Consider the following 72,089-nt stretch of genomic DNA (forward strand, 5'->3'; position numbering starts at 1 on the left):
TGGGCTCTTCCTTAATCAACTACTAATTACTCGTTGGTCCATTCTCATATATATATATATATATATATATATATATATATATATATATATTCTGCATAATACCTCTTGGGATATATCCTTTGCCTTAACTTATCTCTCGCCACTAGCTCCTGATGTATCAAGTGTCCATTCACACTTATTTATCAATAACATCCTGGTCGGAAACTTTTACTGCCTCTCTCCGGTGTCGTGCTTGTATAATGTTCTGGAGTCGCAACATATCTGCAGGAACTGAATAAATGCAACATCATCCCTTTCTCCTTTTTACCACATTCTTTGTTTACCATTCCATAGTTAACTGAACCGCTTAACTCCGACTTAATATCATATCACACCATATTCCCCCTTTAAGGGAGTACTAAGATTTAGTACTACTACGATCTACCTATAGTTGTTTTACCTTTTTATATTTGGCGTCTTTTCACATTATCAATGAACCCTAATCACCTTATGGTAACCTTCTGTACCAGGGATAACTAAAATTCTTATGCACGAAGGTGACACCTACTGTAACTGGCACACTTAGTCCCTTAAGATTAACTTTGCTCAGAGTGCTTGCTTTAGGTAAGCGACTTCCTAAATGGCCTTTAAAGGTTATTCGTCTGTTGTCTATTCTATTATTGTTGGAGCACGATCTTTGAAATTCTCACGATGTCGACCATTATCAAATCCTCCGGTCCCTAATTCATGTTCGGTTTTATCTTGTTCACCAGCCCATACTGATTTTTATTACTCTGGGGTCTAACCTTTCCTCCTGGTAATCACGTTGAAGTCACCATCTCATTTCTCGAAATAAGAATATGACTTTATGGCTTATACTCTTTTATTGCCTTAAGGCTTGTCACCTCTTGTATTTTCCTTCACTTTGACTATAGACTCTGTCATCGTGTCATATTTTGATTTACTGTTATCACCCCTATATCACATCTTACTCATGATGCTTCATTTATTTTCTTCTTATTCTCCGGATAATATTTTTTTGTCTATCACTTTATTCTGAAAACTTCAACAAAAAGTTCTTTCCCTTTAAGCTCCCCTAGCTTCATCTCACTGGCTCTTTGGAATGCCTAACATTCTTTTTTTTTTACTCGGGGTTAGAGTCATACTAAGGTAAATATTTGTCCCTTCTAGGATCCTACTGCCTATCTTCTGAAATTTCTGAATATTCCAGTATTCATATCTGATTGTACTACTCTAGAGTTCACCATCTGGGTGTCTTAGAAGGAGATCTATTACCACATTTGCACCATCTTTCAGAAACGTTAGTTAATGATAACAACCTATCCACAATTTTTGGGTTACTCTAACTCCAACTGGATCCTGATATCCCATCTTTCTCTTAAATAATATCTGTTAGCTCCCATAGAACATAACTGAGATGGGTGTGGCCAATTGTACTTACCTCTGTCATTGATGAAGGTACCAAAATGCTTATATTTCTCTGCCTGATTTGAAAATATTGATAATCTTCATTATCTGGGTGCCTCGTACCCCTCTTCACCTTACTTCTTTTACTTGTTAAAACTTGTATCTAGCTTCTGAATTCCTCATAGATTTTCACCATATTCGTGAATAGATATCCGTGCCTTAAGGCTCCTTATTAAGAAGCATACACATCTTAGTACACACATGATCTGTTGTAGACCTCACATTTACTAATCATAAGCATGATGTGAAATCGAGTTCCTCTGACTCAACTCTTCCACATCCACATGCAATCTCTTACCAACAGTCTTTGTGGATGTAGGTATCGTTGTATTACGACTAAAGTCGAATTTAGGAATTTGAATTCTTACAACTGAGTTGTACTACACGATCTAGAGTAAGAAGAAAAAGTGATAGACCTAAATGCCCCGTAGCCTCCTGCTTATAAGTGTGGTGCACAACACACCCATAAACAAGACTCTACTGGACACGGCTTATAGACTCCCTAAGACAGAACTGCTCTGATACCACTTCTGTCACGACCCAAACCGAAGGGTCGCAACGGGCACCCGGTGCCTTACTCAACCGAGTACCAACGCAACATATCTTTTTTATCATATTATCATGAGTAAATGATCCAGAAAACCCATCATGAGATAACAAGAATAGAACATAAGGGAATACTCAACATATGAAGACCCAACATGATATACAAACTTATATATGTGACATACGGGCCTATAAGGCCGACATGACCATTAGTAAACTCGAAACATAGGCCGACAAGGCCATACAAGTATCCATACACCTGATATCTGTCTACGAGCCTCTAAGAGAATATAAAATCATAAAGGTCGGGACAGGGCCCCGCCATATCAATCAATACATATCCAAAGCATACTGACCAAATAGGCAACTCCGGAGCAAGTGGAGTGCACCAACACCTTCGCTGAGCTGATAGCCTACTAGGAGGACTGTCAACCTATCAATCGGGACCTGCGGGCATGAAATGCAGCGTCCCCAGGCAAAAGGGACGTCAGTACGAATAAAGTACCGAGTATGTTAGGCAGGAAAGCATAAACAAGAACAGTAATGTAAAGAGAGAGATAGAGGAGATACAACCTGTAACATCTGAGTGCCTCTAGGGGCTATGATATGAAATTCATAATACATATATATACATAAAAATTTTAAAAACATTCGCCTCTGTGGGCATCATCATCATCATATCGTACCCGGCCTCAAAGAGGACCCGGTAAAAACGTACCCGACCATCATAAGGTTCGGTAGAATCGTACCCGGCCATGTGGAGCTCGGTAAACCCAACTGATCAGTGGTTGCACAATAGGTGCCATACCCGGCCGACTATAGCGCGGCTCGGTAGAGTAAAATAGATACATATATATAATGCATGCTCGACTCATGGAATCACGTTCTAACCCTTTCGGAGTGATGTAAGGTCATTGCACCTTCGATTAACATTATGGACATCCCTACCATCAATATGAACCTTAGTGGGATTTAAGGATCATACACACTTGTTTAGAATAACTTTATAAGGAAAGAACAACATGGACAACCTTAGTTTCTAGGAGTAGATCCGTTATGAATTAGCGTACCGTTTATGTTCATGTCACTTTAGATCATGCCAAAAGAAAGAAGTAAGTGCCTTAACATACCTTGTATATTCTTCCCAACCTCAAGCTACTCTTCAAACAAGTCAACTCAATCTATCATAATATAAGGAGATTCAAAATCAGTGTTGAGCAAAGGCTAAGTCTATAACTTAAGCTAGTAGCTCGTTTACGTAAATTTTGGCAGCATCTCCCTTGTAACAAGGGCCTCCTCCAATACCATATACAAACAACAATGACCAGAGCAATCCATCAATACATAATTATCAATATCAAGACACCATATAACAACAACAAGTCACAACTACATTACGACGAGCGGCAAGCTCCGATTGGAATCCGTATACCCCTTATCAATCCTTATAGACTTCTTAATTCAACATAAAAGTATCATTAACATGATAATGAAGTCATTAATCAATGATTCCAGCCTTATACCATATATTTATAACAACGAAAATAATCCACAACTTCAACTATCCTCAATTAGCAACTTTATTCACTAGTTCATGTCTAGCCCATCCATTTAACTTAATCAACATCAAGATAACCTTAGGCACAAGCAAGATCACAATATACATACCTTATACAGTAACTTCAAGTCAAAATCCAAGTTATATTCAGTTTACAACAACCCTCAATAGCAATACAACACCATAGAAGTGACTTAAGCTAATCCAAGTATTATCTTGTAGTTTATCATCCTAACAACTTAACCAACATACGAGCAAGATTAAGCACAATTAGTAGGCTGTTATACTCACCTTAGACAGCAGCAACAACTTGGAATTTCATCCAAATACAGCCCACAACAATCCTCAATGACAACACAACCTCAAAGAGGTGTTGTTCTTCACTAGAACTAAGTTTTGATGTTGAAATATGGTGTAATCACTTTGGAATCACTTCAAACCCTTGTGGTATATGTTTAGGAGGGTTAGGAGAAGTTTGGAGACGAATATTAGTTGAAAAATGAGCAAAAATAGGCGTCCAAATCGTTTATAAATTGAAGTAGGTCAACCACCGCCTAAGTGGGTCCCATTGGGAGCTGCTTGTGTGGTCTCGCGAAAACGCGAATATCTATCTACTCCGATGTTGTATTGATGAACAATTTAATGAGTTAGAAAGTAGACTCGTAGACCTTCAATTTGGTAGGCAGAACACCCCATGATTCCAAGTATATTTGGAGAAATTCTCAGATACATTTGACCTAAATTTCAGCAAATTTATGAATGTAACTTGTGATGACCTTTGCCAACTCTTGTTCCACAACTTGCTTGCCTTCAAAATGTAGAAAATGAATATCATACGACTAAAATAACTCATAGAATAACCTCCTTATCATGTTAAGAACCCTAGTCTCACCCCAAAGTACATGTTATAACATTCCAAACTTGTCGACTTTTGACGAAACTTATTTTCTTCAATTGGTTTAGCTTCTAAGATTTCCAACCCTCTTGGTACTCGTTATTCATGATCTTAAATATTTGTAACCTCCAAGGTAACATGATTAACTTACTTTATTTTCTTCCAAATATAATCTCATTTCCGAGCTTACATCAATGACTTACGACGTACTCTCACGTATGAAAACTTGGGGTGTAACAGTTAATAGGGTTTATTACGATCGCGAAGTTCTTTCGATGCTTCGCTCGCTTTTTCAAGACAACCCAATATTATATGTCTATAGAATCAGAACTAACAAGAGTGCATATATATTTCCTGCGAAAATATCCAAGTAAGACAACTAGAATAAGAGCCCGTTTGGATGGGCTTGTTGTAAGTGACTTTTAAGCCAAAAGCCATAAGTTAGGAATTCTAACTTTTGGCTTTTGGCTTATTTTTGTTATTTTAGCTTAAAACAAATGCTTAAAAGCATTTTTTTACTTTATCCAAATACTACAAAGTAGCTTAAAAGCTATTTACGAATCTATTCTCTAATTCCTGGATTTAAGAACTTACTCCACCCAATATTATATGCGATCTATAGTTCCCACTTTCGAGTTCAACTATAAATTCGTAGATAGTATTCTACTGTTAGATATGCAATAGAATAATTACGTGCAAGATTGAATAAATAAATTAATATGATAACTCAAGCAAAATAATCAATCGTTAATCACGTTTAGGAGGTATTTATAGGCTAGGGTCGGAGTCCCCAAGTCCAAAACCAAGTGGGAAGCATTTAATGCACGGACTGGGAAAGGGTACAGGCCTCAGAGCTCGCGAGGCCTGGCCTAGGGCACACTCCAAAGCTCGTGTCGCCTGCTGTAACGTGCGATGGATCTCTCTTGGAGCCAGGTGTCATTGGCCTGGTGCATGGTTTCTGGTCTTGTTCGATTTTTGCCTTTTCATGCTCTTTTTGTGTGTTTTTGACGTTCTTGTGTGCAACATTCACTCGTTTTCATCATCTAACAATCCTACACATAAAAATGACACAATTAATCCCCAAACGTCGCATATATTATCATTAAAACACCAAAATATAAGGCAAATAATACACTACAAATATATATTTATAGTCAATTATCAATTTTGTTTCCTAGCTTGTTCATAGGAATCATTAAGACCAGAAACTAAGGCAACCTCTGTCTTTTTAGATCCACAAAATATAATCCCTTGACTTAACAGAGTCAAAACCTGGTGAGGGCACTCATGCATCATACTCCGGAGATATTTCTTTAAGTTTAGTGAAGTACATCGCAACAGAGTCGGTTCCTTGAGAAATTGTGCCAATTGCTCGATGTAATTGAAAAATGTGTATTCGATTTACCTTATCAAATCGCTCTCTAATATCTTCACAAACCAAGTGTGCATGTGATGCATAAGCAATTCCGCTAATGAGGTCCTTATACACTGTGTTCATTTTCCTGGAGAGCACAATCACATTGTAAGTTTCCCAGTCCTCATGCAATTCTGCCTTAAATGTCTCCTTTATACATGTACCATTTATAAACCCTAACTTTAGTTTAGCTTCAAGAGCAATTCGCATCGTTCGACGCCATAATCTATAATTTTCAAAACATGTGAGTTGAACTAGAATCAAAATTGAGCTAGAGTTGTCAGATGGATGCACATACAAAGGATATGTGTGGTCAATTTTCTCCGATGCCATAACGGAATCGATAGAATCGAGAGGAGATGAAGATGATTCTTCACTCATGTAGTCTGAGAATAAAAAACAAAAATAAAGCTGCTAGGGCTGTGATATCATGTTAAGAGCTCGATAGCTATATCAATGAAGCTCTGTGAGCTCCAACCATGAAGATATTTTTGAGTGGATTGAAGAGAGAGAGAATGGGGAGTGTATAGGGTAGAAATTGGGGCTACCCGATTTATAGGCTCGAGAGCAAAGTCGAGTTCAAGCCCTATGGACCAGACTCGAGCTTGAAGACAAGATGCGATGCCCGGAGATAGGAGTATGAGGAATATCGAAGCTGAGTATCCTCGACCCCAAAATAGTACCGTTGCAGATTTGTCACAGAATGAGCTAGATTCCTGCCACGTCCCCAAAGATCATGGCGCAAATCCCGGAATAGGATTGTACAATTTCGTACTAGGTGGTTAGATAGTTGTATCAAGAATATTTCTTACTGTAAATAGAAATATACCTTATTTAGGGTTCCCCTATTATATAAAGGGGACCCCAATCATTTTGTAATATCATCGAATCATTGAGCAAAGAATATACTCTCTACTTTTGCCTACTGTTCATCAGAATTATCTTTTAGCTCTACTGTTCTTACTTTATTTTTCTTACTTAATTGTTCTTATTGTTCTAACCCCACCTCGAGGTCACTAAGCTCGAGGTCATCGCTGTTGAGTAACATTGGTTTGATTCACTTGTCTCTTCCAAATCTACTTCATATTTCTTGATTATTAATTGGTACTGAACTAAATCACATATCTTTAAAACCAAAAATCAAATTTAATTGTTATTCGTATTTCTTAGGTAAATAGTTTGGCACCCACCATGGGGATAAAGATAATAGTGATTATTTCTTTACTAATTCTCATTATACACATTGTTTGATAATAGTGATTATTTCTTTACTAATTCTCATTACACACATTGTTTTTACACTTTTTCTTGTCAAGATGTTTTGATTCTCAGGCTGAAACATGTCTAGCTCACAAAAGGCACCTATTCATGACAACTAAGGTCTTGGAGAAAAAAATAATGTAGGGGTCGGTGTACCACCGATAAACCCAGGGGGAGTGCCAAATATGGAACTAGTTGATGTTAGTTCACACATTGCTCTAAACGCGGATTTAGGCACAGACCCCGGGGGGAATGCACGCAGGGAAGCTCAATTTGGTGGCCAAGGAGCACCGGGAATAGGAGATGGGGGATTCAGCCTCCAAGTGATATTCGAGATGCTGAAAGCTCAGCAAATCGACATTGCTCAACTTCAGAGTCAGAATAAAACTCCAAATACAGTTAAACCAGTAAACACTCGGCGTACTAAACTGGCGCTAGAAAGGCCAAGTGAAAGTGGCTCGGGGACTGACCCCACGATTATGAGGATGCTCAAGGAATTCACCAAGAGAATCAAGTTCCGGGAGAAGAAGATCGAGGATAATGACAAAAAGTGGAGACTTATAACTCCCGTATTGATCAAATACCAGGGGCACCCCCGATCTTAGAAGGACTAGACTCTAAAAAGTTCGTGCAAAGACCCTTCCCCTCTAGTGCGGCTCCGAAGCCAATTCCCAAGAAGTTCCATATGCCCGAGATTCCCAAGTATAACGGGACGAGCAATCCAAATGAACACGTCACCTCGTATACGTTTGTCATCAAAGGAAACGACTTTGAAGATGACGAAATTAAATCTGTACTGCTGAAGAAGTTCGGGGAGACTCTGTCCAAGGGTGCCTTGATATGGTATCATAATTTACCCCCTAATTCTATTGATTCGTTTAATATGTTTGCAGATTCTTTTGTATAAGCACACGCCGGAGCCATCAAAATTGCAACAAGGAAGTCAAACCTTTTTAAGGTAAGGCAGAAAGAAAACGAGATGCTCAGGGAATTCGTATCTTGGTTCCAATCAGAAAGAATGGATTTGCCTTCGATCACCGATGACTGGGTCATTCAAGCTTTCGCTCAAGGTCTCAACACTTGGAGTTTTGTAGCTTCACGTAGTTGAAGCAAAGTTTGCTTGAGTACCCGGCTATCACTTGGGCCGACGTACATAATCGCTGCCAGTCGAAGATTAGAATCAAATATGATCAACTGGGGACTCCTTCGGGGTCCGTTTATCCTAGCAGGCCTATGGGTAGGATCAAAGGGGACATCGATCGACAGTCGAGGTCGAACAGAGATCGATATCAACCGTACAACAGAAACCACAGAGGCAACGGGTCTGGGCCTCGCACAAAGTGAGAAGAGAAAATGGTCGAGGTCAAAATTCACGAGGGCCTGATCACATTAAATCTCCAAAATCCGAATAGAGGTACGACCCCATTCCGATTCTCTCTATTTTTTGACTAACACTTGGAGGTATCGACAAGGATCGGCACGAAGCTTTGAATCTTAAAGCACGTGTTGCACTCTTTTTCCCTTGGACCGGTTTTTGTCCCAAATGAGTTATTCCGATAAGGTTTTTAATGAGGCAACCATCGTTCGTGCTGGCTTAGGGCAGTTCAAAGGTACCTGAGGTTCCCTAAGATAAGCCTCGAGATTTGGGAGGCATTACCCTCAAATGTCCACTTTGTTGTAAGGAAATTACTCCATGACAACGGGGCCTCGATAGGAAAATGTTGTAAGGGTCAAACGGTTAGATGAGTCGTGCCCATATAGGTTACTCGAACCCTAACGTCAAACATGTGTGCATGTATAATCGTCCATTAAGAGAAGTATTTTTCCTTGCCGATATCTCATGCTTCTAGAAAAAATTTCTATTTCATACCCTTGATTTATTGTGTAAACAGGCTTAAGGGCCGATCACAACGGAAGTTCAAACTGCCAACATTTCGAGACTATAAGACCTTAAAGGCGATCCTCGATTTTACGGGCCACAGCCACCCCACTTAGGGACTGACTCTTCGGTCAAGCTCGAAGTGAGATGGAAGATAAGCCCAAAGGGCAATTTCCTAACTAAAAAGGCTACGACCAAGTTAACGCGGATCGGGGACGTCCGAAATCCATAACGAATACAAAAGCCCAACGGCTATGTTAACCCAAGTTTGAGCAACTCTCATTCGGGACTATCTACGAAGCTTAAGGGCTAACTTTACTTCAAGTTTGAGGAAATCCTCACTCGATCATAAAAGCCCACGGGATTAAACCAAGTGCGAGCATACCTCGAACACTCGGGGACTACCTACCCGAGCTATCCAAGCTCGAAATCATAAGACCTCAAAGAGGCACCCCCCGATATACAGGCTAAGGCTATCAAACTCGGGGACTAACCTTTCGAATAAGTTCGAGAGGCTATTGGGAAACAAGTCCAAGAGACATACCCGAAGGCTACGGTCATATTAAAAGGCTACGGCCATATTAAAGACTACGGTCATATAAAAGGCTACGGCCAAAATAATGTGGCTCAGAGACGTCCGACTTCTGCCATAAATTAAAGGCCTTCAAATACTTCAAAAAACTGGTTAAACTTGGCTACCCTCGGCAAAATCAAAAAGGGCTTCGATAAAATCAGCCCTCAAATAATTTAAAGGCTTCGATAACATCAGCCTTCGAAAAAGCCTCAAGAGGCATTAACACGAACGGGTTCTAGTTGATTGAACCTTCGAAAAATCCAACGGGTAAAAAAAACACATGCTAAGGCATAAAGAAATTTTCACTAAGTCTTTAGCCAAAAAGAGGGGAAAATTATAGCCGTCTTAGAGGCCGAATTGGCCCGATTTAAAGAGCCTAAGGGCCGATCTAAAAGAGCCTAAGGGCCAATATAAAAAAGCCTAAGGGCCAATGTAAAAATGCCTAAGGGCTAACTTTACTTCGAGTTCGAGCAAATCCTCACTCGACTATAAAGCCTAAGGGCTATCTCGAGTTCAAGCAAGTACTCACTCAACTACTAAGCCCAAGGGCTACCCGAGTTTGAGAAAATTCTCACTCAGGGACTATCTATGAAGCCTAAGGGCTAACTCTATTTCGAGTTCGAGCAAGTCCTCACTCGATCATAAAAGCCCAAGGGCTATCTTAACCCGAGTTCGAGCAAACCCTCACTCGGGGACTATCCATAAAGCCTATGGGCTAACTTTACTTCGAGTTCGTGCAAACCCTCATTCGGCGACTATCCATAAAGCCTATGGGCTAACTTTACTTCGAGTTCGAGCAAATCCTCACCTGGCCATAAGGCCTAAGGGATATTTTCATTTCAAGTTCGAGTGTGTACTTGCTCAACTATCAAACCCAAGGGCTACCTTACCTCATCGATTGTTGAGCCTAAGAGCTACTTAAGTTCAAGTTCGAAAGGTCACTCGGGGACCATTGATCAGAAACGTTCGAGGGCAAAACTTATTGTCGATCATTACCATCTCAAACTTTGGACATTCAAATGGAGTTTTATGCTAAGGTGCTTTGACCCGCTCAAAAGGGTGACGTATTCAGAAGCCATGGAAGGAAAAGGGGGCTTTGTATAAACCTCTTTACTAGAAGTTATAGGTCACGATCGAGAGTTCCTCGCAAGGGCTGATCAACCTCAAAGGCAAAAAATTACTAAGAGCACGAAACCTAAGCAGCACGGTCCTTGTTGGCAGAAGTGTCTTCGCCCTCAGAATCTTCCCCGCCGCCGGACTCGCTAAAGGTTCTCAATGTTTTCCTCTGGAAAAGCCAGCTTCCAAGCTTTCGTTTCAGTCATTTGTGTCACGATGATAATGTCATGGTAAATCGGGGTAAAAATCAAAGACTCAATTAGTTTCTTGTCATTACACTCTAAGAAACGCGGGGACTATCTGTATACGGTAAAAATCGGGGCTACCCGATTTATAGGCTCGAGGGCGAGGGCGAGTTCGAGCCCGATGGACCAGACTCGAGCTTGAAGACAGGATGCGATGCCCGGAGATATGAGTACGAGGAACATCGAAGCCGAGTATCCTCAACCCCTAAATAGTACCGTTGCGGATTTGTAACAGAATGAGCTAGATTTCTGCCACGTCCCCAAGATCATGGCGCAAATTCCGGAATAGGATTGTACGATTCCGTATTAGGCGGTTAGACAGTTGTATCAAGAATATTCCTTACTGTAAATAGAAATATACCTTATTTAGGGTTCCCATGTTATATAAAGGGGAGCCCAATCATTTTATAACATCATCGAATCATTGAGCAAAGAATATACTCTTTACTTTTGCCTACTGTTCATCAGAATTATCCTTTAGCTGTACTATTCTTACTTTACTTTTCTTTCTTAATTGTTCTTATTGTTCTAAGCGCACCTCGAGGTCACTGAGCTCGAGGTCATCGCTGCTGATTAATATTGGTTTGATTCACTTATCCCTTTCATTTCTACTTCATATTTCTTGATTATTAATTAGTATTGAACTAAATCACATATCTTTAAAACCACAAATCAAATTTAATTGTTACTCTATTTTCGAGGTAAACAGGAAACCAAGTGTTTTGGAAGATGCCTTCTTTGATACTAATTCTGTGATCGTACATTCGCTCATATATACACTAGTACAGCGACCTATTAATTACAAAATAACCTCCGGTAACTGACTACTAACCTATAGCTAACAAAAAGCTTGTACAATAACTAACTCCTTGTACACGTTAGCTTCCCCCGATACTAACTATTACTGAGGTTATCAATCTTTAATACTCAAAAAAATTATTCAATACACTGCAATTTACTATTATTACCATTAGTCTTTAATACTTTATATTACTAACATAACTATTAGTCTTCAATATACGTTTTTTAAGAAAATATTGTTCACTAGCAAACCAAACACCAGGAAACATTTTCCATACAAAATGACTTTGCTGGTCTTTCCGTCTCGACGATAAACCTAAAAATTGTCACCTATTTGATGATTCATACATCTAAACTTTGATTAATGATCAGGGCAAGAAGCTCTAGCCTAGAACCTTGTACATGCTGCCTTATGCTGAAACATACCGCAGAAATTTTCTTTTATCACGTCAAAAAACAGTTTAAAACCCGTTGGATATCAATTGCAGATTTTTCACTCTTATCAGTGTAATTTAACTGATTATACTAGGTTAAGTAGCTATTTTCCAACAACTCACGCTCAACTAATTATAGACAATATCTTTAGTTAGCTTTTACACGCTGATTGGTGCATAAATATTAAACCCAAAATTTTTACAAGCAACTCATCTCTGCAATTCTTCGTTCAATTTAACTAAAGGATCACTTGCAGATTCACGCTTCTACCCCACCCTAAAAAGAATTACACCTATGTGATAGACATTTACATTTTCATAGATTACAAGAACAAAATATACAGTTTCTGTGAAACTCTGCAGCAACTCCCTCACTTTTCGATGCCCTGCTGCATATATTGTATCAAATCATATCCAGCCGTAGTCCACTTGTTGTACGCATCACTACATGCACGAATCATGTAATTGGCTGCTTCACGCTCACTCATCTCAGGGTGAAATCTCTTTCTAAGATTTCCTATGGGGTCACCCCTGCTAAAGCAAGGCAATCCGCTATCCAGCATCATCGAAACTGTATTTATTATCCCATCCATGTGGCGACGTGCAGCAAGGTAACCCTTGACACACAAGCTGGAAAACAATCAATCGAGCCTTAGCGTAAGAAAAAAGTAATCCATACAAAATAAGACAGTGCAAGTAGCCCAACGAAGACGACTGACCTTACAAACTGGTACCATGTCTCACTTTTCATTGCTCCAGATGGGTCAATTAATTGAGTCATCTCATGACTCAGCTTGAAGTGAGCACTTTCAAATCGCATATTTCCACCAGGAGAAATTTCCAGGATAAAACCAAAATCAATATGGACAAGCCGACCAGAACTGCAGAACAAATATAAAAAGGAATTCATCAGATGATGAGTCAATATTAACCGACCAATATTGATAAGCTTGAAAAGATATCTATTTATCCCAGTCCCAGAATAATGTATTTACTTCCTTGGAGTTTCCAAACTTCTTTGGAGTGTCCAAAAGTATATGTCTATCTTCATGAACTCCACACAAAAATATGCACCGGCCCATGTGGAAACAGCATTTCGAAAAGGAATACACAGCTATGACGTGAATTAATTCTCATCATTAGGTTCTTGGTATGTTAAAAGACTCAATTAAAACAGGTTTTATTCAACAATCAAAGCAACCTAGAAACACCACCTTTCCTGTTAACTAACCAATTGAGTCCACCATGAGCTCGAACAATGAACACGCTAGCCATCTAAATACAATAGAAGACTAGTTGAACTTGCCTCATGAACAATACTGTTTCCTTGAGTCTCTTAGTTGACATTGCTAAATGCAAATATCACACAGCAACGGCAAGTATATGGCCAATCTTTAGTAGTATATAATTTATAAGGAGAATAGTCGTCTATTGGTGTGCATATTGCACATTATCATTCAGCATCATTGATGTGTGTCAGCCATCTTACCATAGACTAATCTAACCCTTCATACAAGGTCTTCAAATCATATCTGAAAAAGGAGCCTACTTTATGACACATCATCAATCTAAGCTGGAAAGCATGATGGTGAGGGAACATATAAAAACTTATTTTAAAAAACACTTTCAGACAATTCCGAACAAATTTAACAGCAGCTATCCTATATTGTGCATATTTCTATCTCCCCTTTAGCTCATGCACTTTAACTGTTAAAATAATTTGAAACATTTCCACCATGACATGACGATATTTTAGAAGCTTTCTGCATCTTAAGTAACACAAAACCTGACTTACATAAAGTGTAATTTCACAACCATTGGCATTATGAAATTTAACAACAGAATCTTACCTGTCAATCAGAAGGTTCCCATTATGTCTATCCTTAGGCTGAAGCAACAAGCTGGCAACTGCATAACCAGCACTGCTTACGATGAAATTCTCACGAGCAGCTTCAAAGCCAGGAGAGCCGACAGGCCCATAGTCCTGTTGGAAAATTTCATATAGACCACCATCAGTCGTCTCACCCATCTGACTTCTGCTCCGTGTGTTGGGTACAACCTGCAAAGGGACAGATGTGAAAAGATTTTGGAGGCAAAAAGAGCTATCATGACCACATAAAGCTAAATGACCTCATAACCATCGGCTACACGAAATATCATCTTTCCTCTGTATTGTAAAGTAGAAGATACCCCCATGTATCGCATTCTAGGTTTTTTCACGTGTACAAAGATTAACTCTTTAACTAATCTCCAATACAAAACAAAACCATGCATATAAACCACGAACTGTTTGCTGAAAATACTCTATATGCTATAAAAATAAACCAAAGATATGAGGGAACAAGGAGAAGATAAAAGGAAAAAAATTAAGTAAAGCATTTTTCACAGCAACACAGTTCAGTAACCAATATTTAGCCACCTATCCTGCAGGTGAGCATTACATCCCTCTGACAACAATTTGCACTCAAACCTTCAATTACCCATACGATTCAGCAGACAGTTTAACTTTCCTAATTGCTCTCTTAGGTGTCGACAGTGAGTGATAAAATTTATCAGTTGTTACCTCACTGAGATGCTCTTTAACTTCTTACATAAAATGTGTGTGTGTGTGTGTGTAATTTGGAATATTTACCATGCTTTCTGGTAGAGTACTGAAAATTGGACTTACCAGATTTAAATTTTAAAAAACAAAAGGGGGGATTTCTTGGATAAATCTGAATAAATTTTAGATGGAAATACTGGTTTAGTCAGTTTCAAATATCTAGGCTCAGTATTATTAGTGGATGACATGAGAAATGAAGATGTAACACATAAAAGTAATCAATATTGATGAAATGGAGTGTTATGCAATATGAAGATGCCTAACAAAGTAATAGGCAAGCTTCTATAGAACGGAACTAGCAACATTAAATAGCAGCAGATGTTGGGAATTCAAGGGCCAACATATCCGAAAGATGAATGCCATAAAAATACAGATGTTAAGATAGATGTTTGCTCATGTAATATTGGACAAATTAGAATAATCAAATTCAAAAGGGAGTGTCAGTAGCACATATAGAGTATAAACTAAGAGAATTTTGCTTTAGATGGTTTGCCCATGTCCTATGTAAACCTCCATATGCATCGGTTACATGTGTGATATGACGATTGAAGATACTAAAAACATAAAAAGGGGCATGGCGACCAAAAATCAAGTGAAAGTAAGATGAAAGACCTACAATGTCTAGAATCAATGTGAACTTAGCTGAGAGCAGCACACGATGGAGGCGAATGATTCATAAATGCAATACCTACTAGTTGAGATTAAAGTTTAGTTATTGTTTATACTCTTACGCAGGTCCAGCGTTTGACCCGTGTTTTTTTAGTCTGATGACATTTGTATGGCAGAACAGGGATAAGAGTGAGATCTAGAGACCCCTAATTTGCCTTAAATCATAAATGACAACTTATTTAGTAGTAAAAGGAAATGGATCCAAATAGAGCAGAATGAATACATTGGATTCATAAAGCCAGCCCCAATTATTTCGCGAGTGAGGAGTGATTGACTGGCTTATCCATGAAAGAGACTGAAATGCTGGTATTTCAAATTTTCATTGAAGTGAGACGACAAAAGCTTCATACTCAAACACAACAGATCTGACACATGTAATTATCAGTAATGTTTTTTTGTTGTCTCATCATAAATACTCTCTACAAGCTACTTTTATAACTTGGAGAGACTAGATACAACATTAACTTTTCAACCACCTCTCCAACACGAGTAGATGAATGTACAGAAGTTGTACCCTTCACTATGCAAATTAGAAGTTACACAAAATGGTAGCACAATTGGATCTACATGCTCCTTTAGAGCCGGAAGGCTACAAAATATCAGCATCCTACATATATTTTCATTTCTCAATCTTTTGTCAGGAGTTCTTTTAAAAAGAAATGTTGGAAGATAATTTTGAAAAGTGAATAAATGATCACAGGACAGCTTGTTGGCCCATAAATTACAGTGGGACTGAAGGAAACATAGGAATCAAACAGAACGGAAGAGCTTGATTAATTGTCTTGTTCTCCCATTTCAATCTATTCTTAGTTTCCCCAGAGTCTCCGAGTTTGTCCCTACATTTTCTGCAAACTCTGTCATGAGGACATTCCATGATGAATCCCTCAAGGGACTATTTCACAATCTGATTCCCCAAAATAGCAAATCCTACAGAAACAAGGGCATATAGCTAACAGAACTGATTTGGGTAAAACTTAATAGGTCAGTTATGGCTTGTTTTCATCTTCATATGTCTTTTTTCTCCTCTATATTCATATCTATTTCCACTTTATTCTTTTTTCAGATAAATCAGCAGTTTCCAGACATTTCACATATGAAAATTTCATTATGAAAGCATACGCATCCATGAAATCATAGGCAGATGTCATGTAAAGATTCACCTCAATTATTCCTCTTTCTGGGCCAGTTGGGAGAACTCCATATGGAAATAAATAAAGATTAAGCCCAACAGCTTCAAAGATATCTTTTAAAAGTGAAATAACTTGTAAAGCAAGAACATCTTGTCGACAATCATCTCCAACCTATGCCAAAGAAAAACAAAATTTAGCCAATTGTAAAATAGCATAAAAAGATTGAGTTGGTTAGCATACTGAACTAACAAGAGAACTCACGATCAGCGGAGAATAATTCGGCGAAATTATAGGAAACATGTTAGACACTCATCCTGATAATTCCAGAAATCACTATCCTAGCGTTTTACTCATCGAACACAAATTATCAGTTATCTCTTTAGTTACTTATTTTTTATTACTTTAGTATTTGTTATTTAATTAGTTTAAAACAAAATCACAATTTCTATAACTCGAAAATTGTTTGAAGCTGTTTTTTAGTGATATTGATAATTATAGCTAAGCGTTAGTTCTCAGTGAGATTCAACTTAGGCTCTTTAGCCGGATATATTTGTAGTAACCGCTTATCCTTTTTAGAACTAGAGTTAGGCATTGATCACAATACTATTTCTGCAGGATCTGAATACGCTTGGGAAAGCTTTTTAATTGCATAAAGTATTCAGGATCGTTGAGCCCATGTCAAATTCATCTACTTACTGCTAAAAATCCATAACTTCTAGATCATATTCCTAAAACTGATGTATCAGTAAGATAAGAAAAGTAACTAACTTTCCAAATCCTCTATAATAAATCAAATGACGTTGTTCCATTATGAAATTGGTCTACAAAGATTTAATGCCCCTAAAATGGAATATCTTACTCATTTTACCTTTTATTACCATTTATGCAAAAGTTAATTGGACTTACCACAATACTTCTGAATTTAATAAGACTATTTCAAAATAAAACATCTGGACAATGATGATCGTAAATTATAAATACCACTATTCTAATTCTACTTTGCCTTTAGTCCTTCAAAATTTATCCACTTTTCGCAAATAAAATTTTTTTCTCAAGCTACCAAATTCTTTTGAATTCATAACAGCAGAATAATTGAACCGACTATTATATGATTAGAAAGTAGAAACTTCACTTTAGATAGGTTTAAATAAATCAGACGTTTGCCTTTAGCTTTATACACATATCTAATAGAAAATTCATGCAATCCACAAAACCCTCTAATGGAATACAAATTTAAGAATGTTAAAAGTTTGTAAAATGCTTAAGTTGTGTCTGGGCTACAAATTAATTGGAGGAAGAGTCTATTATTCCCGGTAAATGAAGTGTCAGAGATTCAAGAGCAGCAACTCGAGGATGTGAAGTTGATCTCTTCTTACAAGTTACTTAGGGATGGATTTGGGGTCAAGAAATAAGTCACAAAATATCGGGGATGGAGTTCTTGAAAGGTGTGAAAAAAGATTCGCTAGATGGAAGAGCCAACACTTATCCTTGGGCGCAGGGTGATTTTGGTAAACACTGTTCTTTACTCACTACCTACCTATATATGATGTCTTTATTTCCTTTGCCTGCAAAAATTGAAAAGAGATTGCTTCTTTGAGGAGAAACTTCATCTGGGAAGGTAGCAAGGCAAGAAATGTTTCCACTTAGTAAAATAGAGAACTATCACTGTTAGCAAGATGGAAGGGGGGTTAGGTATAAGAAATTTGAGAGTGCACAATAAAAGTTTACTTATGAATGATACGCAGGTTTAGTTTGGAAGAGCAAGTTTTGTGGAGAAAGGTTATCAGTGAAAAACAGGGACAAGAAGGTAAGTGGGTCTTAAAGTGACTTCCCCTTATGATGTTAGTGTATGGAAGTCCATCAACTTTTGGCCTGCTCTTGCCAATTATGTCAATATAAAACTTGGTAATGGGATGAAAACTTCTTTCTGGAATGATAATTGAAGCCATCATGGACCATTAAAAGATTGATCTTTCTGTTTGAGCCAACAACCTGATGCATCTGTTGCTGAACAACAACAACAACAACCCAGTAAAAAATCCCACAAGTGGGGTCCGGGGAGGGTAAAGTGTACGCAGACCTTACCCCTAACCCCGGGGGTAGAGAGGCATTTGTTGCTGAAGTTAGGGATAAATAGGGGTGGAATCTAATTTTAGAAGGTTTTTGAACACCTGGGAAGTGGATAGAGTAGCTGAACTTCTCAGAAGTTTGGGATATTTTCCAGGAACTACAGCAGCTGAAGACAATTGAATATGACGAAGGCATTGCAAAGGTGTGTACACTGTAAAATAGCATATATAACACTCGATCACAGTGGGCAACAGAGATTCAAATGGCCTTGGAAGGAAATATGGAAAGTGAAGATACCTTATAAGGCGGCATGTTTTTCTTGGAAACTAGCTAAGGAAGCATGCTTGACCCAAGAAAAATTAATATGGCACCTTCTTGTAGTTATCTTTTGGAACGGATGGCTTCGTGTAGTAGTTATCCTTTGGCTTCGTGTAGTAGTTATTCTTTGGCAAAGATGGTGCCTTGTATTCTTGTTTAGGTGCGGAAGGTACCTTGTAATCGTTCTTGGACACTTGTGGCACTTCGTAATTGTCTTTTGACACTGGCACTTGATTATATGATGGAACTGGTGATTTATATGTGAAAAGGGTTGCAGCTGTATTCTAAATGTTTTTTGTGTGAAAACAATTCTAAGAGAATAAATCATCTCTTCCTAGCCTGTGAAGTTACTGACGAGATTTGGCAGCTTTTTTCAACATGAAAGGAATAAAGTGGGCTATGCCAAAGAATACAACAGAACTGTTGGCATGCTGGATTAATACTGGAGGTACTGCTGGACATAAAATAATGGTGGCAAATGATACCTGCTTGTGTATGGTGGACTGTGCGGAAGGAGAGAAACACAGATGCTTTGAAGGAACCCGCAACTCTGTACAGGAAGTCAAGATGAACTGTCTGTTTTTATTTTATTTTTGGTGTAAAAAAGATCCCCTAGATGATGCTGAATCTCTCCACAAAAAAAAATGGAGAATGCTTCTCTCTAGTTACTTCCACCTGTGTGACTTTGACGGTTTGACCTAATTTACTATTTCCATTCTTACTTTTTCATCTTTCATATTTGCAGTTTTATTTCTGGATTCTGCTAGAGCAGATTTTGTTGATTTTGGCAGTGCAGTACGCAGCACCTTAAAATTTTCTGGAAGAAAACATTTTATAGTTTGTCTGAGTACGTCAGAACAGCTAGTAGAATTAAAATCGGAAAAGGGTCAAATATGTCCTTATACTATTGAAAAAGGTCTAATATTACCCTCCGTTATACTATCCGTCCAAATATACCCCTAACGTCATACTATCGGTCCAAATGTATCCCTGACATCATGAAAGTGGTACAAACCTACCCTTCCTCCGTTAACTGCCTCCCTATGAACACATTTTATTGCTACCTCACCATTTCACCCTGTTTGCAGCTACCAAGTTCAATTACTTTAAAGTTGTATCATTATTTTGAAGACTTAACTGCCTCTACTTCCTCTTGCTTTTCAAAATACCTGTTGCTTCTCCGACCGATCCTGGAATTGTACGTACATTTCACTTGATCTTACAATTTTGTGTTTTATTTTGAATTTCCTTGTGTTGCCGCTGAATTTGTAAGACCTATTTAGGGAAAATTTAGTAGCACTTTTATTTTAACATAAAACGTAAAGAGAGAGAAAATGGTAGCCTTCCAGAAATGTGGTTGAAGAGAAAGAAACAAAAAAAAATCAACTCTCTTGTCTAGGTTGTTTTTCTTTCTCACCATGGTCGATTTTGAAACCTTAAACTAGTTTGCCTGTATCTTTGCTTAGTTTTTTTATATAAAACAAAATGTATTTTCGTTCGTATAAGCATGAATTTTGAATAGCAAAATCAGAATTTTCTCGGTTCACGTTGTTTCATATTATCTTTACATGTTAGCATTTCTTTTGATATAGTTTGTTTGTATATCTATGATCTGTGATTTTCTTCAAATGAAAGGGAAAGAAAGGTTGTGGGGAAGGGATGAAAATGGGAGTATAATGGTGAGGTAGCAATGAAATGTTGTCATAGGGAGGCAGTTAACGGAGGAAGGGTAGGTTTGTACCACTTTTATGATGTCAGGGATATATTTGGACCGATAGTATGACGTTAGGGATATATTTGGACTGATAGTATAACGGAGGGCAATATTAGACCTTTTTCAATAGTATAGGGACATATCTGACCCTTTTCCGAATTAAATTTTTGATTGCATTATAGGATCCTTCTTGATAAGACCGGCTTTTTGGAGTTTACAAGTATCATATATGCTTCAATTCAACCGATTGTGCTTCGATAGAATTCTAGGTGAAGTTCCTAATAATGCACGGACGCATATAAATCTAAGAGTGCTCCTAGTGGTTACCTATTTCTCTTTCTTTTTCCCCTTCCTTCCTAAACTCACCGTTGTAAATTCTGGTTATTCCTGCCTGTAGCTTTGTGTCCTAAAGACAACCACACATCCTTATCCTTCCCCAAAAAAACCTTTTTGAACCAATGATATTTCCAAATTCTCATTTAAAAACAGCACAAAATCAAGGCCCAAAAGACGCCTTTCAAATCTATCAAAACTTGATATTTTCATTGATTTAATGAGAGTCCCACTTGATTTTAAATTCTCGTTAATTATATTCCAAGCCTGAAAATAACCTCCATTTCATTTTTTTAATCCTCCAACGTGCCTAAGCCATCACCCATCCTAATACCATTTAACCTAACAACTTTCTACCCCTTTAAACCCAATTGATCTTTGACTCCTGTTCTTACCTCAGCATGGTATTTTTTTAATTTAAGAAGTCAAGTTTCAGGCTTGGAATATAATTGACGAGAATTTAAAATCAAGTGGGACTCTCATTAAATCAATTGAGCCTAGGGTCTATCAGAAACAGCCTCTCTATCTCGCCAGGTAGGGGTAAGGTCTGCGTACACACTACCCTTCCCAGACCTCACTTGTGGGATTATACTGGGTATGTTGTTGTTATAAGAAGTCAAGTTTCAAACGGTCGTGATGCACGAACAAAAATGTAAAGATTTACAACTCAACTTGTCATTGGCAAAGCTTCAACATTTACCTCAGCATGGCATTGCAAATGAGATGAAGACAATATATATTTCACCCTCTGATATTATAAGCATTGACCAGTCCGAGTTCTATGCTACAACAGTAAAATGTCAAACTTAACCATTAAACTCAAAATAGAGTAATTACCTACTAATCGTTAATTATGAAAAAGACACTCATAAATTTTAATGATTTTCATTCACTTCTTTCAATACTTCTGAAGCAAGCCAGTCAACCATCCACTGGACTTAACTGAGAAGACTTTATGAAGAAGAAATCCCTTTAAATTTATATATATTAGCTGCTAAGCATAACGATGTGGCGGGGAAAAGTTGTGGCAGGAAGGCAAGACCTTAGGCAGATTTACTTTCATCTGAAATAAAATATCTAAGATCAAGATCAATAAAATACACTTATATCCCCAAATCTTACCTTGAATATACAAGCTTGGGGTTTTATGTCATTTTGATCGCCATCTCGATCTGCAACGTTAAATGTGATCATAATAGGAACCTTGGCAGCTGATTGCAAGGGAATTCCACTATCAACCTGAATTCCTTTCACGATTTTATTAGGAGCTGTAGGTAGATAGAGATCATCTCCTTGCATCTCAATTTTCTCCAGCTCCCTAGTAAATGAAAATATGAGGTTTGTTCAAGATAGACAAATATCAGAAGGCACACAGCACCTATATATACAACATATTGTACACAAATCGACAATATTAAATCTTGGTGCACATTTTACTTTACCTCCGAATGCCAGCTCTTCTCTCCTCCTTGGGAAGTGGATAGAGTGCGCCAGATATAGATGTAACCTTGTCAAAGAAATCGAACTCCCTTTGAAACACATCACGAGCCTTTTCATTGAACCCATCAATTATTCGTTGCCTCACGAGAGGAAGCAGGGCCAGAAACGCAGCATGCTGAAGATAAAATACAAAGATATCGACAGTTATGAAATAGTACAAATTAAAAAAAAAAATCTATTAACCACTGAGTGAGAATGTGCAAGAACTTATGAGCTGGAACTACAAGAAAGACAAAATTTGTTGCCTTCAAAAATTTGGTCACCAGTCAACACAAAAGGTGAGAGAGAGATAGAGAGTGTGCAAAGTAAAAGGAAATGCATATCACATGCCTCTATGTGAGAGTTTCAGAGAGAGAATAGTAAAGGTGAATCATACATAAAATAGATAAATGAATCTCCTTATCAGAAAAAGGATGGTAATAATATTGTCGCCAAGAGAAGTCCCCCACCCCCACACACACACACAAAAAAAAAAGTCAATTTGGAGGTATTACATAGTCGATAGCTATACTCGAGGGAAATTACGTTTATTATCTGAAAATTAAAGTTTGCAGTTTCCAAAATCTTCCACAACATGGAGTTTGTGCTGCATGCTCACAGAAAGAGGACCAGATAAGAGTGATTAGAAAAAGGTGCATTAGATGCTTTAATTGCAAGAGGTATCAGTTGAAAATTTTAATCTACCTTTGCAGAAGAATCTTTCCCCGACTCCGGCTCACAAGTCTCACCCTGCAAGCATTATTCAGGTTAGTGGTTATCATAGAGAACAAGACCTATGTTCACCATAAAGCAAGAGGGAACAGATTTAATTTTATCATACAAGGATAGCCATCTTAAAACAGAAACAAAGCAAAAGCTTCCCACCTGCAGATTCCATATTAGAATATGAGCGAATATGTCACTCCTTTGAGTAGCTCTCAGCAAGTATCCTTCTACTAATTTCTGCATGGATAAAAATCACATGATTGGGGTCAATCATGTCTATAATATGAAAGATGATTAAGCGTCTGTTTTCATTGATGAACACTACAGATGGGAAGTTGAGACACAAGGTAGGTATTATTGAGACTACTTCGAGATGAAAAGCCATTGTGATAGCTACTGTTTAATTCTACTCATTTTTCATACTACGATCAGAATCATTCATTTAATCGTTTATTATAAGTTATAACCATAAAATTGTGGTTCATTTAAGAATATTAATATCTGAAAACTGACAGAAATACTAAATCCAAGGTGTGAACTATGTAAAAGCATTGAACTAATGAATTAACTTCCAAGAATATATCGCTCTGATTTGCTGTCATGATTAAAAGCAAAGAACAAATTCACATCACAAAGTTAAGTAAAATGCACCTCGTCGTCATATCTCAGGGCCTGCACCAGTTGGGGCATGAAGAAGGTTACTCTTTGAGGAGGATAAGACTCCAACACCCTTAGAACATAAGCCATGACACGTGGATGACCCTTGTATGCTGGTGTGAGGAACTCCAGCGCCTGTGTAATTGAACAAGCAGCCCAGTGTGGCAATTGTTGTAGAAGTGTTGAATTTTCATCAATGGCTTTAGGTGTAACAAAGTATGGCAATGCTTCAGGTATGTGATGTATCTCCAATATACGCGACTGTAATAGAAACAAGATATACATTTTCATCAATCACAAAAAATCAAGAAAGGAAAAAATGGAAACCAAAATATAGTTCACCAAAATGAGTAGCAGTAAAGGAATTTCAGTAACAAGATCAAGTGTTTGGTTAAAAGGACGACTAATAAGATTGTAAAACAGGCCAACTCAGAGAAATAGTGACAAGCCAAGAGCTGTAAACCAAGTTCTATTTCTTCGCATATAAGAAAAATCATAAAAAGACCAAAAAAAAATCGACCTTAAGATGCTTTGGAAGACCATCAGCATCTCAAAAGAAACAGAATGGTTTACGACCAGGTATATCTTCAGCTAATAATATTATCATTATTTCTTACTTTATGCCTTCTCTTGGACTAGATTTATTCATCGGTACCAAAAAAGCTACATGGCCTAACACAATTGTCGTAGTGAGGAGAACAACTGCTCCACAGATCCAAACAATTCAAAAATTCAGGTTACAGTTGAGCAAAATGAGCATGCAATACAGAGAAATTAAGATAGCTAACAAGCAGCACAGAAAACATAGCAGCTATGAAAGATACTTATTTATTTAGGAGAAGCATTCGTCTGAGGTTTTTTGCTTTCAGACATGTAAAGCACCCCTAGAAATTGTATGTCGTATGTTGATTTGTATCTGTCAAGAGATTTGACTTAGACAACTTGAAGTAATTAGACCACTGCAGTATAAGAAAAAATCATGGCAATGAGCAAAAATTTAGTGAAAACACCAAAAGGAAATATAGTGCCATAAAATTTCATGCTTGAATCAGCAAGGCAAATGGAGGCTAATAACTTGTTTGGCCAAGCTTCCCCAATCCTAGAAGCACTTTTTTTCAAAAAAAGTACTCTTTTTTCAAAGTTGAAGTGTTTGGCCAAGCTTTTGGAAGAAAAAAAAAGTGTTATTGAGGAGAAGCAGAAAAAAGTAGCTTCTCTCCAAAAGCACTTTTTTGAAAAGCATTTTTTAAAAGCTTGGCCAAACACAAATTGCTGCTCAAAAGTGCTTTTCAAATTAATTAGCCAAACATAAACTGTTTCTCGAAGTACTTTTGAGAAAAGCACTTCTCAAAATAAGCTAATTTTTGCAGCCTGGCCAAACAGGCTATAACGCAAAAATGACCACAAGAACCATTCAACCAAATCTGAGGAAATGTTTGGTGAAGTCAACTACATTTCAAAACCATTCCAAAGCATTAAGAACGTATTTGGACTAGGCCATTGGAAGCTTTAGAAGCAAACATCTAAACTGGATGAATACTAAAATGACAAATGAGATCATTGATGTAGAAAGCACAACAGGACATCGTTTTCAAGCATGTCCAAAATTAGTGGATAGATTACGTAAATTGAATGATAATCGGTTGGCTCTATACTGTACAAGAAAAGAGATTTAGAATTACAGTAGTCTAGGCTGTCAAAATCATCATTTCTTTCATTTAGGAAATAGTGTTGTTAAAATCATGGAGACTGTCTATATTACTAGCTGGGTTGTTCCCAGTTTTTTGTAATAAGCAAATATATTTTATAAGAAGAAACAAACCCAAAAAAGGTGTCACCCTAAATAACACGTTTACACAAACCCAAAACATAAGCAGAAGGAACTAGCTCTCAGTCCAATTTCTTTCCCAATCTTTATTTTGCATTAAACTCATTTTCCATCATAGTTGACACTGCCTTCCAACCATCATAAGTCACTCTTGTTTACTGCTTCCCCTCTTTCCTATCTGGTGGTTTTTCCTATCTTGGTTCACATCTTTGCTAACTCCTCCATTACATCATGAACAACATTACCTTTTTTAATAACATTTTAAGGAGAAAACAACCGTATGTTTTCATCTCAGATGCCATGATTTGCTTAAAGACTTAAATCCTGTAACTCTGCCATCATGTTCACATATTACCTATTGGACCCTTATTGAAATTCAGTTAACTGATGGGTTGAACAGTTTCGTCGAGAGCCTTTAATGCATTCTTGGTTACCATTCTCCGATATCCAATTTTGACCCACTATCCCCTGTTGTCTTGTTTCAACTGCATCACCATATTCATTTCCCCACTCTTTTTCTAGATTAGAGTCCTCATCTGAGAGTATAATCCCCTTCTCCTACAGAATCCTCTCCAAAGTCAAGAACCAGTAAAGCATTATGGGTTATCCTTCCTCTGAGATCAAATTTTGACCCTCTATTCTTTGTTCTCTTGTTTCAACTCCATCACAATATTCATTTCCCCACTCTTTTTCTAGATTACAGTCCTCATCTTAGAGTATAATCCCATTTTCCTACAGAATCCCTCTCCAAAATGATTGAGCTTCTTGTCAGCCAGATCACAGATCCCCAATAATGCACCATTTTCAGATGTTTCATATGAAGTGTTCCTTCCTCATTTTTTCCTCGTGATCCAAATATTTTTACTGAGGAAAGGTCTTTCCAAGCAAGGAAGACCAGATAGAACTTGGAGCAGAGGAAATATTTTTTTTTTGAGAATGGTAACATATTATTTAATCGAAGCACAAAGGTTGTGCTAAGGCCATATATACATATATCAAAAAGAGCAAAAGCCACGGCTATCTTCTATCTCCTACTACAGTGATCCTATGATATCTATCATTGAATCTACATCCTGTACAAAATCTTCCTTACACCAAAAGTGAAACAAAAATAAGCAGTTCATCTTGATCTTCTGTAAGGAATTGTTGTGTCCTTCAAAACATCTACTGTTTCTTTCCATCCAAATGGTCCACCATATACATCCCGGGATGGTCTTCCACCACTTTTTTTGTTTGATCAGGTCTCCAAAGAAATTCCAGCAAGCAAGTAGCTCCCCTGTACTCCTGGGCATGGCCCATGACAGTCCTTTCATACTCAAAAATAGGTGCCATAAAGCTCTAGCAAACTGACAGTGTAAAAATAAATGGCTACTACTTTCAGCCTCATTTCCACACAGATAACACCTTGAACACAATGGCATGCCTCTTCTCATTAGATTGTCTTGTGTTAGACAGGCATCCCTGGCTGCTAACCATATAAAGCAGGCTACTTTAGTTGGTATTTTGGCTTGCCATATTGTTTTCCAGCTCCATAACTGAGTTTGCTGGCCTTGATGGTTGAGCAGTTTGTATGCTTAGTTCACTGCAAAAGAGCCACTACTATGCCTTGTCCATTTAACCCTATCCTCCTCCACTGTAGTTCCCTTGAACTGATCAAGTACATTCAAAAATTCAGTGAATCTAGGCAATTCCCAGTCATTTAGTTCTCTTCTAAAATTGAAAGTCCATCCATGTTGGTCCCAACTGTCTTCCACCGTGGCTTCATTATTCAAACTCAAAACTTTCATGTCACTAAAAAGGTCTTTCAAAGGTCCATGCCCTAGCCAATTATCATTCCAAAAGGATGTTTTCCTCCCATTCCCTACTACAATAGAAACATTCTCAGCAAAAAGAGGCCAATAAGCCCTGATGGACCTCCAGACACTAACCCCATATGTTGTTGTCACTGCTCTAGGTATCCATTGTCCCTCTAGTCCATATTTTTGAATGATGACCTGTCGCCATAAAGTTTGATCTTCCCTGTCAAACCTCCAAAGTCATTTCATGAGTAGGCTTTTATTATGTCGTCTCAAGTTTCTTATGCCTAAGCCCCCAGATTTCTTGCTTTGTGTCAAAACCTTCCAGTTAACCAAGTGATAACCTCCCTTCTCTTTATTTCCTTGCCAGATGAAATTCCTTCTCATAACATTAATCCTTTTCTCTATTTTTGTAGGAATAGGAAAAAGAGACATCATGTATGTGGGAAGTGCATCTAAGACACTGTTAACCAATGTTACTCTGCCCCCAGGGATATGTACTGGCTTTTCCACTTAGCCAATCTTTTCTCACATCTTTCTAACAGCCCACTCCAAATGTCTAACGACTTGTTTTTAGAACCCAATGGCATACCTACGTAGGTTGTAGGAAGAGTTCCAACTGTGCATCCAAGAACGCCTGTCAGCCTTTGTATATCAGTTACCTGGGATACAACTGTCAACTTTTGAATTAAAGGGCCCTGTTACTGAGCCCACATGCCTAGAACTCTCTTTTATGAAAATAGGGCTTGTAACTATATCATCACAAAACTTAGGCCGTACTTCCACTACTGCATCTTCTTGGAAAACTTTCACAATCGTCGGAATTTCACTCCACAACGGCAAGGAAAAAAGCATTCCTCCTTCTACTTCTACGACTCTAGGGATCTTTTCAGCCGGTCCCTTAACTTTGATACGAGCCCATCTCATGTGATTTCGCAGTTGCGTCTCTTCCTCCGTCTCAATCCATCCACCACATTTTTCTCTGATAGCTTTCATGGTTTCTGATGACCATAGATGTAATGGAAGTCCGAGAATCCTCACCCAGATCCAGTCGAATTTTGTTTCAGAAGGATAACAAGCTACTGTCGGGGACCACCAACTCAGAAATAGAGTAGCATTCTTCCATCTCTAGGTTTCCTCCATAGACTGTTCCGCCATCCTTCTGGTTGGGAATTCGAAAAGAAATTGTAGTCCATTCAGTTCATAGACTCCAATGGCATTACTCCACTTGTTGTTTACCCATCTTCGAACCTCTGTGCATGAGGGAATTAAATCTAGTTCTTTCGAGAACTTGCCGACGATGCACCTATTCAAAAGACTTTTGTCTGTTGGCATTGAAGCAGCAATTTTGATAGGGCTGCTTTCTGGTTGAATAACTCTGATGTTGGCATTTGATTCTGACCATTTGGTTGAGCGTAGAGTATGAGCAAAATCATTATGTAATTTTGGAACCTCTATTGCTCTTGTAAAGCGAAAGTTTCTGTGAATGAACCTTTCTATTTTAGAGGCTCTCTCTCCCCACCTTGCATTTAATTCAACTTCAGGTAGAATAACAACTGCTCTGCTTTCCCCACGTACAGAAACAATACTAATAAATCTCCCGTAACTGTTGTATTTCTGTGAGCAATAAAAGTTGAATAAATGATCCCTGGTCCTCCACCTATTAGAGACATTACCCTTTCTTTCAGAAGCTTTATGCAATAAATCACATAACCACAAAAGAATTTTTCTACTGAAAGTCATTCTTCTCATCAGGTTTCTCGTGCGCTCAACCCATTCAGACCACGATTCTCCATCCATATGCTTTTCCGTTATATCATAAGATTTACCCCCCCCCCCGCGCTGTAAAGTATATTCTATTCTCTATAATGAAGCTGCGTAAACCAAGTTTATAAGCAATCGCGTAAATGATTGGTATAAAACACAGTCCCTCCGCTGCCGTAGTCGCCGGAAAGAAAAATATGAGTCAGAGAAAGTTTTTCAAAAAAGATCTTAACTTAAAGAAAAACGGAAAAAAGTTCTAAACAGAGATCACAGTGGGTGAAAACTCAGCTTCAGCTTAAGGGACAGATGAAAGGATTCCGATGAGATGAAACACCAGAGAAAAGTAGTTCTACGATCCTAAGAAGTAGGAAAGAGAAAAACCTTGGGTAGTGTGCCTGAGAGCATTTTTTTCAATTAGAGAGTGAACATGTTTGTCGGAAATGCAAGGAAGCAGAACTTCATCCAATATTTCGGATCAACTTCAACTCTAGTCTTATCAAAATGGACTTCATCAACTCCTTGTCTGTTAAATAGGAGCGACATCCTACATAAATATTTTGTAATGTGGCATCTTCTCCATGCTTATACAAATAAAACTTTACTTCTCAGAAAAAAGATGATACCAAGCCATATCTTACAAGCATATTCTACAGGAAGCATTCCTCCATCTTTTTTGTTAAGAAAAATGTATTGAACATCTGATTGAGGTGGCAACTTTGGTCTAATTAAAGCATCATAACCTTTCTTTAAGGTGTAGAAAATTTCAGTCTCCACTCAAAAGGAAAAGATGATAATTAAAAAATCATTAGGGACATCTTTCTATTTCCTGGTCAGAAAATTTGTTACAGAGAACAGCCACCATATTATTGAAACTAGTTATGAAGCAAAAGTTACTTGAGAATGTTTGTCGTGTGATTCACCAAGGCCCTTATTTTAGGCGCTTTTGCATAAAAATTTCAACAAAATAGACAAATAAGGCAATCTTCATCATCCTAAAGTCAACTTCATACGCAATTTCTGTTTCAAGTCATCTTTATTCTCTCTTAAAATGCGTACCATTCAGGCACATTCATTCAGGGTTTAATAGAAAACCGAAGGATATGATAAGTGGGAATGAAAGACATACTTGCACCAACTGTGTTACTTCAGTCTTCAGATGATTATTTGTAGGAAATCTTGCAGCCAGACACAAAGCTATCCGAGGATCCACAGAAAAGGCAGTTCGAGCAAAATCGACCCATTTGTCGGAGCTGATTTTAAGACGTGAAGTGATCTCCCTGATGTTGGAAGAATTAATAACAATAGTGACAACCACATTAAAAGAAGTTAAAACAGGGAGAAAAACAATCAGTAATCATTGTGCGTTACTTGACAGTAGGTTGTGCCCAGACATCAAGTCTGTCAGCTTCATGCTGGCATAACATCAGAAGCAACTGTTTCCGCTTCTCCCTTCCAACAGTGTAGCTCTCCATTTGGCCCCAAATGGGATGGTATTGATCTCTCTGTGAGCATCATTAAGTTCAAAAAAGAGCACAAGGACCATAAACAATTGTTTGCAATTAGAGAAAAGAAACTGTTCCCACGACAAAAAATAAAGATATTTTAGGCACAAAAATTTTCACAAATGATGTAAGAACCAAAGTTTCCAGCGCCTCGATTATGATTATCTCACCACATCATTCAAAGAGTTTCCATTTTCCAGTGCCCGTCCTCTGGAATCAAGTTGGGGAGTATCTAATTGCTCATTCAAAAGATGATGGACAAACATAGAAACGGATTGTGCCTCACTCAGGGCAAGGTTCTTATTCATATCATACCACTCAGGTTGGTGAGCAAACCACCCCAATGAAGCCCTGTAATTGAACATCACCAAATGGTTGAATGCATCAGCAAATCAGCATACTCCTAAATAAGGCCTAGTCGAATGAAACATATTGAATCCATTGAGATAAACTTCCATAAACAAATAGACATATGTTTGCGAGCAACTTAATGTCTATTAGCAAGCTATCAGTCAGAAATGATGAGCAAGGAACTTCCACTACGCATTCCATGCCTGTATTCACAATGCAGGCAAGCATATCAGTCCAATTAAATGCAAGCTCATAAGTTTTTACCTATATATTCTGTCTTCCAGAAGCTGAAGCCCAGCCCTGAGGTTTTGCAAATTACCCTGTGACTTGCACGAGCAAAACTTCAGCCCAAGTAGCATCAGGGTGAAAAATGTGCCAGTAGCAGCAGGGTGGGAAGAAAAGTTCCAAGGTAGTTTGGTGGTTCCTTGCAACAACCTCCCTAAAAGTAAAAGCTGTGAAACACTAAAATGTCGAACAACCTGCAAAGACAAGTTTTTCAAAACAAAAAAAAAACTACAACTTGAACATTTATGAAATACATTTAAGAGAATCAAAAGGCTGAAACAATGATTGTTTTAGCAACATTTTCAAGAGAACATAAAGGCAGCTTTTTCACAAAAAAGGTTTGTTGTTTGTTTATTTTTCAATGTATGGTTTAAGCCATGTTTCATAGACAACTATTGACAGTCTGGAAAAAGAGTGTTGCAAGAAGTCAAAGAGCAAAAACTGAGAAGCCGTCAAGGAACAGAAAATATAATCATTTCAATTGTGATGAAGTTAGTAGAAAAAATTATAGTAGTTGTTTTACCACGGCATCACCACAGTCCAACTAATCCAAACACAGATTCAACAAGCCAAGTACTCCTCTATCATAGTACTCTACATAGAAACAGCATTAGTGCGAGAAATTGGTGAGGGAGGAAACCAACGAGGGTCCTCTCTTACAAGTGCTGGAAGATACTTGTAAAAGTTATACCAGACGAAAATATGATGAAAGAGAGAAACAACAGCTAAAGACACCAATATTGTGAAGTAGGTATTGCTAATTTGCCATGGAAAATCACATCTATTTAACTCGAAACCCTAGTACTTGAGTATTATGATTGAAGCAAAACATCATATTGACATATTCATCTAATTAAATTTCAAATAAGTGATAGGCCAACTGTACTGTAACATCATCTCTAACCTAACCATTTTTGGGTGGACAATAGATCAGTGTATGTTTGATTATCGCATTGGTTCATAGGGAGCAGCTAAGAGAGTGAAAGCATTAAAACATTGATAATCACCTCAAAACGATCAATGAAAAACCCAAGCCATAGTTTGTGGGCAAATATTTGATCAACGGGATCCTTTTCAGGTGGTGCTTCTGGCTCCCCGGCAACCAGGTGAGGCCTTAATTTAGCAGCAGGTCCACTACACCTAACTTCAGATGCAAAAAGACCTTGCTTTGTGTCGACTGTCCACAACCATGCATCGACAAGCTCAGCAAGTACCAGAGAACACAGTTGAGGAGCAGCTGAAACCAACCATGTCCAAATAAATACACCAGTCTCCATGGCATCAGATGTCAATATATAAGCTGGGCACCAGCAAAGAAGACGTAAAAGTTGTGAAAAGCTTTCTACATTTGATTTAGTATCTGAACCCTGTGGACAACAGCAAATAGGTAACATGTAAAGCGATAAAGAAAATTTAAGGGGAGAAAAAAGAAAGTTTCATCCCAGCCTAAGAAAGCAAAGACTGGTAGGAATTAGAAACTTTCTATACCAGATGAGAGAGAAGCAAAGCAGTTGCTTGAGAACAAGTTTCATGGAATGATGACTTATCCACTTCTTCCCCTTTTTCTGCAGTATTAACAAATTTCTGCAGCAGTCGGACAAACTTTGTAAGTAAAACCTCAGAAAAGGACTCAGGTTTTGGCTGCAAATTATCCACCATATCACCGGGACCCAATGCTGGCCGATCAAGGCTACCAATACTCTCATATAACCTTCTCATCCCAGCAATTTCTCCAGCATGATTACACTTCGCAGTTGCACTGATCATACCAGTACTGAGCACCTCTAAATTAAACGCCTCCGTCAATTTTAATTTTGCTCCAGATGCTGCAGCTGCTGCAGCCATAACAGCAGGAATATTTGCTGTTTTTGTTCCGGTCCAACAATCATTTTTACCAGTACCAATTTTTATCTCGGATAAGAGAGAAACAACTTCTGCTGTAGGCTGTGATTTTTGCCAAGTGTTTGCTTTACAAAGCTTTTCCTGAAGCAAGGAAAGAGAGACTAGCTAATAGTATGTAAAATAGAAAGTGTAAAAGGATAGCAAAGAAGGTAAAAATCCAGTACATCTGTACAAACCACGCAAATTCAGATCTTTCGGCAAAAAGGTATCTGACATTTTAAACTTCGTTACTAAATAAAGCTAAAATACCATCTGCACACAAAATATTCTCCTACATAAAAAAGACAATGTGTTTACCAATGTTAAAGGCTAGTGATGTTTTTCCAACAAAATAATATTTTGACAGCATGTATTGTAGCGGAGAGAGGGACCCAAATATTCATTTTGCACTCTAAGCAAAGTGCATCAATCCCTTAGCAAGAGCATATGCACAAGAAAATGAACATAGACGAACAAACATACTTGAAAAATGTAATACGGAGGGAAAAAAAAGTGATACAGCATGTCATGAAACTCGAAACTGATGGAATAAAGAACCTGAAGAAGCCCCTGACTAGTACAAGGAGCCTGTGAAAGTGAAACAATTATCCATTCGCGAACAGTCCTTTGGTACAAAGAGCGAATAGTAGCAACACAAGCAGGATCATTGACTACAGATGAAGGTGGATCATTGTGCACAGAAAACAACAGTGAATCTAGACAAGAAGAATTCCACAAAATCTGCAAGCCAATAAATTATTTAACCGTTAGTATCAACCAATGGCAACAAGCAAAGTAAAACAAATTTGACACTCAGTACAAGCAGCAGTGAAACACCACCTGAGGAAAGCGATCTCTTAATTGATTCAGCAAATTGACTGAGATATCTCGTATATGCTCATCCCTTTGAGACAAATTTTTTACAAGGAAACTGGCATGTGTGGACAACGTAGATTCCCTATACTCTGCTTCAGGTCCAGTCTCAGACATCCTATCCTCCTGCAGCAAGTTACTGGGATCTTATGACCTTAATGTAAAAAGACAAAAAAGACAAGAAACTGAATGGGGAGGCAAGAGAAGAGGATCAGCAATTTATGTTTGTTTAAAAACTATGATCTCCATTAGCTTTTTCACTAAGAAAAAGTAACTAAAAAGGGATGCTATACAGTTCAAAGTTGATTTCTAATGTGACGAACTTTGTCCATAACAGTTTCAAAATGTTCGTCTTCAGCTAAAGAAACTTAAAATGCTCTAAGTCGAGTACAGATATACGCATTTGCCTCCAGATGCAAAAAGAATGCCCCTTATCCCTATTTTCTACGATAAATTCCCACGCAATCCCCTAAAGATTCTAGATGGAAATAGGCTACGCCGTTTGATGCATATGATGGTGAAATGCAATAACCAATAAGAAGCAAAATAATCAGCAGTTTTGGTCTGAACTCGTTCAGAAAGAGAAAACAACAATGAAAACAACATATTATTTAGGCAATTGAGAATTTTGCAAACAAAACGAGGGGCTAAATTGTTTCGAAGACAGAAATTGGAAGCTAACAAATTCGTAAAGAGAGAAAGGAAGACAGTTATTAAAATATCCATATGGGAAACACACACAGCAAAGGATATTTAACGTACAAGATACACATATAAATTGTAAACAAAGCTGAATACAGAACATTATTGCACATAAGTTAAAAATACAAACAAGATGTATACAAAGATGAATGCTGAATTTTATAGATATAAGTTAAAATGTTTAAGTAAACAAACCTATCACACTCTGAAAATATACAGTTTAACTGTTCTTTTTTGTTTCACTGCATTTGGTATTCAACAATATTTTTCATTTAGTTCTATGAATTCTCGATGATTTGTGCATTCTGTTTCTTTCACTTAACTTGCATTTCTGGTATCCTTCAACCATCATATTACAGTACCCGTTTTAAGAAAATTTAGATATCCTGGTAATTTATAACCTTATAACTGCAAGTGATTAGTGTGTACAGCAAGACATAGCAGAAAGTTATAAGTACCAGCCACGCTACTGCTGTTTCAAAAGCCCTGTGAACAATTGCAGTCAAGCACTGTGAGACAGCCGGCGTGAGACCAGGACTCTTTAAGTATTCGAAGACACAGCTGAATGCACTTCTAGAAGCTGTTGAATTAGGGCCCACACTGAGAATCCCACCGTTACTACTAAACCGTATGATCTCCAAAAACGCTACAGCAAGTAGATAAGTTGACTTGACACCTGTAAAGGCCAAATAAAAATTATCTGTGAAGCCTAGAAACATCTCGATCATCATTTGTATCTAAGCAAAGAACATCTCCAAAACAATTAAAATTCATTAAGAACTTGATTTCCTTCTCAAACCAAATCCGAACACGAAGAAATTCAACAAACCGGAAATTGTGCTCATCGCTGAAACTTCCATACGCCCTCCTAAAGCAGCAGAAAGAGCAGTTCTTTGGCTAACGGCGGCTTTCTCATTGCCACTACCACGCCGACTACCTGGGTTATGAAGAGCATTAAGTTCCAACTCATCTTCAAGCCACTTCACGGAGCTCACAACCTGGTAAACAGCACGTCTTAGACACCTTATATAAACTATTTGGTTAAACGAATTACATTATTAACATGAAACGAGAAATATTACAAGATTCAAGACGAAAAGAAATCGCACATTTATTGGCCTGTTACTTTTGAAGTTATGGCTTGTGAGTAGGATAAACTATACCACCTTGAAGTAAATAACAAGAACAACCCATATAATCTTTCTAGTCTCTTTTTCTCCACATATCACATCCCTCACAGTGGTTTAAAAGCTAAAAGCGGACAAAAACTATATGATTAAAGCGAGAAGTGAAGCGAAGGCTTCCTTGAAGTGAGTTGTACAATTTACAAAATATAAACTTCGCTTTACTTGAAGTGAGTTGTACAATTTACAAAATATAAAAATATAAACATATATCAGTTTAGTACTATAATAATATCATAATTAATATAACCAATTTTTGAGAAGACAATTAATATAACTACTTCTGGCATCCAGTATGCAATAATATTGATAGTAATCCAGCTTCTCAAAGTTGAGATTCAAAAAGCCAACAATTTTTTGTTGGGATCACTTTGTGTATCATTGTTTGAAGCATAATGTTGATAGTAATCCAGCTTCTCAAAGTTGAGATTCAAAAAACCAACAATTTTTTGTTGGGATCACTTTGTGTGTCATTGTGGTTTAAAAGCTAAAAGCGGACAAAAACTATATGATTAAAGCGAGAAGTGAAGCGAAGGCTTCCTTGAAGTGAGTTGTACAATTTACAAAATATAAAAAAATAAACATATATCAGTTTAGTACTATAATAATATCATAATTAATATAACCAATTTTTGAGAAGACAATTAATATAACTACTTCTGGCATCCAGTATGCAATAATGTTGATAGTAATCCAGCTTCTCAAAGTTGAGATTCAAAAAACCAACAATTTTTTGTTGGGATCACTTTGTGCATCATTGTTTGAAGCACAAACTTCTATGAAGCGCATGGCTTCCCTCATCAGACGACAAGCCTTCATTTCACCGATTCAAGCGACGAAGCAATGGCTTTTAACAACATTGATCCCTCCCTTCTCAAATAATTGAGAGCCCTAAAGCGAGGCTCAAAACATGTTGAGCGTTTCGCCTCGCTTTGCGGGCGCTTCAGTGTCTCATCAAGGCTCTCAGACATATTTTTCCTTGCCAATGAGTGTAATCTTAAAAATGCAACGATGGATAATTGATATTTCACTTTATCGTTATTTTTTCTTCAATTTGTTTGTTCATATATTTGTTATTCATGCTTATAATTATTGGTCATGGACTACATATACATATTTTTACTTTTTCTCCAGTTGCGCTTTTTTTCATTAAAGCTCGTACTTTATTTGCGCTTTGCGCTTAAAGCCCCAACGGGCCTTAGAGTTTTTTTGTGTTTTTCGCCTTTGATAACACTAATTGAGATCAAGAAAAATATCAAACATGTGGATAATTAAGTTATCTTTAGACATGTGATATCCTTATTTTCGGTTTGGAAGTAAATGCACCAATACTGCAGTTCTTTCCGGTCGGTCAAAAGGACCAAAACAAAAGAGACAGCCATATAAGAAACTTATGTAATGAGAACTCGAGGAACTTTATTTTTTTGATAACCAAGAAATCCCCGAGGCCCGGTGGCCCTTGATCCAAAATTCGATAGATGGTGGGGCCGCCACTCTACCTTTCTCGACTTAAATACCAGGCTTTTGTCTGCCGCAAGTTCAAACACGTATTGTGCACCTAATCCACAAATCACGGGATGCAATCTTACCACTTGACCATAGCCCTGAGGGCAAGAAATTGAAGAACACAATCACAAGACATGCTCATATAAAAATCGTCTAATGACAGGTTTTTCTAGAAACCTTAGCTACATTCATATAATTAGATGTGCTAAAGTAAAGGATCAAGGATGTCACGAAATATATTAGGGTTAGAAAGGCTTGTGATAAACCCAAATAGTATCCGTATAAAGGTTTGGAAGTGCCTTTGGGATGTCGGAATACCATAACTAACCAAGTTATTCAATGTTATTATATTAAGAAGTGAAAAGATGCCAAACAAGTGGACAAGAGTACCTTGGTTCTGACTATAAAACAAATGAGATGTTCAAAGTTGTGTGAACCAACTAGATATAAACTGAGTCTATGATGAAACTTCAGTAAAGAACGACAGAGTGTAGCCTTGGAGACATTAGAACACTGCAAATGTGATAAGCGACAAGTTTGGTTTTGTGTCTAAGCAGAACTACAACCAAAGATATATTATTGAAGATTGATGAAAGTTTATAGAGAGACGAAGAAGGATCTCCATGTGCTACTCATTGACATAGATAAAAAATAGATATGATAAAGTGCTATGAAAGGTCTTTTGGTGGGTGTCTTGAAAAAAAGGAACTCATACCAAATATGTAATTACTGTAAAAGATATTTAAGAGCAAGTTGTCACGTGTGAGAATAGTGAGAAATGTTTCTCATAGCATAGGATTTACACCAAGGATCTACCTTGAACTGATACTTGTTTTAGCCCAGTTATGCATGAATTAACCACTAGTATCTTGATAGCATACTGGATGATATTCATTATATACAATTTGCAGGTGATATTGTGTTAACTCACAAACTAGCTAGGGAATACTGTGGAGAACTACTTTAGAGAGTAAGTAGTTTAGAATAAGTAAAAGTAAACATAATACATGAACAACAAGTTTAGGCCAGTGTTATCAAAGGCGAAAAGCGCAAAAAAAGCTCTAAGGTCTGGTGGGGCTTTAAGCGCAAAGCGCAATAAAGTGCGAGCTTTCATAAAGAAAGGCGCAAATGGAGAAAAACTATATATATATATATATATATATATATATATATATATATATATATATATATATATGCACGCTTACCGAAGCGTTGGATAATTTTACTAAATATATGTATTAATAATGTACGAAAATGGATAAGTAGGAAAAAATGACCCCACTTGACATAAATTGTGTCTTGGTGTGTTGGTTATGTGCTTGATTTTGCTCTAAGAGGTCAAAGGTTCAAACCTCAACTAGTACATTTTTTTTTTGCAAATATTTGAGAGAGCCTTTGTGGTTAAAAATTGTGATGAAGTAGAATTGAACTCGGGACCTTTTATAACTTAAGACTCAACAAAATCAATAGACTGAGGCTATTTCTTGTCTAAAAGGATGATAATCAAATTTATATTCCAGTTCCTCTATAAATTTCGACACCGCTTACCAAATTCTTGTGTACGCCCCTGTATATGTGTGTGTGTTATCCAAGACTAATATTTATAAGCATGAATACCAAATATATGGACAATGAAATTGAAGAAAATTTACGATAAAATGAAATATCAATTGTTTAGTGTCGCCTCTTCAGAATTACGCTCATTGGAAAGGAAAAGTATATCTTAAAGCCTTAATGAAAACACTTAAGATCTCGCTAAGCGAGACGAAGCGCCCAACATGTTTTGAGCCTCGCTTCAGGGCTTAAGCGCGCTTTTGAACTGTAGGCCCATAAGAAGAACGAAGATAAAATAAGATTGGACGGAATTGCTATGCCTATTTACAGAAAATTCGGATATCTAGACTTAGTGCTCTAAAGGAATGGCATAATACAGACCTAAAATAGGAATGGTCCAAATGGAAGATTGTTATGCGTTGTAAATTATGAAGATACCTAATAAAGCAAAAGATAAAAGATAAGTTCTATAGAACAGTTGTGAAACAGGCAATGTATATGAAAGTGAATATTATGCCTCAAATAAGTGTTGTCGAAATGCAAGTGTTAAGATCTCTACTTTTTCTGTTGAAGTGTTAAGATCTCCACTTTACTCCAAGAAAATGCAAATGTTAAGATGAATATACAATCATACAAAATTAGACAAGGTTAAAAACAATCACATCAGATAGAGGGTGCAAGTAGCACAAATAGAAGATAAATTGAGAGAAAGTCGTCTGAGATGGTTTGATCATATCCTAAGTAGAGATCCAATATGCCGTTCCTAAGCATGACAGTACAATAATTGAAGGTACTAAAAGGAGACAGTGCGAAGTGCAAAATCACGTTGAGAGAATTAGCCTCAAAAGAACTTTAATCTATCAGAATTAATGCTAACTTAGCTAACAACTAACAACTTTTAAGCAAGGATCCTGCAACATCAACTAGTTTGATTTAGACTTAGTTCTTATTGTTCTTTAAGTTACACTAGGTTTGGTAGGAATAAGTGTGAGATTTAGAGAATCCTAACTTAGAAAACCTTTAATTTGCCTAAACAGATAAATTATTTACGAATATTGGAATGAAATGGATGAAGGGGGGCCTTGGAGAAGGGGTGCCTTGGAGCAATGGTAAAGTTGTCTCCATGTGAGCTACAAGTCACGGGTTCGAGCTGTGGAAACAGCCACTAATGCTTGTATTAGGTTAGACTATTTACATCACACCCTTAGGGTGCGGTCCTTCCCCGAATCCTGCGTAACGCCGGATACGTTGTGCATTGAAATGAAATGGATCGGCAAAATGAACCTTTTTTCTGTTCATGTTGTTGTGATGTAGGTTTTCCAAAATGAACCGCGTCTTAATCAAGGAAGAAGAAGAAAAAGAGCAAAATATTAGAGCTAAATGAGCAAGAGGAATTACTAGGAAAACCGCTAAACTACTATGTTGGGATGAAAATATGTAGCACACATGACATAGGAATGCACCTACAGGTGCAACATCTTAAGCATTTTCTTAACATGTTTCTCGAGATTGACCTACAATAGTTGCAACAAGGCAGCAATTTCAACATAAGAAGTAACATTCTAGGAGAAGATGATAACAAACTTTTATGAGACGCTGAACTTCTAAGTCAGAACCAAACTTACAAGTGGTGGGGTTCCTTGAGAAATGCGTTGGACAGCAGAGGACCAATCAGCACTCCACATGTATGGACCACTCACCGCTTGAAGTGCAATTGCTCCCATGCTACCAACACTGTTTAGAGTCGTTGATACTAACTTTGCCATGCCATTAAGGTTCTGTAATGGAGGAGCTAACCCAAAGAGAGCAATATAGAACCACAAGTTTCTAAACAACTTCAAGAGTGAAGGTTCAACGTCTACAGTAGGATCAAAATCTGAACATATCTCAGCCACGGCAGGAAGGAGAGGCCCAAGAAAATCTGCTCCACTCCTGCAAAATACAGTCCCTGAGTTCATCCAGAAACACTCCAGTAAAGCACATTCTCAGCCAACATTACAAAAACCTACTTTCCGCTTTTTGACTCTGCAGCCAAGCCCACATCTGAGCACAGGGATAGCAAACGTTGACGGTAGTCTGTACGCAACTTAGGAGTAGTCAAGTCTCTGGCAATCAGAAGAAATCCTGCGGGAAGTGTCTAGAATGTGATTGAACATGTGAGCAATCGATCAATAAGAGATGGTGATAATTAACTGCTATAATATGATAAAAACACCATGAGCCCACCTCAACACGCTCTGTTGTGGCCTCTGGGGCTGTGGTCTTACTTTCAGCTGAGCCAACAGCAGCAAGCTTACTTAAGTAACTCCTTGTCATCAGAACAACAGCTTCACGGTAGGATTTCTCAAAACCTAAACTTGCCATACGAGCAACAGCATCAAGAAGCTGCAGCAGCTCAACAAAAACAGGTTGAGAAACTCAGAAAGTGATTCAATTAGCTCAGTTAACAGAGTAAAGGCTTTCAAAACTTGAGTAAATTTTGCAGAGATACTGCACTAGGTTTGTGATGAAAAGAGATTTTCATACTCGGAGTCTCAATAAGCCTGGTATTGATGCATCACGCTCCTCTAAACTTTCAATGAATTTAGGCAATATCATATCCACAATTTCAGGCCTCTTAACTGAAGAATTCAGATCAGCTAGTAACCTTATAACGTTCAACTGCAGGGAAGGAGCTGCCTGCTTCTCCTTCTCTACCTGGAAAAGTAGGCATTTGCAAATAATATAATCAAAACAGAGACTAATAAAGAAACACTAAGAGAATTAAGCAATATGTCCTCTATGAAAAAATGCAAATACATGTAAGCCTCTTAGGTGGGTGTTACCATATTCGACGAGATTCCCACACCTTGGTTTGTAGAAGTATTTCATGAATATAAAGCATTTATTGGAAAAGGAGAGGATATTTAGTGAATGTTTTTTTAGATTGTTAAGGGAATAAATACTATTTTGTCACAGGCCAACCAGAAAGATGCTTGTCTAATGGCACAACTATGAATTTGCTCATCAAACTGTGATTTCAAACCTCTACTTGCAGAAACTTAGATATTCCAAAGCTATAGCTCAGTTGGCTGGCTACCTGAACTTTCACCTTGTTGGTGAAGGTTCAATTCCCCACCATGTAATCCTCGCCCCCATTTCCCCTTCCCCTATCCCTATGTAATTAAAAAAAATTGAAAAAACAATAAATAAATAAAAAACAAAAAAAAATCTATACTTCAGCTATAGGTTTTGCAGCCTGTAAAGCCGGATAACAAGCAAACTTCAATGTAAATGGATGCATATAAGCTATAAAAGTATTAGATTTCAATACTTTATCATCAGCAAATGTCAAGAAGAAAACCAAGAGATTTTCTCAGATCAAACGAAAACTAACTTCGATTATTTTCTTTGATGAGTAAACTATTTTCAACTTCTTTTATTGGTAACATATCTTCTTCTTCTTTTTTTGAGAGGGAATCATTAAACAATTCCTTATCAGTCTTGACTCCTTTCAATATGAACAATAATTCAACCGATTTAATTGACTAGTACATAACAAGTATGGAACAAAGAAATATAATGGTACTAGGTTGACCTAAAGTGTTCCTATTTATATAGCAGGATCAAATAGAATTGAAGGAAAATGAATGTGATAAGACAGAATTTTTGATAAATTATATTTTTTTGATTGGTAACTATCTCAACTTTTTTGATACAAACTTTTCACAACATTTACATCGAACAACAACGAAACGAAATATTTCACATGATATACCAATTAACTCCTAAAGGTAAATCAAACATACAGGTCCCTAAGCAAGCATTCAAAAAGCTAGCACAATTTCTAAGGGTTCTGTGACTCACAAGAAAAATCCTTCCCTTCTGTGAGCCTAGGAGAAACCAGAAACTCAACAGTGCAGATTAAACCACTAATCAAGACATTAAATGCCAAAAGTTTTGTCCTTGCAACATGAAAGAGCACATTCAGTTTTTTATTATCAAAATAGAGAAAGAGCAAATTTCTGAGGGAAATAAAGAGGATGCTTACACAACAATCAGTTGTAAAAATTACAGACATTTGAGGCACAAGTCAATCTTGTCCGTTCTTAGGCCTTAAAAAACAACCAAATCTAAGAAAAAACAAAGCTCACAGACTAATCTTGAACTCAAACTTGATAACACAGTTTTACTTCAAGAAAAAATAGATAAAAGCTTGAATAATGACCTAGTAATTGAAGCAGAACACAATGAAGCTAGACTCTAGAGTTGGGGCACAAGGAAGCTAGACTCTACTGGAGTAAATTAAGAGGGAGAAAGATAGATGAACTTAATTTACATTAACTGTAAGATCACGTGAACTGCAGAAGTCACCACACATTTTAACACAGATTCAATGACACAATCTCTGATCTATAAAATCAAAAGGGTTTTCACCACTCCAAGTTATCAACATGAAAAATCTGATAGGAAACAATCAACCTGGAAATGCCAGTTTTTGTGGGACAGGGAAGGAGTGGCATTAATTAGCAGTGTGCTAGATACTCTTCAAACATACTTAATGTCTCATTTCTATGACATCAAAGGTGGAAATGCTGCTCAACAGCATAGGAAGGACTTTTATGTGGGAAGGAAAAGCGAAAATCTTTTTTGGCAGAATACCTCGTGACCCCCCTAAACTTGACATGTTTTATTTAGTGCACACTGAGTATACACAGAGTATATACCAAGTAAAAGTTCAATGTCACAAAAATATCTTCCTTCAATTCCAGGCCATCAATTATGACGAAACATTTTTTTTGTTTTTTCATCAGTATAACCAAAAAGGTTGCTTTTATAGTTTAGGCTTAGCTAGGTAGATAAAATGGTAACAAAAAAAAACCCATAATTTTGCAAGGAAAAAACACTAGCTTCTCAAGCACATTGAGGTAAATATGACATCACAAAAATAAACCTGAAAATGCTAAAAAGGAGCAATCTTGACACACAAAAGTGGGAACTTTTACCTTGAAAATGCTAAAAAGGAGTAATCTTGACACACAAAAATGCTTACAGTTGTTAGCTTGTTGTAAATGGAAAGATGTGAAATAGACATTTTGATAGAGTCTTTTTAGCTTTTTAAGGCTTAGCCTGCTTTATTCAAAGCTTGTATATATTCCTGCACTCTCATATTGCTGGTTTTACTGTGACAAGATTCTTACTATACCTATCAAAAAAAAAAAAGAGGAAGAGGAAGAGCCAGATGGCAGATTCTTCTTTTGTAGACTACTAATGTGCGTCAAGGAGAAAACAAAATTAAAAAGAATAAATAAAAAGTCATAGGAAGTTATTGTACATAGTAATAGATGTGTTTATCCATATATGTCCAGTATAATAGTTTAATCAGGAAAAAATTACCGAAATGACTTATACTAGAACAAATGATACTAACAACATTCTACCTTCCAGAATTGGCTCCATTTGCAACATGCGGAGCAAATGACTAGCAACTTTAACTTGCAAATAATTTTATCTAGCGACTCCAAACAACAGGCAATGTTTACTACCTCTTGATTCATCAACAAACATCCATTTACTTCCACTAGCTCATGATAAATGGGTGCGAGTTATTCAAATGGGCAATAAACTGCAAGGTAAAACTAACCTCTTCCTCATAACGATTCCTTTCACAAATAGGAAAGCCCATAATAAAAGTGTCCACAGGAGATCGATCCTTGTTCCATCCAAACTGAATTATCTCGCAACTTGTCTTCAACACGCTTTCAAACAAGGCCCCCTGGTTGCTGCCCCAACTGTCTGCCTGTGGTGAAAAAACCCATAATCAAGAAGTTATGCTAGATTCTACAATCACCATTGAACCATTAAGTGCGACTTAATGCAGCTGAATGTTGTACCTGAGCACATGTCGCCAGCACAAGAGGCTTAAACCGAATGAGCAGCACTCGAAGCATCTGACCATCACGAGCAACAGCAGCATGGGAAATTCCAGAAAGCAAGGAGCGGAATAGCTCTTCACATGCTCTCAACTTTCGCCACACTGAGAATAAACATGCCTCTGCAGCCTCTATCAATGAAGCAAGAGCTCCCTGCAACAATCTTTTTGATGATTTTCCATCCAAATCAAGTGATGCAAGAGTTTTAATCTGCAATCTGGCTGCTGCTTGATAAACAGCAAGTTTGGCATTGATCCTAACTTTCAGCGACTGCCCTTGTTCTGACCAATCACGTTTCCTTATCTGCCAGTCAACCAAGTTAATTAGACCATCCTTTTCACTAACTTTTCCATCTTCTCTTCTAACGAGCAATAAACCACACATTTATTGAAATAAACTGCAATTACACCATGCTTTCTAGTAACATGCAATTTCTACTCTGAAGAAAAGGCACCACGGATAATTAAACAGAATAAACTACAATTTAAACCAACCCTTTTTCCGCAACAATGCAGCTATTATCCTAAAGACCAAAAATTCACCACATATATTAAACTGAATAAACAGCAGTATCTTGAAATGTTTACCTTTAAAAATGCTACCATCGACTGAAATTGCTGCTTTACGATACCTCTAACATTATCCAATAGATTGGCCTCAATAGAGACTTTTCCCAGGACATTTCCTATCAATTTCAAAGCCATTTCTCTTTTCTCAATGCTATCAAGTGGCTCCTCTTCGAATGAGGCAATGGCTCGTTGTTTCTCTGCACTGCCATCTCCATCATTGTACCCACCACCACTACTTCCACCTAACAAATCTATATTGCTAACGCTCATAGGTGAACTATGAGAGGAAGAAGTTCCAAGCAGCTCTCGGGGAGAGCTAGGGACAAAATTATCAAACTGCTCGAGCAGACCCGAAACCAACTTATTAGCATCAGAAGGAACAATAGGAGGGAAATAATAACACATTGCTTTCAAAACTGCCTTCGAAATCCCCAAATCTCCACTCCTGTTACCTAAAGCCGATGTCACAATATCCCCCGTGAATCTAGCTACGTCGGCAGAAAATTCCGGAGACAATTCACATGCTTTACAAATATATTCCAAAAGATCACGGAAAAATGAAACAATTGAGTCGTTTGTAAGGGATTGAGGCCAAAAGTGCGGGTTAAAAGAGGAAGGAATTGAACGATAGAACGCGAGAACGAGGGATTTGGGCATTTCATCCGAATGGTTAGGACATTTGGAGAGGAATCGTGCAACGGCGAGTATGGCATTGAGTTGAGACCTTGAAACCCTAGGAGAAGATCCAACGAGTAAGGCTTCTGCTGGAGGGCATCTGCCGCATATCCATGCTAATTTCTCTGCGAATTGAGCTGGGTTTTGTGCGATTAAATCACATAGCTCAATCAATGACTCCATTTTTAGAAATAATTATGTCAACAGAATGAACCAAAAAAATTTAAAGAAATGACAACTAGATCAGGAAATAATAGGCAAAATCAAAACTGGAAAGGGCCCGATCGGCTGGATCAGGGACCTGGAGGAAAATGGAAATGTGACGGAGCCAAAAGAATTCACGAATGCGGTAGTGGATATTATTATTATAGATTTAATAGGAAAATTGTAATAAGAATGTGTCAAAGAGGATAATGGAGGAGAAATGAGGTGCAATTCGTGAATTCCGATGCCGGCTCCTTGTTACTTTTTCAGTTTGGGGGAAGCACACTGCACATCGCGCGCCTCGCTCAGATTTTTTTGTCTTTTTCCCCAGAATTTTGATGCAGGCGCGAATTATTCGGCAGAATTAACTGGACTCCGTGCGTCTCGTAGTTTCATACTCTGTGATAGTATTATTTAAGTAGGAACAAATCAAAATTTGCCCCTAAACTATACTATGAAATGGTTTTAATTTATTTTTTAAAAAAAGTTGGCTCAAATATGTTTTTGCCGTTATCAAAATGGGCTAAATTTATTTTGCTAACAAAAAACTTATACCTATTTTTTTAAAAAGTTTTAATATGTACCCACTTTTTAAACAACTTCAACCTCCTTCTCCTCCTTCGTTTTCTTCTTCTTCTTTCTTCTGCTGTTATTGGTGTTGCTATGAAACTTCAATTCATGGGATGATTGTCATAAGTATGTTTATCAGATTATTTAAAAATAAATTATAAATAATTACGTAAGTTAGTAGACAATAATTTGTGAATATTTCCACGTACGGGAAGTTTAAAGTCACACTTAGTGATTCTTTTCATGATATTTTGTTCTTTTCACGTTTATTATTTCCAAAATTTTATGATTTAGATACTGTTGGCAATCTGATTATTTTATAGTAGTCTGATTATGACAAAACTAATGAATCCGGGACAAGAAAAACTTCAACTTATTTAGTGCTGAAGTTTTTACAAATGAACTAAATAATTTCAGCATATGCTGAAGTTCTTGAAAAAGCTTAATGACAAAACTAATGAATCCAGGACAAAAAAACTTCAGCTTATTTAGTGCTGAAGTTTTTACAAATGAACTAAATAACTTCAGCATCACAAAACTTTAGCTACTAGAATGCTTCAGTTCAGCAATTACAAATAAAAACTTCAGCAAATAGAGAACAATACTTCAACACCAGAATGCTTAAGTTCAACAACTACAAACAAAAACCTCAGCGTACTTGGTTCAGCAATTTTTGCTACTTCAGGCTCGTCTAATAGAATGCTGAAATTTATGTGATTGCCTTTACTACTTCAGGTACGTATGCTGAAGTTACGCGAAAAAGTGGGTACGCTTACAATTTTTTTTGCAAAGCAGGTACAAGTTAAAACGTAACCCAAAAAGCGGATATAGATGTAAATGCTCCAACGAAAAGTTAATGAAATAAGGAAGAATTACAACCCTTGTCACTTGGCCTAACAGCCTAATAAAAAATGGCCCACGTTTGAAGTCCTTACTGTGACGACCCGGCCGGTCGTTTTAAGATTTAACGCCCTGATCCCCTATTAACTGCATTCCCCATGTTCGAGGTAAGTGACTTGCCTAACCTTGTGTGGGGGAACTCCCCTTAGGATTTGGTATTGTTGATATATGAAATGCCTTGTACGTGAGGTGACGAGTACGTACATATGCTAATTGTTGAAAATCATGCTTTCATTTAGTAACTATAACTGTGTTTTCTTCCCTGCTTATACTGCTTGCAATTTAAGCCTATTGTGTAGCTTAGGAAAGCATGTCTAATTGACTTAATTGCTTTACTTGCTCAAACTGCTTTATTTGAATTACGTGCAACATGCTAGGTTAGAAATACCTGTTTTAGCTTGGTATGAAATTTGGATTGAACTAAATAATGTTTGTGTTGTTGTTGTGTGTTTACTTTAGGACTACGGGACGGTATCCTGGTAGATCCCCTTGCATGTTTACTTTGGGACTACGGATTTGCATTCCAGTAGATCCCCCTGCACATTTATATTGGAACTACGGGACTGGACCTGGTAGATTACCCCAATACTGGGCATTTACATTTGGGGACTATGGATCGGGATTTAGGTAGATCCCCGACGCACTATGAGTTAGACTATGGGACGACACCCGGAAGATCCATTGGACATTTACATTTGGGGGCTACAGGACGGTATCCTGGTAGATCCCCGGTTTGTTGGATATTTACGTTTGGGGGCTATAGGACGGTATCCTGGTAGATCCCCGGTTGCTATCTCTGTGTTGAGCTATATTCTTTCTGTGATGTTTTTCTCTGTTGTATTTGTTGTTATTCTTATTATCCTGTGTTACTTCATACTATTAGCATTTAATTATATTGTCATATTCTATACTGTTTTACCTTATTTTTCAGCTATAATTAGTAGGGCCCTGACCTTCTTCGTCATTACTCGATCGAGGTTAGGCTTGGCACTTACTGAGTACCGCTGTGGTGTACTCATGCCCTTTCCGTACATGTTTTTCATGTGCAGATCCAGGTACTTCGACTCAGACCTACTACCCTTGAGGCGAGGCAATTCTCTAGAGATTTCGAGGTATATCTGCCGCGTCCGCAGACCGAGGAGTCCCTTTCCATTCTCTCTTATAGTATTAACCCTTCTGTATTTACTTTTCTTTAGACATTCTGGAGTTAGACACTTGTAGTTATTCAACAGCTTGTGATTTCATGAGCATCCAGATTTTGGAAAGTTGTTCAGTTTTTGAGATCTTGTATTAGTATATGCTGAGCGGCATCTTAAACACTTCTATATTTGTTTATCTTCAGTTTTTATTAGTTTTTTCGCATTTTATTTCTTTTTTCGAAATTGTTAGGCTTACCTAGTCGTAGATACTAGGTGCCGTCACGACAGTTCATGGAAGGCGAACTTGGGTCGTGACAAGTCTCGCGGATCGGTATGGAGACGTCTGTACTTATCTACGAAAGGCTATGTAACTGTTAGGAAATTCCACTTCATTTGATTTCCCTATCGTGCGAGATTTTTGACATCACAATCCTAAACCTATATCTTCCATTCTCTCATAGATGGTGAGGACACGTGCTATCGTAGGTGCCCAGACACCCGCGCGAGCTGCTATAGAGGAGCCACCAGCAGTTCCGGCTGGAGACCAGGCGCCTAATACGCCTACTACTAATACTACTCCAGCAACTTTAGGAGACCTTAACACAGTTCCTGAGCATGTTTGGTACATTGGTTCAGGCGGGATTGATCCAAGTTGTATCGACTACTTCACAGATCGGGGAAGGGACCCAAACTTTCTCCGCCCCCACTCCAGAGCAGCGAGTTCGCATTGGTCAAGGTTCCAGGTGTCATGGCGACACAGCCTGTGGTCCCAGCTCAGCGGGTGGTGAGGATCCCTCGCCGAGTAGAGGACATGTGGGTCTAGGAGAGAGAGAGTCTCCATGATGAAACTGAGGTACGGTATCTTCCTCAATTCGCAACTTCGTACTATACCTGTTATAAACGTTATTCCACGTGGTTGCAGGGAACTCTCGAAGGCTTTCTCTAAGTCTTCTGAACTTTTGTCATTTAAGTTGCTTGCAAAAGCTATTGCAACCCAGTTATCAGGTACACGAGGCAAAGTCATCCTCTCATGTTGGAGTCTATCAACAAAATCTCTAAGCAACTCTGAGTCCCCTTGTTTAATTTTGAAAATGTCTTCCATTCTTTTTTCAACCTTTTGAGCTCCTGAGTGTGCTTTAATAAAAGAATCTGCAAGCTCAGCAAAAGAGTTTATAGAATTTTCAGGTAAAAGAGAATGCCAGGTTAATGCACCCTTGGTGAGTGTTTCTCCAAATTTCTTGACCAATACTGATTCAATTTCTTGCTTGGTCAAGTCGTTGCCTTTTACACCTGTAGTAAATGCAGTTACGTGATCACGTGGGTCTGTTGTGCCATCATATTTTGAGATATCAGGCATTTTAAACTTTTTAGGGATTGGAAGGGGAGCAACACTTGGTTTCCAAGGTTGTTGTGAGTATTTATCCACATCCACTCCTTTGATTACAAGGGGAACTCCAGGGATTTGCTCGATGCACTCATTCTGTTCCTTAAGCTGTTTCTGCAAAGTTAGTACTAAATTTTGCAAATGAGAATTATTTGAATTGCCTGGTTCTCCTTCCTGTAGTTCACTGGGGGTTCCTCCATTTCCAGAATTAACATGGCCCGAACGAGGATTCTCCAATGTATTATTATTAGGTGTAGGTGTGGGTGGTGCAACAGGCAATCGACTAACTAGAGCCTGAAGAGCTTTGCTAACCCGTGCATCAATTAATTTTTGTAAAGCTTCATCTGCCCCTTCAAAATGTTCAGATTGCTCTTGTTGATCAGCACGAGATTCAGGAGTAGGAGTGCCTTCGCGAGATTGACGTGGTGAATTTTGAGGGGAGGGAACCACGTCAATGTTATGTAAATCTCCTTGATTTGGATGGATTTGATTTTCATGGTTTCCTAAGGTGTTTTCACTGTTATTGTTGTTGTTGTTATTGTTGTTTGACATGATGATAACAATGGATAGAATGTAGCTTAAAAGAAAAGATTATCAGATTCCCGGTAACGGAACTAATTTGTTTAACCAAATATCTGAGTCTTTAGTCAAAGCTAGAAATAAAGAGAAATTCGGGTTATTGATAATCTGGAGACGAAAATAATAGAAGACTTTTGAGAATAATAAAGTAATAAGTAGTTTTGTATTTCCATGTAATCTCAATAATATTTCGTGTGTCTACAAGATGTTGAGTCCTTCTCCTTTTATAGTTGATTCTAGGAGAAGATGTAATGTCTTTGTCTTAATGAGGCAATTATGAGCAATAAATGACATTAAAAGAAATGTTACACAATCATTTCTATTTAATTCAAATTTTCTAACGTATTTGATATTTAATGTTGTATTTAGACTCTTTTACGTCGTCAGATTCGTATCTTCAACTTTTTCCGATCTTCGGTCTTTAAATGACTCGAATAGGTACGAGACTCGTACCTATTTGAGTAACGGTCCACACCTATGTTGTTTTCTTCTCCCCATATCTGTTGTCTCCCGTGCCTCTTGGCTATTTATTGTGTTTTGACCTTTTGACCAGTCCACGTATCATGACACGTCATCTTCAATATTCAAACTCAGTTTTTTCCCAATACCATCAATACGTTATTATAACCGAATGGGTGCTATAATTCACGCCCACATAGCATAATTCTTAATACATAACAAAATCAAGACTCTAAGGCAAATAAACATATGCTTTTGGTAAGAATGTTAGAATAATGAATCAGTAGTCGAAATCAAGAATTGTGTGCCTTTTTCACAATGAAAGATTGTCGAAACCAGAATTAAGAATTTGCGCAAAGGTCACTTCGCCTCTCTTAGAAATGAAATTTTGTTCTTCACGAACTAAATGTCTTGATTAATTTCTCGTATGTTTTATGATAGAACTAGAGAAAGAATAATTTGTATTCAATGGGAAAAGCACAAAAGAGGTCTGCAGATTTTTTATTTTTTTAAAAAGAGAAGTATGTTATAAATAGAATTATATTTAAGGTGAATACCTATATTTTAGAGAGACCTTAGAGTTTGTTACTTGGTGGCTAAATCACTTTTTCTCTATAAATAGATGGGTTCTATTCCATTGTAAATAATTCCAAATCAATAAGAATTTTCCCTCTCCACTTTTCTCTGTAATGAGATTGTTTGTCTACATGGTATTCCAGTTTCCATCATTTCAGATAGAGGTACTCAGTTCACATCACAGTTTTGGAGGGCCGTACAACATGAGTTGGGTACTCGGGTGGAGTTGAGTACAGTATTTCACCCTCAGACGGACGGGCAGCCCGAGCGCACTATTTAGATTTTTGAGGATATGTTGTGTGCATGTGTGATTGAGTTTGGAGGGTCTTGAGATAAGTTCTTGCCATTGGAGGAGTTTGCCTACAACAACAGCTATCAGTCCAGCTTTCAGATGGCACCGTACGAGGCTTTATATGGTAGGCGGTGTAGATCTCTGGTGGGTTGATTTGAGCTGGGTGAGGCTAGATTATTAGGCACAGACTTGGTTCAATATGCTTTGGAGAAGGTTAAGGTGATTCAGGATAGACTCCGTACAGCCTAGTCCAGACAGAAGAGTTATGCGGAACGGAAGGTTCGTGATGTTTCCTATATGGTTGGAGAGCGGGTTCTGCTTCAGGTTTCGCCTATGAAGGGCGTTATGAGATTTGGGAAGAAAGGGAAGTTGAGTTCGAGGTTTATTGGTTCTTTTGAGATATTTCGGCGTGTTGGGGAGGTTGCTTATAAGCTTGCCTTACCTCCTAGCTTGGTAAGAGTTCATCCGGTATTTCATATTTCGATGCTCCGGAAGTATCACGGTGATCCGTCGCACGTGTTGGATATTAGTTTAGTCTAGTTATACAAGGATCTATCTTATGTTGAAGAGCTATGGCGATATTGGATAGGCAGGTTCGAAAGTTGAGGTCAAAGAACATTGCATCAGTGAAGGTTCAATGGCGGGGTCAATCAGTCGAGGAGGCGACCTGGGAGACCGAGCAAGATATGCGCAGCCGTTACCCTCATCTTTCCACTACTTCAGGTATGTCTCTATGCGCGTTCGAGGGCAAACGAATGTTTAAGTATAGGAGGATGTGACGACCCGACCGGTCATTTTAAGAATTAACGCCCTGATCCCCTATTAATTATATTCCCCGTATTTGTTTTTGCTATTGTGACTTGCCGGGAGGATTTATTTGGAGTTTGGAAGAGTTTTGGGACATTTATAACCAGTTTGGCCAAAAATTGAGGTGTTTGGCCAAGCATTTGGAAGGAAAAAAAAGTGCTTTTGAGGAGAAGTAGAAGCAGTTTTTGAGAAGCAGAAAAAAGTAGCTTTTGTCCAAAAGCACTTTTCTCAGAAGCACTTTTGATAAAAATACACTTAGAAGCAGTTTTTAAAAGCTTGGTCAAACACTAATTACTGCTCAAAAGTGCTTTTCAAATTAATTAGCCAAATACAAACTACTTCTCACCAAAAGTACTTTTTAAAAGTACTTTTGAGAAAAACACTTTTTTTAAAAGTACTTTTGAGAAAAGCACTTTTTTTAAAAGTACTTTTGAGAAAAGCACTTCTCAAAATAAACTGATTTTAGAAGCCTGGACAAACAGGCTATAAGTCCCTAAATGAGAGCTTATGTTCTGAAATTTGGACCTTAGTCATTGTAGTGTGAAGACGGACTCGAAATGGAAGTATGTCGGTTCTGTTAGCTCCGTTGGGTGATTTCAGGCTTAGGAGCGTGTTCAGATTATGTTTTGGAGGTCCGTAGCTTATTTAGGCTTGTAATGCTGAAAGCTGAATTTTTGAAGTTTCTGGTTCAATAGTGAGATTTTTATCTAAGGGTCGGAATGGAATTCCGAAAGTTGAAGTAGCTCCGTAGTGTTGAATGTGACGTGTGTGCAAAATTTCAGGTCATTCGGACGAGGTTTGATAGACTTTTTGATCGAAAGCATAATTTGAGAGTTTTGCAGTTCTTAGGCTTGAATCTATGGTTAATTCGATGTTTCGATGTTTGTTTTAGGTGTTTTGAGGATTGGTATAAGTTTGGATAGTGGTATATGACTTGTTCGTGCTTTTGGTTGAGGTCCCGGAGGCCTCGAGATGATTTCAGATGGTTAACGGGAAGTTTGGAGTTGGTAATTTGCAGCTGAAGCTGCTGAGTTTGCTGTCATAACCGCACCTGCGGCTTGGGGACCGCAGATGCGATCCCGTAGAAGCGAATGTGAAGCCGTAGATACGGCCAAGAGGAAGAAAGGTTGGAGCCACAGATGCGAAAAGTTTGGCGCATCTGCGAAGGCGTAGGTGCGAGGATGTCATTGTAGGTGCGGTGGCTAGCGAATAAGTGAAGAACTGCATATGCGCACCTGAGACCGCAGGTGTGGGACCACAGGTGCGGTAATTGGACCGTAGATGCGGTTTTGCTTGGTCAGAACATATATATTTCGCCCGTCGCGAATTTGAGCTACTTTTCATAACATTTCAAACGGGAAGAAGCTTTTGAGAGCAATTTCAAGGGAGATTTTCAGAGGGATTCATTGAGCTAAGGTCCTTGGCTCCTAAGCTCGTTATTATGGCGATTTTTATCGTTGTTAGCATGAAATTAAAGGGAGAAATCAGTTGTAAATTGGGAGTTAGGGCTTGGTTAATTGGAGAGCTTTGAGTGGTGATTTGAGGGACCATTTGAGGTCCGATTTTGGTACTTTTGGTATGACTGAACTCGTGAGAGTGTGAGAGTTCCGAATTTGTGAATTTTACCCGATTCCGAGACGTGGGCCCAGGGGCGTTTTGGTCGTTTTTCCTAAATTCGCGTATTAGCTTAGAATTAATCAGTGGAATCAGTTACTTGAAGTTATATTTACATTATGCAATTGATTTGAATAGATTTGGGCCATTTGGAGTCGAGTAATCGTGGCAAGAGCATGGTTTCGGGTTAATTTTTGAGCCGATTCGAGGTAAGTGACTTGCCTAACCTTGTGTGGGGGAACTCCCCTTAGTATTTGGTATTGTTGATATATGAAATGCCTTGTACGTGAGGTAACGAGTACGTACATGTGCTAATTGTTGAAAATTATGTTTTCATTAAGTAACTATAGTTGTGTTTTCTTCCCTATTTATACTACTTATAAATTAAGCCTACTGTTAGCTTAGGAAAGCATGTCTAATTGACTTAATTGCTTTACTTACTCAAACTGCTTTATTTGAATTCCGTGCAGGTGCAACATGCTAGGTTAGAAATACCTGTTTTACCTTGGTATGAAATTTGGATTGAACTGAATATTCTTTGTGTTGCTGTTGTGTGTTTACTTTGATTTGGAGAACTTAGGATGCTAAATGCCTCATTTCATTGATAAAAAGTAGACGAATCCCAAATTGACAGGAAATGAGAATCACTAATGGCCATTGGCCTTATTACATTTTTAAAGCAAAAAGAAAAACTCCTATCTATTTAGTCCCAGAAGGACCTTCCCCAGATTCGGCATCCTTGGCTTCGTCGAACAACTTTCCCAACTCGCGAAGTCCCAACAATAGGTAGGCCCCGGCTAGATGTCCGTTTTCGATTCCTTCAGCATTTTGGCAGTCTTCAACCCTATTGAGAAACTTTATTTCCAATTCCACTATGCCCCACTCCAAGTATCCCAGTCGCTTGTTGGCACTGACAGCCATGTCCTTCCATTCCTCAATTAGTTTCTAGTTGGACTCTTGTATTTCATAGTGTTCACTCTCGCACTCATGAATTCTTTTGCGTAGTTGGTTGTATTTGACCTGTGCATCGGGCCTTTCATCTATGATCCTCTGACCTCGAGCAAACCCTGGTTGGACCAGACCATCATGATTGTTTTCTAACCAACCTGAGTAGAAAGGAGCGCAACCAGCATGATACCTGTCTGACTCGATGGTATCCCTCCCCATTATGATCTTGCAATGCCCCATATGCTGAGCTTGGCACTTGTAAGGACTATCATCATTCTGGAAATCAGCCCGGAAATGACTTATTTTGTCGACCCTGGGTATAAACTGCTTCCTACCAGCTTGTCTCATAACTCGGAGAGGGATGTAAGGGTATGTTCCTCTCAGCCCAATCAATATCACTAAAGGTGCGTTTTGGGATCGGGCGATTAACTCCTCGGTCGGAAACCATTCGAACATCCATTGTACCTAGTCCTCAGTTAGATTATCAAATAGCTCTACCCATCATTTGGCATCTTCTGGCTGAGCGAACATATTGGGCATGTAATTCATTCGCCTCAGATGATGGAAAGTGATATGATCATCCCAGTCCCTTTGCTAAATCTCTTGTCGGTATTCACCCCTTTGGAGATGTTCCACGAGCTAGAGTTGAAGTAATAAATTGCAGCCTTCGAAGTGTTTTGCTCCACGTTGACACTTTTCCAAGGCTCGATATATGTCAGCAACAATTATGGGCACAATGTTGAATGGCTGCCCACCGATCCCTTCCATTAAAGTCTTAGTTACCATAGCCATCCTGGTGTGGATTCTTGTTTTCTTCATCGGAAACACGATCAGTCCCAGAAAACAAAACATGAATACAAAAACCCTTCGGTGAATGTGCCCTAATGATGTGATGGCAAACTCATCAGGATAGGTACTGTAGGATTTGCTGTGACCGTACCTCTCATACAAATAGTCAAAGGGGATGTAGGATTCTTTCAAACATGTCAGCTCTAGATTCTTATTCAAACCCATCATTTTGAGGAAGCCCCTACCCTTGCGGTTCTCAGGCATTAACAAACTCGGAGTTTCCTACGCTATACTAGCCAATCCTCCTATCTCTTCTAGCAAAGGCGTCATTTTAATGTCCCCGAAGCGGAATACGGCCCTCTCACAATCCCAGAACAAAGTAGCAGCTTCTATGATCTTGTTGTTGGGTTGGATCTCCAGGAGAGAAGGTAGATTCCCCAAATATTTTCGGACAAGAGTTTGATCACTAGAGTGAAGATCCTCCCACCGGCTTAGCAGCCTTGGGTGGATGTTGGTGACCATGCTGAATCTAGGGATTTCGTGCCTCATTTCTGCAAGACAAATAAGGTTAAGCCCTTACCCCCACCAGACTCGACTATTTAATACCAACAATTAGTATGAAGCATTTAGTTCTCCAAATAAATGCATAGAACGTGGTGACGTCCGTTTGGGTTCAGGGAAACCCAGTGGACTTTGGTCAAGACTATCTTAAAGGGTTATTATGTGGACAACATAACTGGCCTGGCTAGGTTTGACCATGATGCATGCACAGTTTAACAGAGTAAGGTTTCTATGGGGTTTTAGACTGGTACCCTTGAGCGGAGAACTCAAGGGGGAAAGGCACAGAACCGTTGACTGCACCGCTGATCGACTGGTTTTACCGCAAATATGCCTTTTCTGGATTTAGGGGTAATAATATAGGAAGAGCGCAACCACTCATTATAAGCGTTGCTATGGTATTTTGTTTGGCACGAGTGGAGTATGATGTTGAGCATGGTTATGCAATAATTAAAAGCATGTTGACATGTATTTGCACATTAATAAAGCAGTATATACAACAGTTTCATAATTTAAAGCAATGGTAAAGGAAAGAAACAAAGAAGACAAGTCAGTTTTGCAGTTGAAAAGGAAATTGAATGCTTAAAGGAATTAAACAAGTAATTGCACATAAAGAGGTATAAATTCACAATAAAAGTCTGAAATGATAAAAACCTAAATATCCCCAGCAGAGTCGTCATGCTGTCGCGCCCATTTTCCCTCTTATGCAATCAGGAGATCGGGTTTGTGACATTTGGTATGAGACAACTCATTCCTTTTGGGAACTGGGTTTTGCATTTTTGAAGAGTCGTCACCTAATGATTTAAGGTGCATTAGGACACCTATAAGATCTACTCCTAAGCTTGTTTGATACCCAAAAATCGGGTAAGGGCTTGAAATTATCCTAAGGGAAGGTGTTAGGCACCCCTCAGGATCCACTAGTGTGGTTCCCGGCCAGATAGTTTATTGTGAATTTGTACAATTTAGCAAATAGACAAATTTAGGCTCAAATAGTAGGGGATTTAAGTTTAAACACATAAGAGTTTGAAAACAATTAAAGGCGAATTTTGAGAAGAAAGGGTTATAATTTCTACAAATACTTGAAAATATAAAAGAGAAAGGGGGGGGGGGAGTCCTAGGTTTATTTATAATATGGATCACATAAATGCGATACCCTGTATGACACTCCTTAGAAGAGGGGATACATGTGGTATTAGCGCACCGGTCATAATATCCATATCTACCCTTCCCACTCCGTTAAGGTATTAAAGCACGGATTGGTCTCGATGTCTATTGCATGCTACTACCCGTCCCTTCCTATCAGTCCCGGAGGATTTTTAGGACTACTACTCCTAAAGGGGAGGGATATTAGGCTGATTTTAGGTTTTAAAGGTGAAAAAGCTAAGGCGACATACAAAACATATAGGGGCTGCACATTAGGGGAAACATATAACAAATAAGAGGCTCATGTATACCTCCTCAAACAAAGCACATAAATAGTATGACTTAAACATACATCTAAGGTCTGACTTTAACATACTAAGGTAACAGAAATTTCAATTGTTGAGGCAGACCAGTTTATTACATAACTCGGATAAGAAGTCCGAATCAGGCCTGCTTGCTGGTTGTAACAATTAACAAAGGCGGATTCAATTATTTGATTGTTATCACCTAAGGCTTGCCTAAGCGTTTAGGAGAGATCCTATAGACATAGTATCTATTCAGAATGAAGCGAAACAGTAACAATTGAAGACGAACGATTTGGATCCTATAGGCATGCTTTCTAAACCGCGTTAAAGTAAAGAGTACAGTTGTTTAAAACTGATTCAGAGTGAAACTAATTTTAAATTGGTTTCAGATCCTATAGGCAGGATATCTAGTGTTGCTTATTTTAATTCCTATAGACATGATATCTAGTCGAACGTGAATTGAAGCATGCAGTATCCCTATAGGCATGATTTCTACGAAAGGGGGTACTGAAAATGATATCTGATTTTTAGCCCGTCAGTTCCTAAGCATGGTGTTTAAGCGTGGTAATGCAAAAATTAAGACAAATCTTATAGACAAGTTCTCTAAATGCAGAATTCAATATGCAGAATTTAGGTCCTGTAGGCATATTCTCTAAATGTAGAACATTTAGGAATTTAATGAAATTGGATCTTATAGGCATGGTATCTAGATGCAGAATTAAACATGCAGAACAACAGATGATATCTAAATTGCAGAATTAAACATGTGGAATTTTAGATCCTATAGACGTGATATCTACCCTTGAGCATGCATAATTACCCAGCCCCTTTCACTAGCTAAGCCCCCAAATGTTTATTACAAAATTATTACAGACTAGATAATGAATTATATCAAGGAAGCACAAAAGAAAAGTTACAACCAGAGGAAGCCTGATTCTTGACTTCCTCTCTGAGTTATGGAATAAACCACCTCAAATGCCATTGTTTCAAAGCCTTTCTCAGACTTGAGTGTGTCAAAGTTCCCTAAGGGTCTCAAAAGGACCCCGGGCAGTGCTCACACCCAAATTGCATAACCAAATAGAGATGAGTGCAGTGTGGAAGGGCCAACCCTTATGTGTCCAAGTTCAGAGGGAGCTCATGGCTCCCAAGGCAAGGCTCACACAAGAGGGGCAGAACTTAAGTCTAAGAATATGGTGGAAGTGCAGGAGTAGAGATTTAGAACTGAGTGGAGAATGGAGAGGGGAGAGGGGTGAGTTGAAAATAGCAACAGTAAAGGTAAAATCACAGAATCAGCAATTGCACAAAGGGGTCAGGGGTTTGGGAAATACATTGCAATGAGCATATATCCTTAGGCAGAGACCAAGTTTAGGCACGCACAGTAATAGATGGTGTTGTCATGCCTATAAACCAACCAGAACACACAACATATAGAGGGGATATGGAGGTTATGATCCTAGGGAATCAGGTTTGGGTCATGCACAATAATGTTCAATGCTATCATGCCCCAAACCAACCAAAGATACCAAACATATAGTAGATGTGGAACATATGACCCAGGGAGGTCAGGTTTAGGTCATGCACAACAATGTATGATGTTGACATGCCCTCAAACCAATATACAAACACATAGGGGGTATGGGGTTCATACATGAGAAAATATTATTTCAGAAAAAGGAAAGGGCAGATCATAGCATGCTTGATAATGAAACTCGATTAAACATAAGCAGGAAACAGGTAAGAGTGAAGGAATTAGTGAAGAAATATGTTGTTGTTGATGCTGGAAGAGTAATTAGGACATACCAGTAAAGAAATCCAATGCAGAAAGAAAAAGTAGGCAAGTTTCCCACAGCCTAGCCTTGGCTTTCAGCCGGCTAGACAAGGTAGCAACACAAGTAGTAACAGAGAAAAGAGAGAGAGTTTGAGTGAAGTGTGTGTTTTTGAACTCAATTGATTCGTCTTTGAAAGAAGAGGAGTGCAGGGTATTTATAGTTTTTTGAAATTGAGTGAAGGAAGAGTAATAAGATACAAACATGGAAACAACCATAGGTCAGAATCAATTACACGGGTGATTCCCTTTAATTAAGGAATCATTGTTTAACAGATTCAAATAAGGAAAGAGATCAGTTTAGATACAAACTGAGTATTGCCATAAAAGAAGTAGTACAAGCATTCAGTAAGTAATCAAGTCTAAGTACAGAATATACTTATTTTGGAAATAGATTCAGCAAGGTAAATATTACAATAAAGGGAAAATAATCAATTAATTTTGAACGGGCGAGTGAAATCAGGGTTCATAAAAAGGTGTCGCGCCCCTTTTTTCTAGAGCGAAATCGAGTTTATGACATTTGGAGGGATAACTCATTCCTTTTGGAAATTGGGTTTGCGTTTGAAGAGTCGCCACCTAATGATTAGGGTGCATTATGACACCAAAAGAGTTTGATTTTGAATAACCAGAGATTATGGTAAGGGCTTGAAATTATTCTAAGGGGAAGGTGTTGGGCACCCCTCAGAATCTACTAATGTGGTTCCCGGCCAGACAATTATTGTGAATTTGGGGTGCAATTAACATGTAGACAAATAGGGCTCAAATAAGAGGGGGTTTCATATAATGGTTTGCAAATAAACAAAGTTTGGAAGAGCAAAGAAAGCTAATTTTTTTTAAAAGAAGGAGTTAGAATGGTAAAACAAATAAAGAATAGGGAAAGGGGTCCTAGGTTTATTAACAATATGGATCACCCCACACAATGTCCGATAATCACTCCTCAATGAGGGGCTACACATGACATTATCGCGTAGTCATCATATCTACCCTTCCCACCCCGTTAAGGTATTGAAAGCGCGGATTGGTCTCGTTTACTTATTGCATGCTATTACCCGTCCCAATCCTATCAGTACCGGAGGAATTTAGGACTACTAATCCTAAAAGGGAGGGATATTAGGCTTATTTGTAGTTTCAAAGGAAAAAACTCTAAGGCGACATACAAAACACGTAGTGAAAATTGGGAAAAGCATATAACAAGTAGAGGCTCAGATATACCTCCTTAAACAAAGAAGCACGTAATTAGGATGACTTACACATACTGTTTAGGTCTGATATAAAAGGTATTAAAAACGAGTGAGAGGAAATTGTTGAGACAATTTCAGCTTATCACATAACTCAGATAAGAAGTCCGAATCAAGCATGCCTGCTGATTGTAATTATTAACAGAAGCTGATTCAGTTTATATTTATTACCCTAGGGCTTGCCTAAGTGTTGGAAAAGGATCCTATAAGCATGGTATCTACTAGATTCAAAAAGCAATGAAATAGTAATGCTCGAAATGAACTGTTTGAATACATACTCATAAACTTGCTAAGTGAGGGACTCAGATTATTGAAAGAGAGAGGCAGAATTTAAACGAATTGATTACAAGTTCTGCAAACGATAGCGGCCATTACTACTGGTTTTATATCTAACACCGAGTGAGGTGAATCAAATTTTTTATTAGAAACTCCTATAGGCATGCTTTCTAGGCGTTACTAATTTTAAGACCTTGTAGACGTAGCGTCAAAATGTAGAAGCCTTATACACATGATTTCTAAGTGATGTTTCAATATGCAAAATCCTATAGACATGATTTCTAAGTGAAGTTAAATATGCAAAATCCTATAGACATGATTTTTAAGTGAAGTTAAATATGCAGAATCCTATAGACATAATTTCTAAGTGAAGTTTGAATATGCAGAATCCTATAGACATGATTTCTAAGTGAAGTTAAATATGCAGAATCCTATAGACATGATTTCTAAGTGAAGTTTGAATATGCAGAATCCTATAGACATAGTTTCTATATGATGTTGAATATGCAGGAATATAGTAGTCCTATAATCATTATTTCTACCCTTTGTATACATAGTTACCCACCTTTTTTCACTAACCATCCCCAAATATTTATTACAAACCAGAATAAATAAAATTACATCAGGAAAAGTAAAAATAGTACAACTAGAGGAAGCCTGATTCTGACTTCCTCTCTGAGTTACATGATAGACCCAACTTAAAGATCATTGATCCAAAGCCTTTCTCCAATCTGAGTGTGTCAAAGTTCCCTAAGAGCCTCAATGGGACTCTGGGCAATGCTCACACCTAAATTGCATTATCAGAATGGGGATAAGTGTAGTGTGGAAGGGCCAGCCCTCAAGTGTCCAAGTTTAGAGGGATCTCAAGGGGTCCCAAGGCAAGGCTCACAAGAGGGGGGCAAAACTTGAAGTCTAAGAGAGAGTGCAAGTGAGGAACAAAGTTCTAAAGGGGTAAAGGAGAGGGAAACAACTACAAACAAGTACACAAAAGGGGTTCAGGGGAATAGGGAAGTTGCAAAGAGTCCATGTGCTTAGACATTAGCTAATTTTGGGAATGCACAGCAATAGAAAGTGCTGTTATGCTTACAAATCAACAAGAATACACAACATATGATAGTGACAAGAAGGTTATGATTCCAGGGGAATCAAGTTTGAACCATAGACAATAATACTTAATACTGTCATGCCTCAAACAAACCATTAGCATCAAACACATTAGGGTAGGGGGTTTGGGATTCATAATAGGAAGGAAATTACAGCATGCTAAAGTAAATTCCGAACTAAACATAAGCAATAGACAGACATGCAAGTGAAGGTATTAAATAAACACATTGTTGTGGTTACTAAAAACCTTAATCAGGACATACCAGTTTCAAAGGAGCAAAATATAGCAGTAGCCGTACTTGAAAGAAAACAGGCCACAGTACAAGTAACAAGAGAGAGAGAGAGTGCTTTTTGAATGTGAGTGTAAGTTCAGAAAACTAAGAGTGTTCGTGTGTTTGTGTCAATAAAAGAGCATGGTATTTATAGTTTGAAAACAGACAGAGAATAAGGCAAGAAAATAACCATGTACCAATTAAAATCAATTAGTAGAAGAACTTCCTTTAATTAAGGAGTTCAAACTTAAACGGTAATGAACATAAATCATTTAAGGAAAGAGATCAAATAAGCATCTTGTGCAAAGTAGACAATTAGGGGTAAATTTATAGAAGTTTAATTAAGGGAAGGATCTTTGAAATACACGGTTAAACAAATAAGGTAAGAATCAATCAGTATATAGTAAATCAAGGAGTCAAAGATTTGAAATTACTGGTTCATGAATAAACCAAGTCAGAAAGGCTAAGGAAAGTTTTCAAATCAAACCAAGAAACAGGGAAATTAGTAAAATAAGGAAAGAATCAATCAGACTTACACAAGGAGATATGAAATCAGTCAAAAATTGAAAGTCATTTTAGAGGAGAAGCTCAACATATATAAAGAGCACACAAGTATTAGGCATGCGAGGTTAAATTTAGGACAAAGAAAAGTGTCATGCAATTGCAAAATCAGTAAGTAGTGGACTATAGGAACATGTTAGTCACATAGGTTAGTTTCAGTAACTCAGCAATGGAGAAGGGAGAGAGTATCAAATAGCATGCAAAGGTAGAAAGACCTTAGAAGAGTTTAGCAGGGATTCAGAATCATATAAAGAAACAAAAGATTTTGAAATTCAGTTGAGCAACAGATGAAACAACTTTAGAAACTTAAATAGGTCCAAAGAAATTAGGGTTTTGAAACCATACAAGTTCGGAGATGAGGAGCAAACAAATCACATAGCAAATAATATCAGAACTCGAATGAACCCCAAATCTTAGGGTTTTTGTCATCAATCGAGTGTAGAGGTGAAAGACAAGAGAATCAGGAAAAAATATCAACAAAGAAAATAAAATCAGAAACCCTAAGAAAGAACTTAAGACTTTAAAACACAGTAGAAGAATCAACATAAGAAACATAGTAGAAGAACAACATAAGAAACACAATAGAACATGCTGAAGATCAGAGAGACTTCTAAATATCTTGCCCAAACCCTAAATCTGAAAAGATAAAGGTTTTGAAAGCAGAGTTTTGAAAGAAACTTTGAGAAAGCGTTTGAAAGTTTAGGGAAAACACGGATCTAGAACGGATCTAAAGAAATCAGAAGAACCTCAAAAGTTAGGGTTTCAGAAGAACCCAGATGGCGAGAAAGGCTTGGAAAGTCATTGATCTAAGCAGGAGAAGTCGAGATCAGGCTCGAATAACCATGGATGGCCGGAGTAAGGTCGGAGACGGCCATAGAACTCGAATTGAACAAAGTCTGGGCCAAGCTTCTTCAGGGTCAGGCCTTAAAACTATAGTAACCAGGCGTGTAGGAGTTATAGGAGGCCGGTATAGGACTTCAGTGGCCTTGGAAGCCATGGATTCCGGTGATTTTAGGGTGGAAACGGAGGGAGGCGGCTAGGGTTTGAGGGGAGCTTGAGAGAACTAAGAAAAAGGGGGGGATTCAAGGGCGGCTACAGAAGGGAAATGATTAGGTTTAGGGGTTAGGTCGGGTTAAAAAAGGAAGGGGTTAAGGGTGGTCGTTGATCATTTTGATCAATGGCCTGGATTGAAGAGGAATCCGGGAGAGTTATTTTAAAGGGTCGTGGGTTGGGTAGATTTAGGATTTGAGCTGGGTAATTGGATTTGAAATTGGGTTTAATTGGGGTGTCATATCTGGCTAAAATTGAAATGCAAATGGGCTAACATTTAAATAGCCATTTTCCATTATTTATTTTATAAAAAATAGTAAAATAATTTTTAGAAATAAATTAAAGGTACTAAAATGATCAATAATACATAATTATCAAATTAAAATTACTGTAGTCGATTTTATAAATATAATTACTATTAAATCTTGAAAGAGGCCAATATTGCAATTATATGCAATTTAGCTTTAAAAATACTAAGTAAATTTGTAAAAATATGCAAAATTATTCTTGCTATATTTTAATATAAATATGAGAATCCATTAAATTAATCACCCAAAATGTTAATTTTAGGGATAATTACTGGGTTTTTCTTGATAAAATAGGGCAATAAATTAATTTAAAAATCTTTAAAAATTAAGAGAAAAATAATAAAACCTTGGGACATACTTATATATGCACATACATACTATTTTGAGAGTATTTTGCATATTAAAAATATACAGAGAAAAATTAGGTATCAGCAGCTGCCCCTCTTTACCCAGGAAGGATGAAAGAGTTGTCGAGTAAAGGTATGGTGGCCAATTTTGACCGAACAAAATGGTTCGATGAGACTTAGGTCGTAATCTAATTTCTGATCTGCCTACATATCCCTGGTTTTATAGGAATCAGGCCGTATGTAGTTCGGGATCCGTCGGCGGAATATGCCGATAGAGACTTTTCAAGAACGGATGCCATATTCAGGTTGGGGTGAATGGTTTGAAACATGACATGGCTACGGGAACTGGAGCGGGATCGCTCCTGACGAGATGACCATTGCTTGTTGGTTTACCAACAAGTAAGCGATACAAACATATATTGTGCGTAAATTTAAACATGATGCAAATTCCCGTTGGACCATGAAAGTTGTCTTTGGACGGTTAGGATGACGTCCTTAGACCATGACTCCTAGGCCATGAAGCCTATAATAAAGTATTCGCAGGCCATGAAATGATGCTCTCGGGCTATGAGAATGATGCCTCCGAACTATGATGCCTTTGAATAATGATATGCAAAAGATAAAAGGGGTCCTCATGCCATGAAATGGTGTTCTCGGGCTATGAGAATGGTGCCTCTGAACAATGACGCCTTTGATTAATGATATGCAAAAGATAAAAGGGGTCCTCATGCCATGAAATGGTGTTCTCGGGCTATGAGAATGGTGCCTCCGGACAATGACGCCTTTAGATAATTTGGTGATCTTTCAGCCCATGAGATACAGTGTCTGGCGATCTTTCAGCCTATGCAATGCAGTAGGTGGCGATCTTTCAGCCAATGCAAATGTAAATAAGGTGGAGGTCTTTCAGCAGTGCACATGTAAATAAGGTGGCGATCTTTCAGTCGATGCAAACGTAAATAAGGTGGCAATCTTTCAGCCAATGCAAATGTAAATAACGTGGCGATCTTTTAGCTGATGCAAATGTAAATAAGGTGGCGATCTTTCAGCCGATGCGAATGTAAATAAGGTGGCGATCTTTCAGCCAATGCAAATGGAGGTAGAGTTTAACCTCGGAAGGCAGAATGGTAGCCTTATGCAATGCATAAATGCAGATGGAGGTAGAGCTTAACCTCGGAAGGCAGAATGGTAGCCTTATACAATGCAAGAAATGCAGATAGAAGTAGAGCTTAACCTCGAAAGGCAGAATGGCAGCCTTATGCAATGCAAGAATGCAGATGGAGACAGAGTTTAGTTTCGAAAGGCAGAATGGTAGCCTTATGCAATGCAAGAATGTAGATGGAAACAGAGCTTAGTCTCGGAAGGCAGAATGGTAGCCTTACGCAATGCAAGAAATGCGGATGGAGGTAGAGCTTAACATCAGAAGGCAGAATGGTAGTCATATGCAATGCAAAAATGCAGATGGAGGTAGAGCTTAACCTCGGAAGGCAGAATGATAACCTTATGCAAGAAGTAAAAGGGTAAATGATAATAGAATTTTCTTAGCTGATAGCGGATTGCGATATTGCGATTGCTGGGGATACTGTGTCTGCTGGGGACACTGCGTGCGAATAGTAGCTGTGAGTAAGTGCAACGGTTCTGAGAGTGTATTTCTGAGCAATGTGAGTCTCGTGAGTGTATAGTATATTTGATGATTTTGCAACTCAAGTGCCTGCATCCAAAGAAAAATCGTGACTTTTGTAAAGGGGGGAGGTTAGTTTGTATCCCCGCTGGCTTTGCTTGACCTGCTCGGCTTTGATGTGGTGATACTGTACGTATCATTGGGGTAGCGTTGCTAAACAAGGCAATTTTGGCAATAAACATGCATGATTTAGTAAAGGCATACATAAATACATAATTAAGAATAGTTTTCTTTAGATGAACCAACGACTGCGACGTGGTTCAAGACATTGCAACCCTTCTTGTTACAGAATTTTGAGGGTCCTCCTCAAAATTCTGCCCCAGTTTAATGGATTGATGTTTTCGACTGCTGCTAGCGATGATTGGCTGAAATTAACTTCGGAATTTTAAGGGTCCTTCTCAAAATTCTGCCCCAGTTTCCAATTGGGGGGGGGGGGAATAAAAGTTTTATTGAATTGTGACCGAAATCATAGGGCTGCCTACGTATCCCCTCTTAAACGGGAATTAGGTCAGGCGTAGTTCAAATTACATCATATGAGAAAATCATAGTAACGCTTGACTGTATCTGAATTGATCGACTTCGGTTAGACTTCTCCGTACATTTCTGCGAGTATGAAGGCTCCTCCTATCTGATCCCGATGAACCATGTATGGACCCTACCAGTTGGGAGAGAATTTCCCCTTGGCTTCATCTTGATGCAGAAAAATTTTCTTTAACACTAACTGCCCCGGTGTGAACTGTCTTGGCTTGACTCTTTTGTTGAAGGCTCTGGACATTCTGTTCTGATAAAGTTGACCATGGCAAACTGCATTTATTCTCTTTCCATCGATAAGAGCCAGCTACTCGTAACGACTCTTCACCCACTTTGCATCGTCGAGCTCAGCTTCCTATATGATCCTTAGGGAGGGAATTTCCACTTCGGTGGGAATGACTGCCTCTGTACCGTAAACCAGCATATAGGGGGTTGCCCTGGTTAATATGCGGACTGTGGTGCGATATCCCAGTAAAGCAAACGATAACTTCTCGTGCCACTGTTTATGCTTCTCTATCATTTTCCTTAATATCTTCTTGATATTCTTATTGGCGGCTTCTACTGCTCTGTTCATCTGAGGTTTGTAGGCTGTAGAATTCTTGTGTCTGATCTTGAAGGTTTCACACATGGCTTTCATCAAGTCACTGTTGAGGTTGGAACCATTATCAGTGATGATTGACTCCGGAATCCCGAATCGACAAACGATGTGGTCACGAACAAAGTCTGCCACGACTTTCTTAGTTACTACTCTGTAAGATGTTGATTCAACCCATTTGGTGAAATAGTCAATTGCTACTAGGATAAACCTGTGCCCGTTGGAAGTGGTAGGTTCGATTGGTCCGATAACATCCATTCCCCAAGCGGCGAAGGGCCATGGTGAGCTCATTGCATTAAGCTCATTTGGAGGTACCTTTATCATGTTTGCATATATTTGGCAGCGGTGCCATTTTCGGACATACTGGATGCAGTCCATTTCCATATTCATCCAAAAGTAACCAGCTCGGAGTATCTTCTTTGCTAACACAAAGCCATTCATATGCAGACCGCAGGTCCCCGCGTGAATTTTCTCTAGTAGCCTGGATGCTTCCTTTGCGTCGACACACGTTAGTAACCCCAAATCAGGAGTCCTCCTATTCAGGATCCCTCTGCTGTGAAAGAAATTGTTGGACAACCTCCGAAGGGTGCGTTTCTGAGTAGGATTTTCAAGTTCTAGGTGTTCTCCTTTCGTCAAATATTCCTTAATATCATGAAACCAAGGTTTTCCGTCTGCTTCTTCCTCAACATGAGCACAATAAGCTGGTTAATCATGGATCTTTACCGGAATAGGATCATTGAAGTTCTTGTCTGGATGTTCTATCATGGATGATAGGGTAGCCAATGCATCAACGAATTCATTCTAGACCCTGGGAACATGTTAGAATTATGTCTTTATGAACCTCTTTCTCAATTCCTGTACATAATGCAGATGCAGGAGTATCTTGGAGTTCTTGGTTGCCCATTCTTCTCGGACCTGATGTATAAGTAGGTCCGAATCTCCGATCACTAGCAACTCTTGAATGTTCATGTCAATAACCATTTTGAGCCCTAAGATGCAGGCTTCGTACTCGGCCATATTGTTGGTGCACGGGAACCTGAGTTTGGCAGACACCGGATAATGCTGACCAGTTTCTGATACCAGGACTGCTCCTATGCCAACTTCTTTGAAATTTGTTGCTCCATCAAAAAATAATCTCCAACCATCATAGGATTCCGCAATGTCTTCTCCTATGAATGACACCTCTTCGTCAGGAAAATACATTTTCAGGGGTTCGTATTCTCCATCTACGGGATTTTCAGCAAGGTGATCTGCCAATGCCTGACCCTTGATTGCTTTCTGAGTCACGTAGACAATGTCGAACTCACTTAACAGGATTTGCCACTTGGCTAGCTTGCCAGTGGGCATGGGCTTCTGGAAGATGTACTTTAAAGGATCCATCCTTGATAAGAGATATGCAGTATAGACACAGAAGTAGTGCCTCAGCTTCTGAGCTACCCAAGTCAAAGCACAACAGGTGCGTTCTAATAGAGAATATCGGGCCTCGTACGGGGTGAACTTCTTACTGAGATAATAAATGGCCTGCTCTTTCCTCCCTATTTCATCATGCTACCCCAAAGCGCAACCGAAAGCTCCATCCAATACTGCAAGGTAGAGTAATAGAGGTCTACCTGGCTCAGGCAGGACCAAGACGGGTGGTGTCGACAAGTATTCCTTGATTCTATCGAAAGATTTTTGGCAGTGATCAGTCCATTTGGTAGCGGCGTCTTTCTTTAATATCTTAAAGATTGGCTCACAGATAATTGTAAATTGTGCTATGAACCGACTGATGTAATTGAGTCTCCCCAAGAAACTCATCACGTCCTTCTTATTTTTTGGCGGTGGCAATTCTTGAATAGCTTTGACCTTTGATGGATTTAGTTCTATTCCTCGGCGATTCATAATACACCCAAGTAGTTTTCCGGCAGGAACCCCAAATACACATTTTGCGGGATTCAGTTTCAGGTTGTACCTTCGCAATCTATTGAAAAACTTCCTCAAATCTTCCATGTGATAAGTGGGTTTCTTGGACTTGATAATAACATCATCTACGTATACCTCTATCTCCTTGTGTATCATATCATGGAAAATGGTAGTCATGGCCCTCATGTAGGTGGCCCCTGCATTCTTTAACCCAAACGGCATCATCTTGTAACAGTACATTCCCCACGGCGTAATGAAAGTCGTTTTCTCAACATCTTCTTCATCCATCCAGATCTGATGATACCCAGCGAAACAATCCACCAATGACTACAATTCATGCTTGGTGCAATTGTCGATCAGGATGTGTATGTTTGGCAAGGGGAAGCCGTCTTTCAGATTAGCCCAGTTGAGATCCCAGTAGTCGACACAGACTCTGACCTTCCGTCCTTCTTTGGTACTGGCCCAATGTTGGCTAACCATGTTGGGTATTCTACTACCCTGAGAACCTTGGCTTTGACTTGCTTAGTGACTTCTTCCTTGATTTTCAAACTCATGTCAGGCTTAAACTTTCTGAGCTTTGCTTTACCGGTGGACATGTTGGATCGGTTAGCAGTTTGTTAGCCACAATAGATGTACTCAGACCATTCATGTCATCATACGATCAAGCAAATATGTCTTCATATTCCCTTAGAAATTCTGTGTATTCCTTCTTTTCTGGTGGCGATAAGTGGACACTGATTCTCGTTTCTTTGACGTTCTCTACATCTCCCAGGTTAACAATCTCGATCTCGTCTAGGTTGGACTTAGGTCTATGCTCAAAATTCTCAACTTCCTTAACAACCTCTTCTGGTATTTCATCTTCCTCTAAATCTGTGTCCGTTTGTTGCGTTGTCTCATTGCATGTCACAGTCATTGGTTCATCAAGATAAGTAATAGTAATGTTGTATAAGTAAAGTAATGAGAGAAAACAATAGTAATAAGTGTTGATTCATAAGAAAAGTCAGAATGCTTTGATAAATTGCATAATTATTTTGAACATTGAAGATCTTATTGCGAGAATTGAAAACATGCGAGAGAAAAAAATAACAATCTTTTAGTAAATCAAAACAGTGCTTGTTTTAGCCTTTCTACCCCAATGTTCGTCGGGCTCTGGTTGTCCAGTTATTGAGGCGGGCCCCTCTGCTTACGGCTTGTATGGAAGGTCTTTCCTCCCCTCCTCCTCGAGAATGACACAGCAGTCCATATCATTGTCTTCTAAGAACAAATTCTTCACCGCTGCCAATACTTCCTCTTCTTCTGGCCCATAAATAATATCGGCTGGTTGGAAAGTCTGCTCCAAATATGGTATAGGCTACTCCAATGGATAGTAAGGACCACGCCATGGTAACGACCAACTATTGAATTCCTCCCAGGTGTACTCATATCCCAAACCGAAAGTGGTGCCATGCTTCTTGAGTTTTATAGGCTTAGCGATTCCTTGGAGATTCTTTCCGAGTCCCTTGCCAGGTTCGTATCCGTTCCAATTCAGTATACTCTCGATCTTGTTATCCTACCATTTGTCTTTGTCAACAGCATTTACCCACTTGATGTGATGGTAAGTCTCTCCTACCAGCTCTTTTCTCCCTTCAATGATGGAATGGTCTGGCAACTGTATATGGGGTTGCTACCGTCTCCGTGAATGATCACTTCCTGGTGGTTCCATTCAAACTTACTACCTGATGCAATGTTGATGCTACAGCCCCAGCGGCATGGATCCATGGTCGTCCCAACAGTAGATTGTAAGATGCCAGCACGTCTATCACTTGGAAATCGACATCGAACTAAGTTGGCCCCATTTGCAAACACAGACTAATTTCCCTAATAGTGGAC

General features: G+C 38.3%; 1 protein-coding gene across 1 annotated transcript; it reads right to left on the reverse strand.

Moving 5' to 3' along the window:
- Window positions 1–12,296: 12,296 nt before the first annotated feature.
- On the reverse strand, window positions 12,297–46,860 carry LOC104243045 (phosphatidylinositol 4-kinase alpha 1). Its single transcript, XM_009798170.2, has 26 exons — window positions 45,610–46,860; window positions 44,984–45,325; window positions 44,734–44,889; window positions 41,637–41,807; window positions 41,337–41,495; window positions 41,120–41,247; window positions 40,736–41,042; window positions 35,696–35,864; window positions 35,325–35,542; window positions 34,132–34,290; window positions 33,850–34,032; window positions 32,899–33,393; window positions 32,418–32,777; window positions 31,390–31,604; window positions 30,945–31,125; window positions 30,641–30,774; window positions 30,399–30,549; window positions 23,882–24,148; window positions 23,390–23,467; window positions 23,210–23,254; window positions 22,468–22,640; window positions 22,148–22,343; window positions 16,621–16,761; window positions 14,040–14,248; window positions 12,909–13,070; window positions 12,297–12,819 (listed from the first exon to the last, which is right to left on the reverse strand). The coding sequence occupies exons 1-26, from the start codon at window positions 46,447–46,449 to the stop codon at window positions 12,561–12,563; spliced, it is 5,898 nt and encodes a 1,965-aa protein (XP_009796472.1). The 5' UTR covers window positions 46,450–46,860; the 3' UTR covers window positions 12,297–12,560.
- Window positions 46,861–72,089: the final 25,229 nt, after the last annotated feature.

Source organism: Nicotiana sylvestris, chromosome 3 (genome assembly GCF_000393655.2).
Source record: "Nicotiana sylvestris chromosome 3, ASM39365v2, whole genome shotgun sequence".
Classification (NCBI taxonomy): Eukaryota; Viridiplantae; Streptophyta; class Magnoliopsida; order Solanales; family Solanaceae; genus Nicotiana; species Nicotiana sylvestris.

Coding starts and splice junctions, on each gene's coding strand:
- LOC104243045 (XM_009798170.2), bottom strand. CDS start 46,449: ATGGAGTCATTGATTGAGCTATGTGATTTAATCGCACAAAACCCAGCT. Junction 44,890..44,983: donor TGCTGGCGACATGTGCTCAG/GTACAACATTCA, acceptor TTTTCACCACAG/GCAGACAGTTGGGGCAGCAA. Junction 16,762..22,147: donor CCCAAGCTTGTATATTCAAG/GTAAGATTTGGG, acceptor TCTTTGGCATAG/GTTGGAGATGATTGTCGACA.